A 72,089-nucleotide genomic window follows, 5' to 3' on the forward strand; every position below is an offset into this window, starting at 1 on the left:
CTCACGCAAGCCTTTTTTCTCCTCTCCTAATCCATTTTTCTTTTCTTTTCTTTTGTTATTCTGCCAAAAATAAATTTTTTCTAATGAAAAAAACACTTGACTAGCAGAGAAATAGTGAAGTGAAAAGCGAGAGTGGGAGATAAGATATTATTCTGGGGACGTCGATGTGTACAAAATGAAGAACGCCCAATGCGGCTCCTGCGGGATCTGCTTCTCGACATTCCTTGCCACCATTTTCAACTTCAACGGAGGGTAAAAGTCACCTGGATGTTTTGCAAGACGATAGGCTCTTTCTGGAAGCTTCTAGAAGTTGGTGGAGGCGCTCCATGCCCACCATCCTCTCCTTCATGTCCTTCACACGTGACAGTTCCAGTGCTTCCTCCATTTCTTTCTTCGATTAGATTTGGAGAAGAGTGAACCACCTTCTTCAGATTGTTGGTCCGTTGGTCGGATCGAGATCGACGTTGCCGAGGTCGAGGTCTTCATCATCGTCGATGCATGTCTGTTAACAGATTGGCAACTGTACCAATTTTATCATAAGTAGTAAAGATTAAAACAGAAGACCGAGTGTCGAGTCTGCAGAGACATTGTTTGTACTTGCATTGAGAAATACCCAATTTGTAAGCAAGAGAAGAGGGAGTAGAATAGAAATAAGAAGAAAGAAAGAAATTAAATTTAAAAAGGCAAAAATGATAAAATAAACAAGAGAACAAAAGATGATTTCAGGATGCAATTATGTTGGAGCCCAGCATGCCTAACTACCCTTGATGCAATATTAATGTTTTTCTCTATTAACTGTTTTCCCAATTTCCACCCACATCTACTAATATGCTTAACCCTGACCCCTCATGATGAAAATCCTAATTTATGTATTCTCTCTCCCAAATCCCTTTGCAAAGATTGAATCATAAACCACATTAAGCAAGAAGATGTATGGAGAGGCACAACAAAGTCACTTTATCCCTAGTAGTGCTAAGCCTGTAGCTCGCTAAGCCTGGAGTGCGGGCTAAGCTTGCAGTGCGCGCTAAGCCTACAGTGCGCACTAAGCGAGCTATCCAATTCTTCCAACTTTTCTTCAAGGCCTTTTCTTCCAATTTTTGCATCAATTTTTCCTCTAAAACACTTGAAATCTTCTTCCTTTAAATTCTGCTAATAAAAAATTGCAAAGATGTTAATTTCTTCATTATTTCCTAAAAGCCAATAATAAAGTAAAGAAATTACACTCATTTATCAACCAAAATTGATTATCAAATTAGCTCATATTTCGCAGTTATCAAACTACCCCAAATTAAAACATTTGTCTGTCCTCAAGCAAAAGACAAGTATGAAAGTATCAACATATGAGATAACTGTGAAACCTTTTCAAACCTTTCACTGACTGATCCTAAGCTTGCATTTTTCTTGATCTTGTGATGGAACCATGAAGGAATACACATGGAGATAAAAAAAAGGTTAGCAAGTAAAAACTTCATCAAGGCGGACTTACCATACTTCATTCCTCACAAGGCTAGTGTTTCTCTTAGTGCACAAGTGTCTCGGATAAGAGTGTTTTTAATCCAAAAATTGAAAATAATATTCCCAACTTTGCACTTCATCTTAGTTAATGTAATCATACACACATATTGTGGATCACTCAGGACTTTTTAGGCTTGAATGGGGTTGGGCTAACAAGAAACTTGTGGTTTTTCTTTGAAAACAAAATTAGGTTCTAAGAGAGCACCTAACTGATAACCCATGACTTGTATTCCAAAGACCCAACTTCTATTCCCAACCGCACACAAAATTTATTTTGGAACTTAAATTGCTATCAGCTTTTTTTTTTAACACAAGGTCTTTTTTTAGATAATAGTTTGTACTGTAGCAACTCGTCATATTTGATATTTGAGTGTGTGCTGTTAGTGATGTTCTTGAAGCAAGATTTTTCACCCAACCAAAATTCCATCTACCCCAAATTAAGGGTAAATTTTCCTTGACCTATGCTCTCCTACAACCTAAGATAAGGTGGTCATTAATTTCATTAGGCTCAAGTTTAAAAAAAAAAAAACAATTTACTGCATTAGGCTCAACAGGGTGCAAGGGATTCATTCAAATAACAGGTTGGCTATTTGGATAAGTGGCTAGGAAATCAAAAAAGGCCTTGATCATTTCCACCCTATGTATGTACTCAAACAGTTTAAGAATCATGCAAAATCAGGAAATTAAGAACAATCGTTCTCTCAAAATTATAAGGTCACACATTTCATCAGACATTTATGAAGTGCTTTGCTTACCATACCATGATTTTGTGAATCATGCAGGTTTTGATGATGCCAAAAGTATTTACTTGATGAGCACAGATTGATTCAAGTTAACAAACAAGATCAAGAAAATCTAAGATAAGGACTTAGTCAATTTGTTAAAAGAATCTCATTTTTATTGTTATAGTTTGGCATCAAAGTCTTTTATCAAAATTCCTTTATCAAAGTTCAATCAATTCAAAATAATATCTTTTAGAATTGTTAATTGATTACAGGAAACTGTAATCGATTACTAGAGAGATTGTGAACATAGTTTGTTTAAATTTTGAACTAGTAGAATAATGGTACAAATTGATTTGAATTTTGATCTGTGTAATCAATTACCAGAATCCTATAATTGATTACCAGCAAAGAGATTTCAGAAAAACTTTTGAAAAGTCACGACTCTTCAAAATATAACTGTGTAATCGATTACCAAAATCCTATAATCGATTGCCAGGGAAAAAGTTTTACAAAAAGTTTTGAAAAGACACATCTCTTCAAAATGTTTTTCAACAGGCACAATGGGCCTATTATATATATGTGTGTCTTACTTCGAAAAGGAGGAAAGATTTTCTAAGAGAACTTAATTGTCAAATGCTCTCTAAACAACTATTGGCCAAACTCTTGCAAAATTATTGAGAATTCTTTGAGGAAATTCAATTTGTATCATCTACTCTAAAGGAGAGAAATCTTTTTGTACATCTCATATACTCAGTTCTAATCAAGAGACTATTTATCTCTTGGCTTGTGAGAATCTTGAACACAAGGGTGAGGGATCCCAAGGTGTGTTCAGAGATTGTAAAGGATTTACAAAGATAGTGGAAAATCTCAAGTGGGTTACATGAGGACTGCACGTAGGCACGGGAAGTGGCCGAACCAGTATAAATCGAGTTTGCAATTCTCTCTTCCCTTATCTCATTTATTTTATTGCAATTGATTTTGTCTTGCACATTTAATAGAGCATCGATTAAATTGATTGCTGCTTCTTCTTCTGCATTTTAAATCTATCATATATCATTTAAAGAGGGGATTAAAACTTGTTAGTCAAAAAATTTTAAGACTTAATTCACCCCCTCTTAAGTTATTGAGGCCACTTGTCCAACAGATTTCTGTTTGGACTTGCTAACCTCTTCATTGTTGTGTTTCAATTCATACTTCATCACTTTCCAATAACTCCTGCTCACAAGAATCAGAACTTTCACAATTATTTCATCAATACACAGTATCTCATGCATCAATTTATCCAGAACAAGTCACGACCCATTACTAATTTCCTTTGTCCCTATCATGCAATTTTTTTATTCAATGACTAAAATTAAGCTACTGAATTAAACTGCTAAAATTAAAATAAAGAAAGAAAAACTAAACACAAGAAAAAAATCCTGGTTAAAAATTGGGCCCCAATCCTGTGTGGGCCCTAGATCCCAAGCTCTATGAGCATCACTATTGTCTACAACATAATCATCATCAACTTCAACATCTATGGCATCATCATCAGTAGCAACACCAGAGGTGTCACCTGATGTAGCTCCATGTGGATCTTGTAGGCCTTGGATCTTCTTCATCAATGGATTCCTTTGCTTCTCGAGGTCTAATTCCAGCGGAATGGAGAAGGAGAAAGATGAATAGAGATGGCACTTTAAGTAGAAGATGAGTCTAGAAGAAGCTCACCACCATAAGAAGTCATGGATAAGAGCTTGTAGGTAGAAGAAGATGAGTGAAGGGAGGGGAAGAGAAGAGCACGAAATTTAGTGCCTCTAAAGAAGTCTGAACTTTGAAGTTTAATTCTCAAATGATCAAAGTTGAAAAAATGCACACGCATGACCTCTATTTATAGCCTAAGTGTCACACAAAATTGGAGGGAAATTTGAATTTCTATTCACATTTCACTTGAATTTGAAATTGAATTTGTGGAGCCAAAATTTCACTAATTATGATTAATGAATTTTAGATATGGTTCAGCCCACTAATCCAAGATCAAGTCCAAGATTCTCCACTAAGTGTGCTTAGGTGTCATGAGGCATGTAAAGCATGAAGGACATGCACAAAGTGTGACTATATGATGTGGCAATGGGATCTAGCAAGCAAATGCTCACCTCCCCCTCTAAAATTTAATTGGATTGGGCTTCTCCCAATTCAATTAAATTTATTTATCAACACACACATCAAGTATTCACTTAATGCATGTGAAATTACAAAATTACCCCTAATACAAAAACTAGTCTAGGTGCCCTAAAATACAAGGGTTGAAAATCCTACATTTCTAGGGTACCCTACCTACATTATGGAGCCCTAAATACAAGGCCTAAAAATAATGAAATCTTAATCTAATATGTACAAAGATAAGTGGGCTCATACTTAGCTCATGGGCCCAAAATCTACCCTAAGGCTCATGAGAACCTTAGGGCCTTCTCTTGCATTTCTGGCTCAATCTTCTTAAAGTCTCCTATCCAATGCCCTTGGGGGGTATAATTGCATCATTCCCTCCCCCTTGAAAAGGATTTGACCTCAAATCCATAGGTTCTTGAAACTCAGGGATTCTTTCCTCAAAACTTGTAAAAAGAATAAAAACATATGTATTAGTGATGTCGGGTATGTTAGAGTAGGATAAGGACTGAAAACTCTTTTCCTGAACATCTTCCCATGAGAGAACATAGTTCCTCCCCAACTCAATGAATGGTACTACAAGTATAGAAAAATATGGGACAAACCTTTTGTAAAATTTTATTAAGTCATTGAAGCCCCAAATTTCCCTTATACATGGTGGAGTAGGCACTCAGGAATTACCTTTATTCTCTTAGGGTCCATGGGAAGCCCTTGATCACTATTTAAAAAGTTAAGGAAAGTAATAGAATAAAACATACCTTTTTCTTTATTTTCATGTTGATTATTCCTACAAAAAAATTATGACAAACCAAAGGTGTCCCATATGAGCACCTAAGTTTGTATTGAAAAAAAAAAAAAGAACAAACCTACCTAATGAGTCCCTATGTACATAAATCATGAAGATGTTGGGTGCATGAGTGATTTTACAAAAGAGGGTTGCACCACTCAACACATTCATCATACCACCTATCATAGGGATTTCGTGCCTCATAATACTTATTTTGGACACCAACAAAGTACAAGGATTTAAGCTCTTACGAACCAAACCCTCATCCAACAACTCCTTTACTTGAGCAATAACCTCAAGCTCAAGAGGTATGGCGGTGCTAAGGGATGTTTCCCTTTATAGGAGAAGGTAGAAAGATTGTTTAAGAATGAGTGCTCTTTTAATATCACTTTTGTTGCAAAATGATTTTCCTTCTTAACAATCTTCTTGGAGGAATCCTTTTCCTCTTTTTCCTTCCCCTTGGCCTTTGAAGACAAGGCCTTACTATCCTTCTTTTTATTTTGGTTTTCTAGTTTTTCTTCCTCATCCCTCTTATCTTTCATAGTTAGTTGATTCTTGGCCACCTGTGAAGGTGTTTGAGGATGCGACAAAAATTTAGTGCCAAAATGGGTGAGGGTAATGTCATTAGTTAGGCCATTGTAAATGATCTTCCTATCAAATTGCCATGGCCTTCCTAAAAGAATATGCCCTGCCTCCATGGGAACTATATCACAATTAACTTCATCCTTATATGTCCCAATGGAGAAAGGTACCTTCACTTGTTGGTTAACTATCATTTCCCCTTGTTCATTGAGCCATTGAAGTTTATAAGGTTTTGGGTGAGAAATGATAGTGAGGTTCAACTTGGAAACTAATCTTGTGCTACAACAATTGCAACAACATCCACTATCCACAATGAGAGAACAAGTTTTATCTAAAATTTTGCATCTTGTTTGAAAGATATTCTCTCTTTGGGATTGAGATAGATCACAAGATTGACCTCCAAGGAGCCTTCTAACCATTAGGAGGTCACCTTCTTCATGGGAGTAGACTTCCTCACTAGACACTTCACCCCTTACTTCATCTTCACTTCCACTAGAGGAAGGGGAAAAAGTAGTCTCCTCTTGACTACTATAAATGTCTTGATCCCTCATAATCATGGTTTTCTTTGTGGGGCATTGAGAGGCAATGTGACCTCTCCCAAGACATTTGAAACATTTAATGTTGCTAGTCCTTTCTTGGGAACTAGTCTTAGGGGTGGATTTCTCTATGGTCTTACCCTTATCTTCCTTGGGTTTTGAAGGTGCAGCCCCCAAAATTCCTTAGGCTTGGTCCTTCCTTGGATAAGAGTGAAAGCCATAAGATTTTGAAGAAGGTTTTCTTTTAAGTTGTTGCTCCACTCTTATACAAAGTTGGACTAGCTCATCTAAGTCCCTATATGGAAGGAGTTCAACCTTATCCCTCACTTCCATATTAAGCCCACTAAGGAACCTAGCTATGCTTGTTCTTTCCTCATCCCTAAGTCCAGCTCTTAAAAGGAGTAGTTCCATTTGTTGTCTATATTCTTCAACACTCATACTCCCTTGTCTAAGCCTTTGGAGCTTGTCCATATGCTCCCTTTCATAGTAGGAGGAAATGTGCCTCTTCCTAAGGGCACTCTAAAGATCATTCCAATACTCTACTGGAGGATCCTCATGAATCCTTCGTTCCCTAACAAGGGAAGTCCACCAATAGAGGGCATACCCTTGAAAGCTAAGGGTAGCCAATGGAACTTTTCTCTCTTCGCTAATATGATGGCAAGCAAAGAGTTATTCAACCTTCATTTCCCAATCTAAGTAGGCCTCAAAATTATCTTTTCCATGGAAATATGGGAGGCTAATGTTAACCTCTTGAGGCCTTCTATCCTTTTCTCTTCTTTGGGAATGATATTTAGTATGTGAACTATGGCACCCTTTATAATAGTCGCTAAGTTCTTCACCTAAACTCTTGCAAGAGTCATGACTACTATAGGAGACATATTTTTCTCTTTTCATTTCTTTCATTATTTTTCTTCTTTCTTCCTCTCTTATTTTCTCTCTTTCATCTTGACTTATTTCTTCCACTTTTTTTTTTCCTTTTTCTTTTCTCTCTTGTTTTTCTTTCCACAACTTAAGGGATCTCAACTCATCTAATATCTTATACAAGGGGTCCTTAGGAGTAGAACCCTCACAATTAACACTAGATGAAGAATGAAGACTTATGTTGGTTCCTAAGTTGTGGTTCTTTCTTGTTGGGGGTTTGAAAAACAAAAGGTAAAAGAAACTATGGTTGAAACTAGCCAAAATAAACACTAAAAGAGGTGTGAAAGATTAGGTAAAAACTAATTGGTAAAAGGCAAGTTATCTAGGTGGTTTGACAATGGAAGGTAAAGGAAATAAGCTATGAAAGTAAGCAAGAAATGTAAACTAGGTGAATCCTAAGAGTATTTGGATGACCACATTTAAGGTTCCCAACAAAACACTCACAATCCTAAGGGAAAATTGCCTAAAATTATTACACACAAATGGAAGTAGGGTGACCTATTGGAGGCTCCCAACTTACTTCCAATGAAAGGCCTTTTTGTTACAAAATTTGAAAGCAATAAAAGTAAGTAAAGTGTCAATTACAAAATTACAACAGGGTCCTCAATTTCGGTGGTTGTTCTCTCTTTGGTGATTCACTCAATTTGGAGTGCTTCTTAGTCCAATAGCTCTTAAGGTGGTTTTCCCCTTGCTTCTTGACTCAAATTCTTCAAGGGATGACAGCAATCCTCCTTCCCAATTCCCTATAAGGCAACTCACAAACAAGGAAACAAAGAGACAAGCAATAACCAAAGACCCAAAAAGTGAAATGAAAGATAAACCAATAGAGTTTTAACAAGACAAATTTTCAGGGATTTTTCAACAATTAAAGCAATGAAAAGCACATAAAAGCAAGCTAGGACTCAAAGAGAAACTTATAATGGCTCTAGAGTAGAATAAAAAAACTAAAATAAAAAGACTCAAGAAACCTCTATTTTTGGAACTTTTTTTTTCGCACTAATTTACAATTGAAATTTCAGAACTAGTATTGGTATAAAATAGGCACCAATTATAGAACAAATTTTTGAGCCAAAACAACAAGCACACTTCCCTTTCACTTTTTTTTCCTAGACACTGATTTTTCTACCAACTTGTGTGATTTTTCTTATTTTTTCCTTTAATCCAAATTGCTTGGTTCTTTTTTCATAAATTTTGTACAGATGTATAGAAATTTTAGTAAAAGTTTCAGCTTAAAACACGTACTGACCAATTCCCAGTAATTTATACAAGTTCGTATGTTCAAGCTGTCAGCACCAGTGATTTCAACCTAGAAATCAAGAGTAGTGTTTATGTTGCTTAAGGCTTGGATAGTTACAATTTGTGTTTTCTTATGCTTAATTATCTTGAATAACACAATTCAAGATAGCTTAAGACTTATTTTGATTCACAAATCCATCCACAACTCAACTTCATCATAGGCATCATGTAGGAAACTTAGAAAATAAAAAAAAAAAAAAAAGTTCAACAACAAGACTACTTCTAGGAATTGATTTAGAACATGTTATGAACTAAATAACATGCATGAATTAGACTCAAAATTCAAATCATAGGATAAAAATTGCAATAATACATGAACAAATGTATCTAGAATTCAATCAACAAAATAAAAATTCAACACAAACTTAGAACATAATGTGACAATTACAATGACTAAACATGACTCTAAGACAACATGGATTAAGTGATTTACACTTAGATTTTTGTTTTTTTTCTAATCAATATTTTGGAAGAAAATTTAGATCTAAGGTTCAGCACAATAATATTATGAATTAAAAATGATAGAACCTAAAATCAACACAAAAACATGATTCAAGAGTTGATCTACAAAATTTGAACCATAGAAATGCATGAACAAGTGTAAATCTAAGATTTAATCGGTTTATTTTTTTTTAATCTACTCTAAACAACACCAAACCACAAGACAATGGAGGATATACATGGAGAATAAGATGAAGAACAAGGAATTAAAGAGAATTCACCGAACAAAAAGATAGAGGAAGCAAAAGAGCATCACCTAGATGAAGATGCTTTGATACCACATGATGTAGCTCCATGTGGAGCTTGTAGGCCTTGGATCTTCTTCATCAATGGATTCCTTTGCTTCATGAGGTCTGATTGCAGTGGAATGGAGAAGGAGAAAGATGAATGGAGATGCCACTTCAACTAGAAGATGAGTCTAGAAGAAGCTCACCACCATAAGAAGTCATGGATAAGAGATTGAAGGTAGAAGAAGATGAATGAAGGGAGAGGAAGAGAAGAGCACGAAATTTAGTGCCTCCAAAGAAGTATGAACTTTGAAGTTTAATTCTCAAATGATAAAAGTTGAAAAAAATGCACACACATGACCTCTATTCAAATTTCACTTGAATTTGAAATTGAATTTATGGAGCCAAATTTTGGAGCCAAAATTTCACTAATTATGATTAGTAAATTTTAGCTATGTTTCAGCCGACTAATCCAAGATCAAGTCCAAGATTCTCCACTAAGTGTGCTTAGGTGTCATGAGGCATGTAAAGCATGAAGGACATGCACAAAGTGTGACTATGATGTGGCAATGGGGTTTAGCAAGCAAATGCTCACCTCCCCCTCTAAAATTTAATTAGATTGGGATTCACCCAATTCAATTAAATTCATTTCTCAACACACACATCAAATATTCACTTAATGCATGTGAAATTACAAAACTACCCCTAATACAAAAACTAGCCTAGGTGCCCTAAAATACAAGGGCTGAAAAATCCTACATTTCTAGGGTACCCTACCTACATTATGAAGCCCTAAATACAAGGCCCAAAAATAATGAAATCCTAATCTAATATGTACAAAGATAAGTGGGCTTATACGTAGCCCATGGGCCCAAAATCTATCCTAAGGCTCATGAAAACCTTAGGGCCTTCTCTTGCATCTCTGGCCTAATCTTCTTGGAGTCTTCTATCCAATTCCCTTAGGGGGTAGGATTGCATCATCACCCCCCCTAATAGAAGGATTTTGACTCCTGGCCAAGCAACCTAGGCTAGGAATGCCTCTGATGTCATCACCGGCTGCTAGAGGGGGAGATGGTGGAGGCTCTGCATCAGTAGGTATTGGTCGTGGTGGAGGCTATGCAGCATAGGGAGGAGTTGCTCCGACTGAGAAAAAAGGCATAGAGGTCTGGCCGGCAGGTGGAGGAGAGACATCTGGAGAAGGGACCGCTGGTGGAGGAGCTGATGGAATGTCTAGAATGGGTCGAGCTCTGACTTGTTTTGGCCCTAGGAAGACACTAGAAGAGTTTGTAGGATTCACAACTGGCTTGGCTTCATCTTCTTCTAGAAACACAGAATTCAGGTGCCCCCCAACAAGGTTAACTTTTTGCTCAATTTCCTCCACCTTAAAACAAGTCTTGTTATTACTAAGATGCTCAATCGCCTCAAACAAGTTGAACGTGGCTTTCTGATCCTCCACACTCATCTCCAAGATGCCTTTCCCCAAGTCCACAACATATTTTGCAGTCAACATGAATGGCCGCCCTAGAATCAAGGGGATCTCAACATCTTTTTCAATGTCCATGATTACAAAGTCCACCGGAAAAGTGAGTTGATGGACTTTGACCCAGATGTCTTCAACTACCCTGAATGGTTTTGTGATGGAATGGTCAGCTAGCTGAAGTGTCATCCTTGTAGGGTCAATCTTCAGGTTCCCTATTCTCCTACACATAGAAAGTGGCATCAAATTGATACTTGCTCCTAAGTCAATAAGAGCCTTACCTACAGATACACTCCCAATAGAGCATGGGATGGTGGCGTTTCCTGTATCTTTGAACTTGGGAGGTAGCTTTTGGATTACTGCACTGCAATTTCGTCCCACCATAATAGTTTCACTGTTGATGTACTTTCCCTTTTTTGTGAGGAGATACTTTAAGAACCTTTTGTACAACGGTATCTATTGTAGGGCCTCTCCAAAAGGGATAGTAATCTCTAGCTTCTGGAATACATCAAGGAATCGCTTGAAGTAGCATTCCTTGTCCTTCTTTGATGGCACCAGAGGGTACGGTGCCTCCTTTGATGAGGTTCATGGTATCTCTCTTCTGGCCTCCCTAGCTAACTGGCTCTTGGTCTTAGTGGTTGAGACCTCATCATCATTCTCCTTACTCTTATCTTTTTCTCCCTCTTCTTTCTTTTCTCCTTCCTCATCATGCACATCCTCTTCAATTCTCTTTTCCTTCTCAACAATTTCCCTTCTAGTGAAAATTACCTTGCACTTCTCTTTGGAATTCATCTCAGTATTGGCCGCAAAGGTTCCAATGGGCCTTTTAGCCATTTACTTAGCTAGTTGCCCATATGTACCTCGAGATTCCTGATTATTGCATCAGTACTCTTCTGGTGTGATGCAGTACTCTGCATGAATTGTACCAGCAATTCCTCTAGCTTAGTGGGTTTCTCTTATAGGCTGGGCTCTCTGCTAGGAGGTTGATGAGATGAACCTCCTTGGTTGAAGTTATTCCCTGAATGGGATCTCCAACCTTAGCCTTGCGAAAAATTACCTCTCTGATAGAATCCTAGTGGTCCTCCTTGATGGAATCCTTGATGATTCTGACTGCCCATGTAGTTAACTTTGTTTGTTGCATCGTCTTGGACCATGCATGAGCTTGATTCGTGAGTGCCACCACAGATGTTGCATCTCCTAATGTGCATGACTGAATATGGAGAAGGTTGCACTACATGCAAATGTTGAGGGAGATTACTCAGAGTTGCTGTAAGGGTCTCTAAGGTCTTGGCCAGGAGCTTGTTTTGAGCCAACATAGCATCTTGAAAAGTGAGCTCAAGAAGGATTTTCTTTGTGGATGTGTAGGCTTGATCACGGAGAATGGCATGATCACTGGTCGTCATATTCTCTATCAGCTCCATGGCTTCTTCTGGAGTCTTCAGCTTGATCTTCCCACCGACTGAGGCATTGAGGAGCTGATTGGACTGGGGTCGCAAGCCATCAATGAAGATGTTGAACTGAACTGACTCGCTAAACCAATGTGTAGGAGTCTTCTAAAGTAACCCACGGAATCGGTCAAGTGCTTCACTTAGCGATTCGTCAGGATGTTGGTGAAAGGATGAGATTTCCACCTTACCCTCAGCAATCTTGAACTCCAGAAAGTACTTCTTCAGGAACTTCTCTACCACCTCATCCCATGTCCGCAGGCTATTCCCCTTGAATGAGTGAAGACATCTTTTTGCTTCACCGACCAAAGAGAAAGAAAATAGATTGAGGCGGATGGCGTCTTCTAGCACTCCTACTATCTTCACCGTGTTGCAAATCTCGATGTATATGGCTAGATGTGCATACGAATCTTCACTTGGCAAGCCATAGAACAGATTCCCCTGAATCAACTGGATGAGGATAATTCGGATGATGAAAGTCCTCTCTCTCCTTGATTAATCTGCACCTATTGTTGCTCTCTCCTTCTTGCAGCGTTGTCCCTTCTACAGGTTTCTTCAATTTCTAGATCCAAAGGAACAAGATTGTTTCCTCGCATACACAAAGAAACAACTATCGTACAGGTTATCACAGAACAAAAACTAAAACTATATTGTTTTTTGTTTTAAATTGTTTTTAAAAAAATAGAATAAATAAAAATTGAAAATAGTTTTTTTTTTTTGAAAAGTAAAGAAAATTAAAAGATAAAAAGTTAAAGAATGATTGCTCTCAAACTAGGATTTGTAAACAACCACGTAAGAAAACCAAAGTCCCCAGCAACAGCGCCAAAAACTTATTAACAAATTGACAAGTGTACCAATTTTAACACAAGTAGTAAACATTAAAACGGAAGATCAAGTGTTGAGTCTGCAAGGACCTTGTTTGTACTTGCGTTGAGAAATACCCAATTTGTAAGAAAAAGAAGAGGGAGTAGAATAGAAATAAGAATAAAGAAAGAAATTAAATTTAAAAAGTCAAGAATAATAAAATAAACAAGAAGAGAACAAAAGATGATTTCATAATACAATTATGTTAAGGCCCAGCATGCCAAACTACCCTTGATGCAATATTAATGTCTTTATTAATTGCTTTCCCAATTTCCACCCACATCTACTAATATGCTCAACCCTGATCCCTCATGATGAAGAGCCTAATTTATGTATTCTCTCTCCCAAATCCCTTTGCAAAGATTGAATCATAAACCGCATTAAGTATGAAGATGCATACAGAGGCACAACAAAGTCACTATATCCCTAGTAATGCAATGTTGATATGCCCTTTCTCAGTTCTTTAGACATTACTATTTCCCAATGTATAATTCCTAAAAACATATGCACGGATGGCCAAACCACACAATAGAGATGAAGAGCAGAAAAGAGACAATAGAAATTGAAATTGCATTAATAGATAAGAAAAACAATTACATTACAAGGGTATTAGCTGCTAGGCTCCCAACAGAGGGGGTTTAGCCTCTTATAACCATGAGAGACTTTACACTTCAGAGGCTAACAGAAGAAGGGGTTGGATGACTAATAGTAAGAAAAGGGAGAATGGCTAAGGAAAGAGGGTTTCCCCCAAGGGAGATACTTAGACTTTGGATTTCTTCACCCGAGAGCTCTGAGACTCGGTGTGTCTTTGCCTTTTGCTTCCTCCTCCTTATATAGGCTCCAGGTAGCTTAATTTTCACAATGAATTCACGGTAAGTGCACATTTGGGACTAAGCCTGTAGCGCACTAAGCCTGGAGTGTGTGCTAAGCCTACAGTGCGTACTAAGCGAGCTGTTCAATTCTTCCAACTTTTCTTCAAGGTCTTTTCTTCCAGCTTTTGCATCAATTTTTCCCCTAAAGTACTTGAAATCTTCTTCTTTTGAATTCTGCTAATCAAAAATTGCAAAGATGTTAATTTCTTCATTATTTCATAAAAAAAATAATAAAGTAAATCAATTACACCCATTTATTAGCCAAAATTGACTATCAAATTAGCTCATATTTCGTAGTTATCAATGTCCATCGTAGCGATGGAATTTTAGGATTCTCTCTGTTGTGAGTGTGAGTGAGTGTGAGTGACTGAGATGCCCTTTTGATTTTTAATTGTTGGAAGAAAAGTTAAACCAAGACGACCATCTTCGTTGAAGTCTTTCATATTGCAAAATTACCACTACAATTGAATTTAAGACAGTTCTTCGGGAACCGTCATCGTTTCCCGCCATAGAATATAGTTTTCTTAGTAGTGTGGCTAACAAGTGTGAATAAAAGAAGTTCAACCCCAAAAAAAGTGAAAAAATAAAAAATTTTAATAATGATTATTTTTTAGCTTCTAATTAACTTTTTTGAATTTTTGCTTTTAATTCCTAAATAAATATTTTAGAATTTTTAGTCTTTATAATTTTTCTGTTAACAGTTATGGTCTTTACTAACAAGTAACAAATATTAATTAACTAATGATGACTTGTCACCTTATCAAGAAGTCTAATGGAATATATAGTTGTGTGTATTTCTTTAGTAAATTGTATTTTAAATCTTTCATCCACTTCTTGTAAAAAGAAAATCTTTTGTTCACCTGTGTGACATTATTAATTGGTCTATGCACTCAATTGTTGTGAGAATGATGAGATTTTAGTTAATTATAAAATTTAAAAATTAAGAAAATTAAATAAATTTAATATGGTAATTTTGATAGTTACATAGAAGTGTTCCCAACACTTGCAACAGAAAATTATAATATATTTTGCATTCAAAGATACACAACAATAATAAATAGAGAAAAACAGTTTTTGTACCCGGACGTGCGTTCTTGAAGCAATAAGATTTTTCTTCAATAGTATGAAGACTCTACGTGGATCCACATCGAGACCAATATCTGCTATCAACAAGTGTTTGATGAACAAAACTTTAAAGAGCAAATCCTTTTTCTACTTTTCAAGTCTAAAATAAGATTTGAATTTTCCTAGTTTGGTTTGTGTCTGCTGCATTATGCCTCATTTATGATAATTAATCATATTTCTGATATGTAGCAATATAATATTATTCTTATTTTATGGACAACTTACACATTTATAAAATAATACTACCTTTTTTATATTAATTATATTTTTGGTGCTAGCAAAAAATATAATAATATTTCACTAAAATATTTATTTGATTAAATTATTTTCTTTTGAAAAGATTGGAACACTTGTCTGTGTGTAACCCCATGATCGAGGCCGTACCCGAATCAAATAAACATGAAAATGCAGTAACTAGGAAGTGATCCTAGGTCGTTTCCCAACGAGCAGTGACAAACCAAATGTTCATAATATACTTGCAGTAACAGTAACGATTGGGGGGGTTGTTTGTTTTGTGATTAAAGAGCAGAACAAGTAAACTGGAATACGAAACTACTAATATTAAAAATGGGTTGTTTCCTCTGATTCAGAAGCCATTCTCTTATCCTGGGTTATGGAGAATTCGTCCCTAACAGTCAACCACTTAATCCAACCCTATTTCAATTTACTAAGCGAAAATCAACTTAGGGTTTTCCATACGCAATTAGGCACCACATACACCAGTTAGCCCTTCGTCCATTAAGCATGAACGCAAGTTAGGCTTAGAGGCAATTAATCGAACACGAAGAGTGCACTGATTAATATTCACGAATTTGGGATAACTGGTGAAGGGAAAACTACCAGGAAACCACATTACAAGCGAAACCTCAAAGAGAGTTGGGCTTCGTCCTCAAAAGGAAACAACACCAGAAAATCTAGCCTTCCATGGATTCAAACAGAAAACGCAGATGAAACATGAAGCAGAAACGTAAATGAACAGAAACGTAAATGAACAGAAATGTAAATGAAACAGAAACGTAAATGAGAGTAGAAGAAGAAGCAAGAACGAAATTGTAATTAGAAGCAGAAAACGTAAAATTGCATTACGTGAACAGTAGCATCAAAGCAGAAAACGTAAAACCCTAAAACAAAAGCTCTGAATAATGAATAGCATAACAGAATAGCCTTGCACGAATCCCAAGGCTGCTATTTAAAAAGAGTCACTCAAAGTCACTGGGCCCTATTACAATACTCTGGCCCAAAACGAAATAAACACTGAACAACATAAAATAAAATTGCGAAATTTCCTAATTAGAAATTAACTAAGGTAAGCGCTGCTTTATTTGCCCTCTTCAAGTCCATAACCAAAATCCGGATTAAGCCCAATGTTTCATTAATTTTTGAAATTAGATTAAAAACATCAAATTAGCTAAATGAGCCCAAATAATAAAACTACCTGATTAATTGACAATTAAGACCAATCAGTAATTAAAATGGTGCAAAAAGGGTTTAGAAAATAGAAGAAAATGATGGCACATCAAAACCCCCCATACTTAGCCTTTTGCACTCCTGGGCAAAATGAAACAAAGAACAAAATCCAAGGGTATCAAAGAGAGACAAACAAAAACATTCACATATTTCTCAATGAACATCAAGGAATGAAAGGAATGGGTAACATCTAACATAAGGAGATCCAAAAAGTCAAGACATTCATGAAAATCATCCAAGCAACCCAATCATGGCAAAATAGTTAATCAGCTCAAGAATGAAAAGTGATAAAGCCTCACAAGATATACACTCTATCTCTCAAGTGTCTAGGCTACTATTTACCCTCAAAGCACCCATGAAAGCAAACACCACATAAACTTGGCAAGATTCTAAAATTGAAAATCAACCCACAAACACAAGCACATGAGGATCAAAAGGTCTTTTAAGGTTGTAATAGGGCCAAGGACAAGGTATGGAGAAATATGGAATAAGTGGCTAAATCCCAAAGGAATAGAGGAGCAATGGGGAATAAGTGCATATTAAGAAAAAAAATAAGAAAATAAAAAGAAGTAAAGATAAAATTTAAACATAAAGAGTAGAACCAAGAGTTTCATCATTCTTGTGCCATTTAAGATCTTATTCACTCAACTTTATTGCATGTCCAACATTTAACCAATATACAATGTACATCAAGTATGGCCCAAAATACATCATGAAGCATAGCCAACAAAACAAGTTATCCAATGAAACAAAAACCCCCCACACTTATTCCCAAAACAATTCCAAAGCTCCAAAATTCCTTAAGGATATGGTGATATCATGGTTCTTCATTTAAGGCTTGTAGTGAGCTTCAAAACAAGGAAAGGGAAACAAGGCTCAAAAGGGCTATCAAAGGAATTAATTCAAGGTAATTCCATTTGGCTAGAAGCTTATAAGAACAAAATTGCCTCAATCATTTCCAAATATGCATGTGAATTAGGAAGCATCAACAAGAATCAAGCCAAGGCTATTGTGCAAGCAATCAATGGGGCAAAACACACCAAATGATTATGATGATGGATGGCTCAAATTCTCACAAAGGTAAACTCATCACTTTCAAATTGAGCTTTCAAAACTATCATGACATGTAGAGGAGAATCAATGATTTCAAGTCACAAAATGTCAAGAACTTTTATTTTCAAAACAATTACCCATTTCTTGAACATATCCTATAATTCAAAGAAAAACATGCAAAGTCGTACATGCACACAAAATTGACCCAAAATATTAAACTAAAAATCCGACGAAAGTAACAACATTAACAAATTAACACAACTAACAAATTAACAAAACCAACAAAACTAGCAAAACCAAAGAACACTCCCCCCCCCCCCCATACTTAAACAACACATTGTCCTCAATGTAGCACAATTAAAAGATTAAAAACAATTAAATCATCAAAGAGAATCGGACAAGTCTAATAAAAGCAAAGAAGGAGATAGGAAAAGAAAAACTCCCTAAGTCATGGTGGAGGAAGAGTAGGGTGGAGTAAGGAAGTCTCTTCCACCACTACGTCCACTAAAGAAGGGTTCATGAGGAATGGCTTAAGTCGATGTCCGTTGACCTTGAAGCTCTTTTTTGTGGAGTCGCTTTTGATCTCAATTGTACCATAAGGAAAAACATTAGTAACAACAAAAGGACCAATCCACTTAGACCTCAACTTACCACTCATGAGTCCAAGCCTAGAATTATACAATAACACTTTTTGCCCAACCATGAATTCCTTTTTAACTATCATGCTATCATGGAACTTCTTGGTCTTTTCTTTGTAGAACTTGGCATTCTCGTAGGCTTCTAGGCGGATTTCATCTAACTCACTCAGTTGCAACTTTCTTTCCTCACCAGCTTGATCCATAGAGAAGTTGCAAGTCTTCACTGCCCAGTAAGCTTTGTGCTCAATTTCCACTGGAAGATGACATGCCTTTCCAAAGACAACCCGATAAGGAGACATTCCTATGGGTGCTTTGTAGGAAGTCCGATGTGCCCAGAGAGCATCATCAAGCCTGGTACTCCAATCTTTCCTGCTTGGTTGCACAATCTTATCTAAAATTCGCTTGATTTCCCGATTAGAAATTTATGCATGTCCATTGGTCTGGGGGTGGTATGGTGTGGATACCCTGTGTACCACCCCGTACTTTTTAAGCAGGGCATGCATTGTCCTGTTGCAAAAATAGGTTCCTTGATCACTAACAATTGCTTTAGGTACTCCAAACCTGCAAAACAGATTAGACCTGACAAAGTCTGCAACAACTTTAGCATCATTAGTTCTAGTGGGCTTGGCTTCCACCCATTTTGAAACATAGTCAACTGCAAGGAGAATGTAAACATAACCAAAAGAGACAGGAAAAGGACCCATGAAATCTATACCCCAGACATCAAACACCTCACAGAATAGCATAGGTTGCTGATGCATTTGTTGTCGCCATGTAAGTGTATTTCCTGCTCTCTGACACTGCTCACAAGTGCTGCAAATCTTCCACGCATCTTTAAAGATGGTGGGCCAATAAAAACCATAATCAAGCACTTTGCGAGCTGTCCTTTCAACACCCAGATGACCTCCCAGTGCAGAAGAATGACAGAACTGCAGGACTGAGTCAGTCTCATGATCTGGAATGCATCGTCTAATGACCTGATCACTGCACAATTTCCACAAGTAGGGGTCATCCCAAATAAAATGCTTAGCATCACTTTTAATTTTATCTTTTTGGGCCTTAGATGCTAAGGGAGGAAAAACAGAAGCAACTAAATAATTGACAATATTAGCAAACCAGGGAGTAGAAAGAGAGTCAGAAATACTATACAGTATATATAAATGATCATCTGGGAAATCATCCCGAATAGGTGAATCTGCATCAGATACACGTTCGATCCGACTCAAATGATCAGCAACTAGATTTTGTGCTCCGCTCTTATCACGGATCTCCAAGTCAAACTCTTGGAGCCAGAGCATCCATCGGATCAACCTAGGCTTAGAATCAGCCTTCTTCAACAAGTACTTTAGAGTTGCATGGTCAGTATACACAATAATGCGGGTACCAAGCAAATAAGATCGAAATTTTTCAAGAGCAAAAACTATGGCTATAAGCTCTTTCTCAGTAGTAGTATAATTCGCTTGGGTAGCATCTAAAGTCCTAGAAGCATAATATATCACCCTGGGCAATTTATCAATTTTCTGAGCAAGGACAGCCCCCAATGCATAATTTGATGCATCACACATAAGCTCAAAAGGGGCTGTCCAATCGGGTGCCTGGATGATGGGGGTGGTAGTCAGCGCTCTTTTGAGGCAATCAAAAGCCTCTTTGCATCTGTCATCAAAGTCAAACTCCACCTCCTTTTTCAACAAGTTGGACAGTGGAAGGGCTACTTTGCTAAAATCCCTTATAAAGCGCATGTAGAATCCTGCATGACCAAGAAAAGATCGCACCTCTCGCACACAAGAGGGGTAAGGCAATTGTGAAATAACAGAAATTTTTGCAGGATCTACTTCAATACCCTTATTGGAAATAATGTGGCCTAAAACTATACCTTGCTCAACCATAAAATGACATTTTTCAAAATTTAGAACAAGGTTAGTTTCAATGCATCTATTCAAAACTTTTTCCAAACTATTCAAACAACCATCAAAAGAGGATCCATATACAGTGAAATCATCCATAAACACCTCTATGCAACTTTCTAAAAAATCACTGAAAATACTAATCATGCACCGTTGGAAGGTACCAGGGGCATTGCACAGGCCGAAAGGCATCCTCCTATAAGCAAAAGTGCCGAAGGGGCAAGTGAATGTAGTCTTTTCCTGATCCTCAGGAGCAATAGTAATTTGCATATAACCAGAAAAACCATCAAGGAAAATGTAGTGGGATTTACCTGCCAGGCGTTCAAGCATCTGGTCAATGAATGGCAGGGGAAAATGGTCCTTTTAGGTAACCTGGTTCAGCCTCCTATAGTCAATGCAGACTCTCCAACTGTTCTGCACCCGAGTAGGAATCAGCTCCTCCTTCTCATTTTTTATCACTGTGAGGCCGGTCTTCTTCGGGACTACCTGGACGGGACTCACCCATTGGCTGTCAGAGATAGGATAAATGATTCCAGCTTGCAAAAGCTTGGTTATCTCCTTCTTCACTACATCAAGAATCACCGGGTTGAGTCTTCTCTATGGCTGTCTTACTGGTTTAGCTCCATCCTCTAAATTTATTCGATGCATACATGTGGATGGGCTAATACCAGGAATGTCCGCCAGGGTCCAGCATATAGCCTTCTTATGCTTCTTGAGAACTGACAACAACTTCTCCTCTTGCTCATCAGCAAGGGAGGCAGATATAATCACTGGAAAACTCTTGCTATCATCCAAGTAAGCGTATTTTAAATTTGATGGCAGAGGCTTCAATTCTGGTGTGGTCGGCTGGAAAGTGATAGAAGGAGATGGTTTCTCAGCCTTTACCTCATAAAGAAAGTCAGAGGTATGTGTACTTCCTGAAACATGGTTAGTCCTATCTGACTAGAAAATCAATCTCGAGAGGTAAAACACCACCACCAGACATGCAATCAATATCACTCTCAGATTCACTCTCAGCATCAAATTCAGATATATGATCAAGTACAATTTTAGACTCAATGCATGAAGAGTGAGAGGCATGCAGATTAGAATAAAGATCAGTCATGTATTCATCAACAACATGGTCAATTATTTCAGCATGAAATACAGAAAGATCTTCAGATAGGTATTTCATAGCATCCAGAATATTAAAATGAACAGTTATATCACCAAACTCCATGGACAGTGTGCCTGTATAAACATCTATCTTAGTTCTAGCAGTTTTCATAAAGGGTCTTCCTAGAATGATGGGAACTGATCCTTGAGAAAATCCATCTTCCATATTCAAAATATAAAAATCAACAGGGAAAATCAGTTCACCAACTCTAACTAAGACATCTTCTATGAAACCAACAGGATAGGCAACACTTCTATTAGCTAAATGAATTACCACATCAGTTGACTGCAAGGGGCCTAGAGATAGAGAATTAAAAATAGACAGAGGCATAACACTAACAGAGGCTCCTAAATCTAGCATGGCATTGTCAAACTTACTATTCCCTATAATACAAGGTATGCTGAATGTACCTGGATCTTTTCATTTTTCAGGAATTTGAGGAACAGATTTACCAATCAATGCGGAGACATTTCTGCCCATGCTAATTCGTTCACTTCCTTTAAGCTTCCGCTTATTAGTGCACAACTCCTTCAAGAATTTAGCATATCTTGGAATTTGCTTTATTGCATCCAACAAAGGTATGTTTACCTCTACTTTTCTTAACGTTTCCAAGATCTCTTTCTCTGCCTCTTCCATTTTTTTGTTTGAAACTGCTCTTGGAGGGAATGGAAGAGGGGGAATGTGCTGCTTCTGCAAATCAGAATTACCTGTGGAAGAAGATTCACCTGCACAGAAATTGTTAGGTAAATTTTTGTCATCACCTTTTTCTGGAGTAGAGTGAAGTTTGACAGGTTCATTTGCAGATGAGGAAGGTGTTACGGGTTGAGGTCCTTGACACTGCTTTCCCGACCTCAATGAAATGGCACTGACATTTTTGGGATTTTGGACAGCTTGAGAAGGTAGCTTGTCAGAATTCTGGGACTGTTGTTGATTCAATTGTGTAGCTAATTGTCCCATCTGATTAGTCAAGCTCTGAATGGAAGCTCTGGTCTCTTGTTGAAACTGCATGTTTTGCATAGTCATTTGCCTCACAAGTTCTTCGAGGGAAGGTTGTGGAGGGGCCTCAACTGTTGGTTGTTTCTGGGGTTGTTGTTGTTGTTGGATTGGTGGAGGAATGTATGGTCTGCTTGGGCCAGCAGCATTTTGGAAGGAAGGAGCAGGCTGCTGTTGTTGTTGCTAAGGGCTGGACCATCTAAGATTAGGGTGATTCCTCCATCCAGGGTTGTATCTGTTGCTGGAGAGGTCATAATTGTTCTGCTGTGGTTAATTTTGCTGCTGAGGTTGAGGAGGTCTATTGTAAATATTTACAGCATAAGCTTCAGGCTGTTCAATTGCTCCAGGTTGCTGCATGGAAGGGCAAAGGTCTGTATGGTGGTCAGCAGAGGAGCACAAACCACAAACCCTTGCGACAGGTACAGATTTCTGATTCAAGGCCAGCTGGGTTACCAAGTTAACCAATGCATCAAGTTTGCCTTCAAGCTTCTTAGTCTCAGATGATGCAGTTGAGTTTGTAGCTACCTCATGCACTCCTCTAATGACTATAGCATCATTTTTGGCGCTAAACTGCTGGGAGTTAGAAGCCATCTTCTCAATTAAATTCCTAGCTTCAGCAGGAGTCATGTCTCCAAGGGCTCCACCACTGGCAGCATCTATCATACTTCTCTCCATATTACTGAGTCCTTCATAAAAATATTGGAGAAGAAGCTGCTCCGAAATCTGATGGTGAGGGCAACTGGCACATAGTTTTTTAAATCGCTCTCAGTACTCATACAGGCTCTCTCCACTGAGTTGTCTAATACCTGAGATATCTTTCCTGATGGTTGTGGTCCTGGAAGCAGGGAAAATTTTTTCTAAGAATGCTCTCTTAAGGTCATCCCAGCTCGTGATGGACCTTGGAGCAAGGTAATACAGCCAGTCCTTTGCCACTCCCTCTAATGAATGAGGAAAAGCCTTCAGAAATATGTGATCCTCTTGGACATCTGGGGGTTTCATGGTGGAGCAGACAATATGAAATTCCTTCAAATGTTTGAGCGGGTCTTCACCTGCAAGACCATGAAACTTTGGAAGCAAATGAATCAGTCCAGTTTTAAGAACATATGGGACATCCTCATCAGGGTATTGGATGCACAAGCTTTCGTAGGTGAAATCAGGTGCAGCCATTTCCCTTAGAGTCCTCTCACGGGGTGGAGGTTGTGCCATGTTCTCAGAATGTGCAAAATCAGAATGCTCAGAATCAGAATGCTCAAAATTATAATGCTCCAAATCAGGATGTTCAAAATCACCAATCACAGAATGCACAAATTCACCAGTAATGGAATGCTCAGGATGATCAAAAGGTATAAAATGATGCCTAACTAATCTATGAAATGTCCTATCTATCTCAGGGTCAAAGGGTTGTAAGTCAGATGGATTGCCTCTAGTCATACACTACATTCAGCATGCACAACTAGTTGCCTTGTCATGTAAATAAAGGTGCAGGTTTGAACTACAACTACCCTCAAATGATATCCAAATGACTTGAAATTTTGTGAGCAACCTTATAAAATGATGAGAAGATAGCACAAAATATTTCAGATAAAAATTCAAAGTCTAACTATGAAAACTAAAATTGGTAGGTTAAGAAAAATAAGTGAATAAAACTTGAAAAATAAAAAACTTTTGACAGAATCGCGCTTTTTGGATGATGGAGACCTCAGCCATCCTATGGCAGGTTGCCACGGCGTAGGAAATTTTTTTCTACCCCAAATACATATATAATAATTGCGATTCTGATAACCGGAGCAAAAGTTATGGCCGTTTGAAGTTTCGACAAACACAAAATTTGCTACTTTTTTGGAACTTTCAAATATGGCTAAACTAAAGGCTCTAGCTATTTTTCCCACAAAATATAGGTTAAAAGAAGTTACCACAAAAAAATTCAGCCAAAAATAACAACCCTAGCTACTAAAACAAAAAATCTCAAATAATTCAGCATGGGTGGTCGCTAAAATCCGTCTCTAATTGATTTCTACTACTACTCTGTTTTGCCGCAAGCAAAAGTGGTCGCTAAAACAAAATATCAAGATACTAAACGACACTAACACACGTACTAACACAATACTAACAATTAAACATAAAACACGAAAGAATTAAACACACAACGCTAGCTATTATGAACCTTTGGACACTGCTCCCCGACAACGGCGCCAAATTTGATCGAGGCCGTACCCGAATCAAATAAACATGAAAATGCAGTAACTAGGAAGTGATCCTAGGTCGTTTCCCAACGAGCAGTGACAAACCAAATGTTCATAATATACTTGCAGTAACAGTAACGATTGGGAGGGTTTGTTTGTTTTGTGATTAAAGAGCAGAACAAGTAAACTGGAATACGAAACTACTAATATTAAAAATGGGTTGTTTCCTCTGATTCAGAAGCCATTCTCTTATCCTGGGTTATGGAGAATTCGTCCCTAACAGTCAACCACTTAATCCAACCTTATTTCAATTTACTAAGCGAAAATCAACTTAGGGTTTTCAATACGCGATTAGGCACCACATACACCAGTTAGCCCTTCGTCCATTAAGCATGAACGCAAGTTAGGCTTAGAGGCAATTAATTGAACACGAAGCGTGCACTAATTAATATTCACGAATTTGGGATAACTGGTGAAGGGAAAACTGCCAGGAAACCACATTACAAGCGAAACCTCAAAGAGAGTTGGGCTTCGTCCTCAAAAGGAAACAACACCAGAAAATCTAGCCTTCCATGGATTCAAACAGAAAACGCAGATGAAACATGAAGCAGAAACGTAAATGAACAGAAACGTAAATGAACAGAAATGTAAATGAAACAGAAACGTAAATGAGAGTAGAAGAAGAAGCAAGAACGAAATTGTAATTAGAAGCAGAAAACATAAAATTGCATTATGTGAACAGTAGCATCAAAGCAGAAAACGTAAAACCCTAAAACAAAAGCTCTGAATAATGAATAGCATAACAGAATAGCCTTGCACGAATCCCAAGGCTTCTATTTAAAAAGAGTCACTCAAAGTCACTAGGCCCTATTACAATACTCTGGCCCAAAACGAAATAAACACTGAACAACATAAAATAAAATTATGAAATTTCCTAATTAGAAATTAACTAAGGTAAGCGCTGTTTTATTTGCCCTCTTCAAGTCCATAACCAAAATCCGGATTAAGCCCAATGTTTCATTAATTCCTGAAATTAGATTAAAAACATCAAATTAGCTAAATGAGCCCAAATAATAAAATTGCCTGATTAATTGACAATTAAGACCAATCAGTAATTAAAATGGTGCAAAAAGGGTTTAGAAAATAGAAGAAAATGATGGCACATCACCCCATAGGTTCATTACTAAACCGGTAGTAAATTAATCATAATTAATTTACTAATCAATATATGCGTCTAACAACACTCCTTAACGTCTAGATCTAGATAACATGAAGTAACATCTTTTACCTTACCTTAAGAACCAATAGAAAAGAATAATGTGATATTTTCTTCCATCATTTATAGCTGAAGATTAACTCTAGAGTATAGTGTTATTGTCAAACTCTAATAAGCTAACACATTTAATCAATGAATGACTTTAAGAAATTATTTTCTTCTTTCATTCAATTGTCTTGGTCAAAGTCTTAATTTTATCATGGAGGTCAAACTCGTTACCTAGAGTTGATGAATTTCTTCTTAATTAATCATTAATTCTATAAATATTTAATCATATTCAATATTCATTCAAATAGTGTCCTAAGACATTAGGTGTCCGAAATTAAAATATAACAAATAACTTGTTAATTACTATGATAATCTTAGGTCAAAGGAAACTATTATATTTCTTCTTGAGAAATTCCTATTGACATATCAAGGTAATATTAACTATTAGAAATTTTCAATTGAATCAATTCAATTATGACATCCACATATACATCATCTAGATATGTAATTTAATAAATGAGATATGTTAATCTTTATCCTATAAAGATATATATATATATATATATATATATATATATATATATATATATATATATATATATATATATATATATATATATATATATATATATATATTGATTTATCCAGAATATTAATATTATGTTCACACTAATCCTACGATCAATAATAATTTATATTAAAAGTATTGATGACTTGTTTCTCATTATCATAATCTCTATCATGATAACAAGTCCCTAATTTTAATCAAGGACTTATAAAATCAATAATTTAATAAAATAATGAATATGATAATAAAATAAAGAATATTTTTTTACTGGAATTGATAACATGATAGATTGGATCTTGGATATACATATTTATCGCCAACACATTTGATTTAAATAACTTAAACAAAATCAAACTATGAGTAGTAGTTTATGTTTCTATTATGTATTAGAGAAAAAAAATATTAATTTTTTAATGTTTGCATTTTAACAATGGGCTTTATCGTCAGTTTTTCTCTTTTAAAGTTTTTTTTTACATTGGAACTGAATTAATTCTTTTAATTTATGTATTCTTTTTTCTTTTTTCCAATGTTCTCCGCTCCATGAGCCAGATTTTTTAAATAAATTAAATTTCCCTTCAAATATTTCAAGTTTTTCTTTGTTCCAACAAAGTCATATAAGGTGGCCATGTTAATTTTATAGAAATTTCCAATTATTTGTTTTCCAAGCCAATAAATTTATTCAAGATGAAGATATTTAGAATTTTTTTAGAAAAACAACACAAAATTCTTGGCACATATGATGATTAAAATATCATCAACAATGCATTATAATAAATAAAAAATATTTAAGATTTTCAGACTTATATGGACCATACATATACTATTATATATACCTACGTAAACAGTTTCATGTTTTGCTTGGTATTATTAAGAAATTTTGCGTGGATGATGTTTTTTTAGAGATGTTTAGCTTCATAAAAAAGAAGGAGTTTATGTAGAGAGGGGAGGAGTTTGTATGGATAACAAGTATGATTATCAAACTCTTGAGTTAATTCGTTAACTCTTAGGTTATGAGTCTACTTATCCTTTATGAGTTATTTGTGTGTAAACTCTATTTTTAGTAAATTCTGGATAAACTCTATAAAATTGAAATAAACTCGGTAAACTTTCGAGTTTACTACCAAGTCAAAGAGTCAGTAAGTTAAAAAAAATTAGACCAAAATGTAAATTATTTTTGGGTTGTTTTTTTATCTTTTTAGTGTTAACACACCTTCATTTAGTGTGTTGTTCCCAAATAAAAAAAAATTCATATTTAATAACATCAAACCATTGTTTTCTAATAACATCAAACCTTTGATGAGAATAATCTACCACTATGATAACATCTACAAGTTATTATCTAGTAATGATGCATTACAAAACTTGGTTATTTAAGTATTGTGAAATTTATTATTTACTATTTTGCTTTATTATATTGTTGAAATGTTTAATTTATATGTTATTTATAGATATTTTATTATTATTTTTATATAAAGTAAAATTTTACAAGTCTATCAGTTGAGTTTACTAGTGAAATTTTAGAACTTTCACGGATCTACGTAAACTATCGAATTTGATAACTTTGGTAACAAGTGTGCATAAAAGAAGCTATGCCAAAAAACCAAAGCTAACAAAAAAGTTCATTACCTTTTAGTTTCTAATTAACTTTTTTGAATTTTTGCTTATACTCTCTAAACTAATGTTTTAGTGTTTTTGGTCCTTATAATTTTCCTCTATTAACAACTTTGGTCTTTACTAATAAATAACAATGTTAAATTGACTTGTCATATTATTAAGAAGTCTAACCAAATAATTAAGTGTATTTTTTTAAAATTGAGTTTTAAATCTCTTTCCCACTCATTTGACATTATTAATTGGTTTATTCACTCATATGCAAGAATGATGAGATTTTAGTTAATTATAATAAAATTTAAAAATTGATAAGATTAAATGCATTTAATATTGTCATTTGGCTTAAATAACTTAAACAAAATCAAACTTTGAATAATTTATGTTTCTATTCTGGATTAGAGAAAAAATATTGATTTTTTAGTGTGTATATTTTAACAATAGGCTTTATAGTTTGTTTTTCTCTTCTTCTTTTTTTTTTTTTTTGCATTGGAACTGAATTAATTCTTTTAATTTATGTATTCTTTTTTCCAATGTTTCTGCTCCATGAGCCAGATTTTTTTAACATAAATAAATTAATTAAATGAACCTTCCAATATAATTTATTTCGGCATTGACAGATACTTTTCCCATCCTTGGCTTCCAAAGTGTCTAGTGTAGTCTTCCATTTCGGGGTACATAGTCTTCTTGATCAAACCCTGATTTCCGGATCCAATTTTTAGCATCAGCAACCTGGAAAATCAATTTGGAACTCTATGAAATGGAGAAAAATAAAAGAAAAAAGTGGAATTAGAGAAGGAGACGGAAAGAACAACCCCACAATCTAGGGAGATTGATAAGTTGATGATGATCTGCCACACAAAGAATAGAATTCTTTGATAAGAACCTAAGCTTTCACACAAGAACCAAGAGAGACCCATCTCTTAATTGTGACTCATCTGAAAATTTAAGGAGTCTATTTATAACTCCTACTAATAATCTTAAATTAGACTCAGGGTCAATAACTAATCTAATAATTAAAAGACTTAGAAATAACAACAAAAAAGATAGCAGCCCATTACAAGTCCAAAAATAGGTCAAAAATATAATTAAAAAAACAAAAAATGAATCTTATTCTAAAAGTTGGTTAAAATAAATGAACTTCACTTTTTCTTCTCTTCCTTCCATGAGAGAATTTAGTATCTTGCTAAGCTCTTCTTGAAATCTTACTCCTTGCTCAAGTGGGTCCATCTAGGTTGAGTTTACCTAAGTCAAACTCTTCCTTCTTGGATAATCCTCTATCACTTTCTTTGATATATCAAACATGTAGGCTTGGTAAATACTACCTTATAATTTATTCTCACTAGCTAGCTTACTTGTCTAATACTCAAACTTAGTTTAGTCTCTTATTAGTCATTTTCAGAGGTTAACTAGCTTATAAAATTAGGTTAACTGATAAGTTATTAGTTTTCTTCCTCAATTTAATCCTTTGTAAGAGACTATAAATTCTTCCCCTAAACCTAGCTTCTATTGGCATGTTTATTTAATTTATATTTGATTCACATATTACAAATTAAAATTAAAAAACTATGTTTGATATAGAAGAGTTAATAATATTTTTTACAACAAAATAAGAAAATAAATATATTAAATGGCCTTTTCTAGTTTAAATATAAGTTTATGAATATGAAAAAATAATTATATGATTATTATTTGTTAAATTTAAAAGAGTAAAATATGTTCTTATGTAAATAATTAATTATTAAAAATAAAAAGTAAGGATAATAAATATGATTAAAAATTTATTAAGACTAAAATATATTTTTAATCCCTAATAAATATTCAAATTTTGTATTTTTCTCTCTAATAGATTTTTTTTCTTATTAGTTGGTTCAGTTCAATTTTGCAGTTTTTATTAAAATATTATTTCATTAAAATTTATATACTTTCTTTTCATCTTTTAAATTAAATTACATTAAAAATTATAAATAACAATCTATCAAAATTATTAATATGTTAAATCTTTTACAATAAAAATATGTCAATTTTTCATTCATTTCAAATCAAACAAATCTTAAAAAAGTCAAGTGATATACATACAACATACATAATACTAAAATAATATTAACCCAACGACCTCAATAAGTTAAGAGGAATAGGCTTAGAATGTAGAAGAAACAGCAATTAATTTAATAATGTTATTTAAACATGCCAGACAAAATTGATTGCAACAAAATAAATGAGATAAAGGAAAAGAGAATGTAAACACAGTTTTTATACTAGTTCAGCAAAGTCCGTGCCTACGTCCAGTATTCAAGCAACTCACTTGAGATTTTTCACTCCCTTTGTAAAAATCCGTTTACAAAGTCTAAACCACACAGTGACAACTCATCCCTTGTGTTTAGGAATCCTTACAACTTAAGAGACTCTCAGTCCCTTAATCAATCTCTTTGAATGAGAAGAAAGAAAGAAGAATTCTCTCTTGAAGAGAAGGATATTACAATTGAAGTCCATGAAGAAACTCTTAATGGATTTACATGTGTTTGCCCAAGAGTTTCTTTTGAGAGAGCATTTGACAATGAAGTTTTCTTGGAATCTCTCTCATTTCCTTTTTGAGAGGATAAGATATTTTGAAAAAGCAAAACTCTCTCTTCAAAATTCGTGTCCAAGTCACCTATTTACAGGCATTTGATGGTCATTCACAAATCCAATCAAAAGATGTGACTATTGACAGATTTTATGAAAACTCTTCACTGGTAATCGATTACAATGTTTGTGTAATCGATTATACAGTTATAATTTAAAGGGTCGTGACTTTTGAATTTGAATTTTAGGAGTTTCGTTACTGGCAATCGATTACAGACATATGGTAATCGATTACATGTTCAAAATTCAAATTCAAACCCTTTTTCAATAGCTTTTTTTCATTCTTCCCTTCTAGTAATCGATTACACTTCCTGGTAATCGATACCAGAGCCTTGCATGACTTTGAAACCCTTTGTTTTGAGACAAGGCTTGATCTTTAGTGAACATGACAGATAACAATTTGAATCAAGAGTTTCCAGTGTTAATCCACCACTTGTCTGGGTGTGCTAGAAACTCCTACAGGAGCTGAAGTTGGGAAGAAATAAAATCAATAGTATGTTGCCTGATCTTTCAATATTTTCAACCTTGAAAACATTGAATCTTTCAGAAAATAAATTAAATGGCAAGATACCAGAAGGTAACAAATTGCGATCTAAGTTGGTGTCTTTGTCAATCTGATCAAACACTTTAGAAGCTGGACATGTCTCATTTGGCAATGCATGTGCTCTGGGCTCATTAACAATAGCTAGAGCGAACAGTTTCCAATGATAATCCATCACTTGTCATGTGCTAGATATTCATTGGAAGAATTATATCTATGCATGAATCAAATCAATTGCACACTACCTGATCTCTCAATATTCTCATCTTTAAGAGCATTATATGTTGATGGAAACAAGCTAAATGGAAAGATTCCTAAAGATATTCAATTTTCACCTCAACTGAAGATACTATATTTGAATTCAAACTCCTTAAAAGGTGTACTCATAGACTACCATTTTGCCAATATGTCCAACTTGGACTCACTGGACTTATCTGACAACTCATTGGCCTTGACATTTATCCAAAATTGGGTTCCATCTTTTCAGTTGAGCAAAATAGGATTGCGATCTTGCATGTTAGGTGTGGTAGGAAACAAATTATCAGGACCTATCCCTGCTTGGATTGGGAGCAATATGCAAGAGTTGGAAATTTTGAGTTTGGGAAGCAATCATTTCAATGGAAGTTTACCATTGCAGATTTGTTATCTAAGAAGCATTCAACTCTTGGATCTCTCAATGAATAACTTTTTCTGGGCAAGTTCCTAAATGCATAAAAAATCTTACTTCAATGGCTCAAAAGACGTCTTCAAGTGATATTTAAGCCCATCGATATTATGTTGAAATTGGTGGTGATGAGCCATTCTCTGGATCATATGATCTGAATACATTCTTGATGTGGAAAGGTTTAGAACAAATGTTCAAGAATAATGAGTTACTACTTTTAAAAAGTATTGATCTTGTAGGGATTTTGTGACTCCAACAGCATGTGGTTGAAGGAGTCAAATCAGTTAAATAAAGACATGTTCCTATGTTATTTCTTAGGAGGATTTTATGCATGGTTTAGTTAATTAGCTTTGCAGATATCAAAAGATCTTTCTACTATCACCTTGGCAGAGCTTTTGACCGCACTTCAGGCTCCGAAACAAAGAACTCATGAGACAAGAAGGTACTACTGAAGGGGCTTTGGTAGCTAAATCACTGGACAAAAAAAAGAAGGGCAAGTCAGGAAGTTTCAACCACAAAAATGGTAGCAAATCCTCTCATGATTTTCCATCATGTCCTTTTTGTAAAAAAAAAACAATCATCCACAGACAAAGTGTTGGTGAAGGCCAGATATGAAATGCCATAAATGTGGACAATTAGGGCATGTGGAGAAAATCTTCAAGTCATCAAAAAAACAAGAGAATGTACAAGCTGCTGTTGAAGAGGTCGATGAAGAAGAAATTTTTGTTGTTTCTTGCTTTGTTACCACAAGATCAACAGAAAGTTGGCTAATTGACAGTGGTTGCACGAACCACATGACTTACGATCAAGAATTATTCAAAGATCTTGATGCAACCTACAACACAAATGTCAGAATTGGAAACGGAGCAAAAATAGCAGTGAAGGACAAAGGAACCATCATGATCGAAGGTTGCACAGGTCTGAAATTGGTTCCTGATGTTCTATATGTTCCTAAAATTAACCAAAACTTGTTGAGTGTTGGCCAACTTCTAGAGAAAGGCTATAAAGTTCTATTTGAAGATAAAAGTTGCATGATTAAAGATTCAGATAATAAAGAATTATTCAGAGTTCAAATGAAAGGCAAAAGCTTTGCCTTGAATTTGATTGATGAAGAGCAGCTTGTTGTGCACAAGGTTGAAGACAACACGCTGGTTTGGCATTAAAGGATGGGTCATTTTCATCATGGCGCTTTGCTCTATTTGAGGAAGAATGATGTTGTACAAGGTCTGCCTGAATTGGAAGAGAAATCACTCGTATGTGTTGCTTGTCAATATGAAAAACAAATGAGGTTGCCTTTTCCAAAAGGCAAATCTTGGAGAGCAACAAGCAAGCTATAGTTAGTACATACGGATGTCGGAGCACCTCAAAAAACCCCATCTCTGAATGGCAAAGCAGGGATAGAACATCAATTGACAGCACCGCATACCCCCACAGCAAAATGGGGTTGTGGAGCGCAAAAATAGAACGGTCTTGGAAATGGCGAGATGTTTACTTCATGACAAAGATCTTCCAAAAAAAATTTGGGCAGAGGCTGCAAGCACTTCTATTTTTTTTTGCTGAACAGATCGTCAACAAAAGCTCTTTCAAACCAAAATTGATGAAGTTGAAAGTCTTTGGCTGCTTGTGTTTCTCTTATATTCCACAGGTTAAGAGAGACAAACTTGATAAAAAGGCGGAAGCGGGAATCTTTGTAGGCTATAGCTCAACATCAAAAGCCTATAGAATATTCTTGCCACAAAGTAATAAAGTTATTGTTATCAGAGATGTGCTATTCTTTGAAGAAGAAAAATGGAGCAAGGAAAGTGAGAAGCTTCAAATTCAGGAAGAGAGCGAAGAAGATGTGGATGACCAGCCAGTTAGAGGAACTAGATCTCTCTCTGATATTTATCAAAGATGTAATGTTGTTATAATGGAGCCTGTAGACTACAATGAAGCTGCAACTGATTCGAAGTGGGTAAGTGCAATGAAGGAGAAGCTTGATATGATTGAAAAACATCAAACATGGGAGCTCACGGAGAAACCTAAAGATAAAAATGTCATTGGAGTGAAATGGATTTATAGAACCAAGCTTAATGCTGATGGTTCTGTAAACAAACATAAGGCGAGGCTTGTCGTGAAGGGATATGCGCAGATGTTCGGGGTAGACTTCTCAGAAACTTTTTCTCTGGTTGCTAGGTTGGATACCATAAGGTTGTTGTTAGCTCTTGCTACTCAAAAAGATTGGATTATACATCACATGGATGTTAAATCAGCCTTTTTGAATGGGCACTTGGAAGAAGAAATTTTTGTAGAGCAACCTTAAGGATTTGTAGTTCATGGACAGGAGGAGAAAGTCTATCGGCTGAAAAAGGCCTTGTATGGCTTAAAGCAAGCCCCAAGGTCTTGGTACGTCAGAATTGATGCACATTTGATAAGCTTAGGCTTCGAAAAAAAGTCTAAGTGAGTTTACCTTGTATGTCAAGAAGACGGATGTTGGAATAGTCATTGTCTCCTTGTATGTTGATGACTTACTTATTACAAGAAGTTCAAAGGAGATGAGTAAAGAGTTTAAAGGAGGAATGAAAGAAGCCTTTGAAATTACTGATCTTGGAAAAATGTCTTATTTCCTTGGTATGCAGGTGCAACAAGATAGAGGTGAAGTCTTTGTAAGTCAAGAAAAATATGCAAAGGAAATTCTTAGAAAGTTCAAGATGGAGGAATGCAAGCCAATTGCAACGCTAATGAATCAAAAGGAGAAATTCAGCAATAAAGATGGAGCTGAAAAGGTTGATGAAAAACTGTACAGAAGCTTAATAGGATGTCTGGTGTATTTGACTGCAACCAGGCCAGACATTACCTATGTAGTAAACTTGTTGTCACAATATATGCACTGTGCTAGTGAGATTCATTTTAAGGCAACTAAAAGAATCCTGAGATATATCAAGGGTACTATTGGTTATGGAGTGAAGTTTTAGCCAGTAAAAGATTTCAGTCTTTATGGATATTCAGATAGTGATTGGGTGGGAGTAATGATGACATGAAAAGCACTTCAAGCTACTATTTCACATTTGGTTTTGGAGTTTTTTTCATGGCGTTCAAAGAAGCAAGATGTCATAGCACAATCTACCGCTGAAGCTGAATACATAGTAGATGTTGTAGCTGCAAATCAAGCAATTTGGCTAAGAAAACTTATGGTTGATCTATGCATGGAGCAAAAGGAGAGTACACAGGTTATTGTTGATAATCAAGCTGCAATTTCAATTTCTAAGAACCCTGTGTTTCATGGGAAAACAAAACATTTTAAGATAAAGTTGTATTTCCTAAGGGAGGTGCAAAAGCAAGGTGACGTGCAGCTGCTGTATTGCAAAACTGAAAATCAACTTACTGATTTTTTAACAAAATCACTTCCTCAAGCAAGATTTGAGTATCTTCAACAAAAACTTGGTGTATGCTGCCGTTGAGTCAAGGAGGAGATTGTTGAGATTTTGTGACTCCAACAACATGTGGTTGAAGGAGTCAAATCAGTTAAATAAAGACATGTTCCTATGTTATTTCTTAGGAGGATTTTATGCATGGTTTAGTTAATTAGCTTAGCATATGTCTCTCAAGTTTGTTTACATTTCTGTTTTTAATTTGTAGTATAAATATTTGTTGTTTATGCTCAATAAAATCACTAGTTCCTCTTTCATCCTCTTGTCTCTTGTACTTTAAATCCTACCTATCTCTCAAGCAATAATTTCTCAAAAGAAATCCCACTTGAAATAGAGTTTATTGGAGATGGTTTCATTGAATTTATCAAGAAACAATTTCATAGGAAAAGTTCCTTCAAATATTGGAAAGCTAACATCACTTGAATTTCTTGATTTGTCAAGAAACCAGCTTGTTGGTTCAATTCCTTCGAGTCTTACTCAAATTGATCGACTCACTATGTTAGATTTGTCACATAATCATCTAGCTAGAGAAATTCCAACTAACACACAATTACAGAGTTTCAATATCTCGAGTTATGAAGATAATTTTTATCTCTGTGGGCCACCACTTGAGAAATTGTGTATTCATGGGGGACAGCACCAGAACCAAATGTTGAAATTCATGAGGATAAATATTCGCTTTTCAATCGTGAATTTTACATGAGTAAAACATTTGGATTTGTTATAAGTTTTTGGGTGGTGTTTGGCTCAATCTAACTCAAGCGTTCTTGGAGACATGCCTATTTCAAGTTCTTCAACAATTTATTTCTTGGAGACATGCCCTTTCATATATAGTTTATGTCCTTATAAGAAACCTTACCGTTTTTTAAAAAAAAAAATGCGTATGACTTCAAATAAAAGAAGCTTTTTACTTCAGTTAAACTTAAACATTTTTGTTGTAATTATGCGATGATCACTTGTAAATTGTTTATAAAATGCTAATTGGTAACAACATATTTAATAAATGATAAAGTAATATTATAGTTTTGAATTGTGACGGTAAGATTTCATAACTTTTAACTGTTGTTAATATAATTTTGAAAAGGCATGGGATAATTTCAAGTCAATAGCTCCTAGAATGTTAGATTAGATTCTTAAGTTGTATTATGGTTGGTTAATCTAATTAATTTTATTTGAGATGATTTGAATATATTTATGTAAGTTAGAAGAGATACTATTTTTGCAGTACAATGGTTAACTTGTTTTCGTAACTTCCATGTAAATGAAATATGATATTTATTACGCAAGAACAATTAAATGTGCGAATGCAGCATGCTAAATAATCAGGAGGATCATGATTTCTTGCTTGTTGGAATGGTTGGGTGCATCTAGTGTTTGTATACAAAATATTTTTTGAGAAAAAAAAATGTCCTGGACAACCTTTTGAAAATTTGGTTATACATCTATAATATAAAATTAATTTATATTCTCATCTAATTACATATCATTTGATAAATTTATTAAATTTTATAATAATTATCTTAAAAATTATTAAGAATAATTTTGTATTGGTTGACAGTATAGAACTACATAAAATTATAATTATTGATGTTTTATACTTAATAATCTTATATATATATATATCCATTATTAACATGAATGTTCTATAATTATTGTGATTTTAATCTTTCATTTGAAGTATATTAATGTTATTATTTATTTTTTCTAAAATACACTCTCTAACACACTTTTATGTAAAAAAAAAAAAAAAAAAAACACTCTTTATTATTAGACAAAAATTATTAAAAATACAAGTTTTTGTGAGTCTTATTTCTTATTCAATAACTATCTATCCTGCTTTTATAGCTTTTAATAAATCTCAACTAATAATAGAATATGTTAGAAAGAGTATGCTCCTAGCACTCTTCCAACTAAAAATTTTATTTATTTTCAGTTACACATTTCAGAGAACTAACATTCTGGTTTATTTTTTCCAGCCCCTTGTAGACCTCATCCTCTTGCACTACTCCAATATTTAAGCTTGATAATGTTTAGACAAGGCAATAAGTTAAAAATTATGATTGCTTCACATTTCAATGTCAATTGGGATACTTGCATTCATGTTTTGATTATTTGAAGAATACTCTAGTTTTTTTTTTTTTTTTTTTGCGTTGTACTTATAACGAAATATAAATTACCATGTGTTATATCAATAATTTACTTACATCTTTCTCATAATCAAAAATTCAGTTTGACAAAGACATTATTGAGTAAAAATATTTGCCACAAGAAAGTGACTCATTTTCAATTGTTTAAGAGTCAATGAAATTAATTAGAATTTTACATGCACAATTTTTTAATGAAGGAATTTCCCATCGCCATTTTGTCCTAATTAAAACAAAATAATTTGACCCCAGGTGTTTAAATTATATGGAAATCTCTTCAATTTCCAAACTATGCATGACTTTACTTTTATTTTAGGAAAAAATTATAATAATAAGTGGTGAAAAATATCAATCAATTTTTTTTCAAAAAAGGAAAATATTCAAACTTTTGAGTGAAATCATCAAAAAAATTGCATATGAATCAAGATTCTCCTATCTTACAAATAAATGGATCATGTTATATTAAGAGACTTCCCGGAGAATGTTTGAACCATATTATGGTTTCCAGAGACAACCGTCTCCTCGAAATACATGATAAAAGTAGATGCCATAATGCGCAGTGTAAACACACCCACCAATGGTGGAGATGGACCAAGATATTGTAATGTATCTATTTGGATAAACTTACACACGGTGGAGATGGACAAAGATATTATATATATATATATATATATATATATATATATATATATATATATATATATCCAATTTGATAAACTCAGTTCTTCATGGCTCATCAATTTACACTGACCCAATCATAGATAATGTAATGGCAGGTGCGTCATTCAGAAACTAGGAACCTGAATTAATGTGTTAAATTATATAGGATGGGGAAATTTTAATAGATCAAACAGAAATTCTGAATATTATTAATTATGGATCTGAGAACAAAGTCATTTCATGCATAATTCTAGTTATTCCATACCATTCTTGTTATTTAGGAGTCTGAAACTACTTCACGCAAACAAGTTCAATACAAAGAAAAGAAGCATATACTCATTGAGAAACCAAAGCTCTAATGTGGATGCAATTCATGCCTTTGAGGGTGATTCACTAGAGCTGGCAGCCGGAGTATCTTTCCCTGTAAGTGCCTCTAGCGTCTTGTGAAATTCTGTTGGGAGAGGAGGAGGTCGGTGGAGAGGAACATGCTTGGGAACTGGTGCATCATTCTCAATCACCTCACATTCATAATCATCTGGAACACCCCAAGGATCCCACTCTGCACTCCAAAATATACATTGAATATATGTTAAAACAAATTTTCTAATCAATTGATGCAAATACATTCCAAGGTATGCATTTATCAATTGCCTTTTATAAATATTTGTATCAATGCAGAATGCAAAACAAATAAAAGACTGTTTGTTCTGAGCAAATGAGCATTTTTTTGGTTCACTTTTACTACAAAAATGTTACTTTGTGCCCTATTCTCAAAAATTTGAATAAGAGTGAAAACAATGCTGTCAAAAAATATTCCAAAAAAGTTATAATTTTTTATTGAAAATAGATAAGATGTTACTTCCTTGTTCGGTAGGGTTTAAAATAAAATTTATGAAACTCAAAACTACAACTTAATTTCTGTTATGTAACAACGAGAGTGATTATCAAAAAACAAAAAATTGGAAACACTGACAAAATTTAAATTAGCATTAAAGCATAGAAGAATCAAAGTTAAAACTGATTATCAAGAAATAAGAACTACCAAATTCATAATGTGAACAAAACTCAACCTGGATTGGATTAGAAAAATTCAAAATACCCTAACCAAGGCAAAATCCTCATTCAAGTATACAGTATACCCATGTAGACAAACAGCACCAAAGTTACAAGTTACAACGACCAAGTTGTCACTCCAAGACAAAACACTATCACTTGCAAAGACAAAAACAATCCAGCCTAACTACCACCAAGTTTGGTTGGCTACAAATCATAAGTTTGGACATTTTAGGACTTAGAAATTTATTTAAATAAGTAAAAGGCAAACAGAGGATCTAGTGTCCCTAGAATATATCACAATGGGACAAGTAAATGAGGAGATTAAATGTACATATAACTTTGTTCCACACAATAATTTGATCCATCCACTCTGTAAACAACATAATCAATTAAAAATGGAATCAATGTCTAACAAAACTTCAAAATATGCATATGAAACTATAATTTGCAGAACATTCTTTCTCCTCAATGCAAATTTACTCAACCTTTGCAATTGATCACTAATTATTCATTTATTAAACTGTAGTTAAACTTAATGCAATTTCTAGGGAACAAAAATAATCAGCTGAATGAAAAGGTAAGAGAATTTTCCTTCCACTTGTCACTACTCACTATTCACTACCTCTTGAATTTGGCGATGATATAAGATTCTATTTCTGTCAACGTTCTTTCATTCAGCTAGCATTGCATGACAATTAAAAAAAATGCTCTACATCTAATAATTAAATCCTATATAATACAATAGACCCCAAATGTATCGATATTATGCATTTAAGTATTACCCATCAATTTGGTATTGGACAGAGATTTACACATTGTGCACAATAGCAAGGGAATGTGGATAAAAATGAAATACATGTTTCCCACAAGATGTAAGTGTAACTACTCATTCATAGTTTAAACAAAATACAAAATTCTCATGGGCACAGGAAAATAAGAGAAACTCAGCATAGTTAGAACTTAGAAGTGATTCTATAACATCATGTAGCTCGAAAATGTATTAAACTGATATTGGGAATTCTTTGAATTCTCACCCCTTTTCCCTTGGTATTCTAGGTTTGACATATGTAAACTGGATGGCCTACATGTTTCCCCCTCAAGGATATCTTCAAAGGAGTTGTGTTCCCCTTCAGCCCTTCATTTAGTTCTGCTCCTATAGTCCTAGCAGAGGGCATGGTGTAGGTAGACAGCTTAGATAACTAGAACCATTTTTTTCTTTTAAGTTGGTGATGATATGAATGGTCAATTGTGCAGAGCTAACTGACTTTCATTTTGTATTTAGTATCTTTAACGAGCAGCATTGCACAATTACTATAAAAGGTCATGGATGGTAATGTTAATATAGCTACAGAAAGGTTTTAACGCAGGATCCTAAGGAGAAAACGTGAGAATTACACAAGTCTAGAAGGATTTAAGCACGGTCATGTCACACCAAACAACAGCAACCCTAGATGAGCAGGTCATTTCACGCAGCTGTGTGAAATTCCATGACCAATTCATTGAATCAATCTTTTAAAAACGTCCTGTGATTGCAATTGTGGCAGCAGCCACAATGTCAAGGTTTTCTGGGTCTCCGGGACCACAATTTCAGCCATGTCAGCCGCAACATGAAGGATCACAACAAAACTGAAACCGCAATCACAGTTTATAAAACAATGGATAGAACACAGCCATGTAATGACCCACAAAAGCCGAATCCCAACTACAGTCAAAAAATCCCTTTACAATCTCGCATTCTGGTTCAAAAAGTTTCACAATTCCCAGTTTTTCAAAAAGTAAACGAATCTACAAGTAACCACAACACAGTCTAAAACGATAGTAAAAACAAGACAAATTAAAACAAATAAGAACTAAAAATCAAGCTTCAAACAAAATAGGACACTAGGACATTACATTACACAAACCAGATCAACTAATTCAAAAAAAAAAAAAAAAGAAGAAGAAGGAAGGGGCGATGGAGAATACCGATCATGTAGGAAATGAGCTTGAGCTCGTCCTGAGCCTCTTCGATGAGCTCCTCGACCTGGCCGCAGCCGAGGCGTTTCTCGATGTTCTCCCAGTCCTCCTCCTCCTTGCACACGCCGAGCCTGTGCTTGGTGAAGCTCTCCACGGCCTTGCGGTACCCTTCATCTTCGGGAACCTTCTGGATCTCTTTCAGCGTCTTGCTGTACAGCCCAATCAGCACCTCCCTCGCGTTCGGCACCACGTCCAGCCCCACGATCCCCGTCGAAGCCTTCACCTTCGCCATCAACGGCCGCGCCACCGCACGCAGAAACATCTTTTTACTCTCACTCACTCTCCCCCAAAAGTCTCCCTCTACAACGTTGCTGTTCCGAGTCTGGGAGGAATGTGTGTAGGTGTGTTGTTGCGTGGGTTCGATATGGAGAGAGGCGAGGATTGGGCCTGTAGGTGTGTGGTTGCGTGGGTCCAAAAGGAAGTGGAGATTGGGCCTGTTGTGGGTTTTCCGAAGGCTATTGCTATTTCCATTTCCCTTATTTACTAATGCACTCTCCTTTCATTTTTCTTAATCCAAAATTACCCTGAGAATATACTCCCCTTTCCCTTTGTCAATTAGGCGAGTCTCTCTGCAACTGCAGATTGCACAGCAGCACTGAGACAGAGTTGCAAAAGCCTCCATCGTCCAAATACAAAGAACTAGATGGCTTGTTGGGTGCTCAAATATACAAGAAACACCAATGTGTGTGGCTTGGAACCCTTAACACAAAAAAGAGATTGAGATGGCTTAGGACATTGCCGTGAAGCACTTCTAGGTCAAGGAATATCAATTTCCTTTTGATAAATATGGTTTCCAACAATTTTGAAAGTGCGGTCGTAATGAGATGAAAAATCACAAACCCTTTTTTATGACTAGAAAAATACAGTCTTGTTCCTCACTATCAATAAGCAATTTCTAAATTGGCATTTTATTGTCCCACTTAATTCCCCTCTCCCTATCCTTCTCCTCTCTCTATTTGGTCACTCTCTTTTTGGTTGTCATTGTGGTCAATTGCCATATTTGGCATTGAACAAGAGTATTGCCAAAATACCCCGACTGAGGAGCTTCAAAACATGGTTCTTATGAAACAAAATACTACATGTCGAAGAATATACCCACTAATTCCAGTAAATAGAAGTGCAAAGCTTATAAAGAGTACAGAAAGGGGAATGTAATTTTCTGGATAATTTTGGAAAATAAAATTGAAAAGGGAGGACATTATATAGGAAGAGTGGAAATAATAATTGCCTTTCCGAAAAGCAGATGAAAATCTTGAAATTGAGCCATTATCAACATATGGTTTGTTCTTTGTCATCATATTATTGGTACCGAATATTTGTTAATTTTGTTGATGATTCATCTTTGTCTTTGAGAACTTAACTAACCACCTTTATTAGAATTTTCTCTTTCCAACCATATTTTTTTTCATAAATAAGACTTGAATTTAAAACCTTACAAAAGGATCGAATTAAATATCACTCGAACCATCGACTTGTTAGTGTATTAGCTCAATGATTTGATTGTATGCTAAACAGAAATAAAATGAATTAAAATAAAATAAATAAAGGCAAGATGAAATTGAGAGTTTAGAACTATATGCTAAGTTCCATAGATAATTGTTGAGAATAAATTTATATGTCCACGATCCAAGTCATCATGTAATCAATTCTAGTTTTAATAATAAAATATTATTTTGTTTTCATTGTCATATTTCACTATTTGATTGAATAATTTTGATGATATCTTTTATTAAAATTAAAAACTCGTTATCATAATGGAGATTATGAGAAATATTTTTTTTATAATTTTAATCTAAATTATTTTTGACCATAGAATTATTATAAATAAGACACCAATAATCTGGATAGATTAAAATATACGTGATAGTATTTAATTATTAAATAAATATTAATAGATCTCATTTATTAATTTACATATATATATGAATTACATGTGAATGTGATCATTGAACTTACATATATATATGAATTACATGTGAATGTGATCATTGAACTGACTCAATTGAAATTTTCTAATGATTAAATTTACCATAAAATGTCAATAAAAAATTCTCAATAAGAGGTTTAATAGTTTTCTTTAACCTAAAATTATCATACTAACTAATAGGTTATTTGTTATGTTTTAGTTTCAAACACTTAATACTTAAGAGCATTTGTTGAATAAATATTAAATATAATTAAATACATGTTAAATTAATGATTGATCAAGAAATCAAAACTATTATAAGTGGATTAAGATTTGTGCTTTATATTCAATTCACTTATTAAATTTGAACTAAGTATTAAGGAACTGTATTAATGAGTAGTTCCTTGGAAGCTCTATCAAGTATTTAATCGAGTTTCTCAAAATCTCCGTCAAAACTAGTATAAAAGGTTTTGTAGTTACTTTGCAAAACATTGTGACATACACTTTAAAATGTAGATGGAGTTAGTGTGGTAAGATCTTGAAAAGTAAGAACAAGATAAAAGTTATGTGAATCTATGATTAAAGTCCTACCTACATTAAGAACGTTATGCGTTTCATCTTTTTATTGGAATTTATTATTTTTCTTGAATTTACTTTTTTCTATTAAAAGAATAATATAAGTTAAAGGGTCTTCTTCTATTTATACTATGTTTTATCTTTTAGTAAAAGTTTGGTGACAAAATTTAACAAATGAGTAAGTTACCATGAAACTTGTTATAAGCAATAATTTATTCATTATTTAATTTAATAATCATTCATGATAGTAATATTTTGTTTATGCTCTAACATCATTTTGATTTTATTTCAACTGACTTGCTTTCTTTTTTTGATATGTAGGAATGAAATATATATATAGTAAGAGATTTATAACAACTCACCCACTATATTTAATGAATTAAGTCATACTCTCTTAGTAATTGATCTTGATTTCAATGTTTTGTTGATACTTAAGGTTATGTCATTAACAAATAGCTACAATTATTCTCTATTATTCTCTATGCTTAAAACTAATTCTTTTTTTTTTTCATTAGAATATTTTATTTTAAATTAAATTAAACTTATTTCCACCTTTTTTTTTAATGAAAACTTAGTTATTTTTGAACGGGTATAATTGATGTAGTGCATCCTTGTGAGAGAATGTAGTGACATTTGCCTTTCATAAGAAAGGTCTTGTTGCGAAAAATGTGTGGACATTTAAACCCAAGTACTTCACAAGTTCACAGCATTAACAAGCCATTTGAAAACTTATTTAAGCGTGTTTTGTAATTGTAAAATTGTTTTTTTTTTATCTTAATTGTTTTCTAAAACTTGCACACAAGAACATTGTTCGGTATCCCGCCAAGTTCATATCGCATTGAATTACACATTAAATGGAGAGGATCTCACTTTACATGACTTTATAAGACCACTTCAAACTCCAACGCTAGGTCTCCCCATAATTAAATTCCCCCTTTATACATTACAAAATTTATTAATTATAATTTTTTATAAACATTGAAATGTTATTAAAAGATTATAATCTATTTTTTTAAAAAAAATATAATTTAACAATAAATTTGTTTGTCCAGGTAACGTATGTTTGATGGGAGAATCAGAAGTTCCATGTGGAACATTCATCACATGGACTTTGTTTTAGTGTACGACAAACCAAGAGAGAAAATGAAGCCCTCTTACAATAACCACATGAGGGTTTGGTAGGTTCACCAGCCATATTACTTATGCACCCAACGTTAAAACAAAATTTCAAAAATGCCCTTAAAGATTTTTTGTTTTACGGATTACATAATTCGTATACCTCATATGGATTACGCAATTCATGAGTCATACGGATTACGTAATTTGTATGAGTCATATGGATTACGTAATCCGTACGAGTTAACTCATATGGATTACGTGATTTATAAGTGTTTTTTTTTTCAAAAATATATATTTTTAATTTATTTATAAGTTAATTTTTTTAATAGTAAATATTTTTTATTTATAAAAAATATACAGATTAAACAATTCTTACGTGATTCGTTAGTGTTTTTTTTTAATTTTTTCCAAAAGTATATATTTTTAATTTATTAATAAATTAATTTTTTTAATAGTAAATATTTTTTATTTATAAAAAACATACAGATTAAATAATTCGTATGAGTTATATCAAAATTAATTGTTATAAAATTTATTGTTTAAATTTATATGCACTTAAATATATATTAAAAATTTTAATATTATATATAACAACATTATTTATTTTATAATATAATTAGTCTATTAACTCAGTTGGTTAGAACGTTATACTAATAATCTGAAAGAGTCGCATGCAACAACAAAACTCACATTAGATAAAGAGGGGCGGGGGGTTGGTAATTTTTGCAACAGAAGAGTTGATCTGGTTGAAGAGCCAACATAAGGTTTGAAAATAGATTTATTTTAAACTGGTTAACCCCAAGAGAACAACATCTGACATTGCACCCATGTTGGGTATCAAAACGTTGTCGTCTTTTTTAGATAGTGCATCTAGGTCTACGTTGAAGTGTGGGCCATTGTTGCCTTGTTTTCCAACATGACAATGTAGGTTAAAATGAACATGTTCGGGTTGGTGTTGCTTCGCTCTACTTGCTTTCTCATGGCATTACTTTTGCAACTCTTACATTTTTAATAGTTTTTATAAAATAATGGTGCTTAGACTCTTAGTCACAAACCAATTCAGTATGGATATGAATTTCTTGTAATGAGAGACTGTTTCAAATTGTAATGTTGTGGATATCTTACTCTAAAGGTGATAGAGATTTTGCATATGTATGTGTTTAGGTATTTATTTACCTTGGATATGGATTGCCTTTGATAGGTTTTTCTCCATAATTTTGCCATGCCCACAAGTTCGTGACTAAGGTTGTTTCCGGTTACATGGCACATCTTTTTCTTCTCTTGGCTTTTTTTATAGATAATTTTTTTTTATTAAAATGTATTTGTTTTATGTACGTGAAGAAGTTGAAGTTTTTATGCTTTGGTATATATATAAAAAAAAGAGTTCGTGTTTTTAATGATGCTTACACCTGATTATCATTTTGCAATGTCACATTTTAGTTTAAGACTTAACTACTATTTTATTCCCTAAATGGGATATATTTTTTTAGTCCCTAAATTTTGGGGTATGTTTTTTTAGCCCATAAATTTTAAAAAATTGTTTTTTTAATCCCTAACATAATAAATTGATACTTTATGATGTATTTTAAATAGTGTGACAGATCCTTTTAGCACTTTGTGATAGTTTTCAAATACAAATTCAAGTGATTAAAAAATAATTTAATTTAATACAACTAAAAATCATCATAAAGTATTAATTTATTATATTAGGACAAAAAAATATACTTTTCAAAATTTAAGGACTAAAAAAAGTATTTTTAAATTTTAGGAACTAAAAAAATACATATCCCAAATTTAGAGACTAAAACAGTAATTAAGCAAGGATCACATCATCACTTGAAAAACTTAGACCAATGACATATAAAAAAATAAAAATAATTGAAAAATGTCATATAGTCAAATAAAATAAATTTAGATAATAAACTGAAAATAAAATATATTAAAGGTACGAAAAAATATTTAAGTTTTAAATTAATCTTATTTTCAATCCCTTTTTATCCGAACTTAGTAATTATAAAGTTAGTGAATATTTTTTAGCAATGGTGATAAAAAAGTTTAATTAGTTGTTTTGAAAAGATATTAATTAACGTGAAATAGTCGAGTGTTTCTAGTTTATAATTGATGTAGTGCATCCTCGTGGAAGGATATAGTGACGTTTGCATTTCTTAAGTGCAAGTACTAGTAGATCACAACATGAACCATTTGAAAACTTCCCAACCTTGTTTTGTAACTGTACTATAAAATTTCTTTTTCTTTATATTGATCTAGGATTTAGAGGTGATTAGCTAGAGCATAAGAGTGTGATCTATTCCTGTTTATAGCTAGGTCTTGTGTGTTTTATATAGATTTTCGAGGTCTGATATATATATATATATATAACATTATTTTAATATGTTTCCTTTAAAGTATATAAGAAACATAGGCAAATAACCAAACAACTCAGTTGTTGAATTCAATTGCCAAAAACATAATTTTTTAGGCAAAAATACCAATTGGGTCCATTTTACAAATTATTTATCTAAATGGGTCGGTTTTAAAATTATTTATTTTGTGGGTCTGTTTTTTTATTACAAAGTATTTTTTCGTTTGTTGCGTTTATTGTAATAGCGACGTGACTAGGTGGTAGGGATGGTGGGACAGCGCGTCAAAGTGCTGTTGACGCTGGCATTATTGGATTGGACTGCAAATGCGTTGGGTCGTGCTCTGCGTGCAGACACGTTGGCCCGCGCTCTTGGTGCAGGCGCCTTGGCTCGCGCCGTGGTTTGTAATTTTTTTTATTACTTTAAATTTATTTAATTTGTATAAATTGTTATATTTTATCATTTATAGGTTTTCTTTTTCTGCATGTAGGCATTTTGTTTACAACAAAATGTTATTCACTCTCAACAAGTTCATTTTCTTTATCCTTATATATTTTTCCTGTTAGTTTTATTTGTTTATCATTTTAATTATTTTTTATTAATTATCTAACAAATTGTTTTTTTTTGTTTACAATTGTTCATTTATCTACTAAAAAATTCTACTTTTATTTTTTTAGTGGATTTGTTTGTAGAGGTAATTATTGTTACTTTTATAGTGTGTTAGATTTGTTTTTTATTTTATAATAATATAAAATTGTTAATTGTTGTTGAAGATAATTATAGATAATAATATTGTTATTTATCAGTTGTCATTTAAATATTATATTATTTTTTTTAATATTTAATGATATTAATTATGATTTATGTTATTTATGATTTGTCATTTAAATAGTTAGTATTGTGATTAATGTTAAAATAATTTCTTTAATATTTCTTATTTGTGTCTGTATTTTTTAAATATTTTTAATGATATTATTATTATTATTATTATTATTATTATTATTTATTTTTATAGTTTTTGTTTTATTATATTAGTATTTTTAAAAATATATTGGATATATTTTTATTGTCACATTTAATGAAATTACTCAAAATAAATTAACATCAACAAATTACTCAAAATAAATTAAGTTAAAATCAAATTACTACTTCGCACACTCATGATGCAAAACAATCGACATTTATTTTTAACGTCTATGTAAATTTTGGCTATTAAAAAAATATACCAACAACATAAATAATTATGAGCTTAACTAATAATAATAATAATAATATTAATATTAAAATACAACACAAAATAATTAAATATGTGGTGGACATAAAAAACTACTACAATAAATAATTATTGTCATCAACAAACAAATATAACATATATAAACACAACATAATTATAACCAAAAAATAAATTATTAAGTTACAAAAAATTACTATTTATCACACAAAAAATATAAACAAAATTACTATTTTATTTTATCGTCCGTGTCAATTTGTCTATGCACCTACAAAATATAATCATTATTATCATCAATAGAATAAATATTAAATAATACTATAATATATTGAAGATAAAAACATTTACTAGTTTTGAGCAAAAATTTTAACCGGTATAAAGCACTTCAACAATGATACATACAACATCAAGGAGTGAGACTGGGCTAAGCGTAAACCATTTCAACGATTTATGTGTGCGAATGGAAGGAAGGAGGAGGAGGGGTTTTATAGGGAAGCGTGGAAGGAAGCGCTTAACAGATGGCGGCTTTGGTCGCGCTTGGCAGACCAGGGCGTCTTGTCGTGCCTACAGCAACGCCACTTCCTAAAGCGCCAGCGTCAGCAGTACTTCCAGTCCCTACCCCACCGCTCCTGCCACCTAATCATGTCACGTATCGTCATTACATTGAACACGGCTAACAATGAAACACTTTATTGTAAAAAAATAGACCCACAAAATAAATAAATTCAAAACACTCATTTAAATAAATAATTTGTAAAATGAACCTCAATTAATATTTTTGCCTGACTTTTTAAGATTACTTCAAACTCCAACGCCAAATCACCCATCAATCAGATTCCCCTTTTAAACTAGTTTGACAATTTGATCACATTACAAAAGTTTTAGATTTAAACAACTTGCATCATCCATTTTACATCATACAATGACCATTAAACAACCACACCTTCATGTATCACTCAGCCCCAATTAAATACTTGCCGAAAACAATACTAAATCCATGAATATAGATGTTTTCTTTTCCCACCTTAAATGGCTGACATTAATTTATTTGCTCAATAATTGAAATAATGAAAACACACAATAAAATATAGTTGACCAGGTCATCTTCCTAAGAATAAAAAAGGTTTGACCTTAGTGCCAACTACTAGTAGGGTACGAGACAAATTAAATACATAAAACAAATATAAGTAAAAATAAAATCAGGGTTTCTATCTCGTCATAAATGCATCACAGCCGGAGCCGGGAAGATTCTGAAACTTTCTTTACATACAGTCCACACATGAAACACCCCAGTTGTGTATTCGAAAATTTGTGTTTTCACATTCATATTTTAAGTTTTTCTTATAAAATAATTCTTACATTTTCTTTTATGCATAACTTTTTTTCTCTATTAAAAATATAAATATAGTATTAAATTAAATATTTTATTCATCAGTATCAATTATAAGAAAATACTATAAATAAAACTTACAACCTCTCAAACTTTATATTACATGCTTAATAAATTTGGTACGTTTTGGGGTTGTACTTGCTGCCATGTTGATAATGATGTATAGATTTCAAACATTGGCATACTCAACAAGACAACAATTACATAAGTGAACAAAATTTCTCTTTTTCAATAATAAATTTTTTAATAAACACTATTTTAGTAAAGAAAGATATACCGTATTAGAAATGAATTATAGATGACAATTTATATTTAGAAAAGAGAGCATTATCTCATTATTATAAGGTCGTACGAGAAAATAAAATAATTAAAAACTAAAACTATATTTATTTACATTTTTATAAAAGAAAATAAAACTATTACAAATTAGTAATTACAATCATCCAGAAGGTCGGCGAGTTTTGCGGGGTGAAGAGCCGAAGAATCTACACCGGGTCGACCCGGGATTGCTACTCAGATCAATTTAAAGCGTGGAAACGCCGTCGCGGTCAAAATTGGTCAACCCCAAGAAAATCGAGTCTGACATGGCACCTGTGTTGGGTATCAAAACGTCTTCGTCTTCTTCAGAGGGCACCTCAGGGTCAATATCCGTGTCCGGGCAATCGGGTTCGCCGGGTACGAGCGTTGCCTCGTTTTCCAGCGTGTCGGACCTTACCGACATGGGAGAAAGCTCAGAGTTTGAAGAGCATGCGTTTTCTATTATTACACAAGACACGGTTTCATGGGTTTCGGGTAAACGGGTGGTGGATAGTTTTGTTCTGGTGTTGCCGGCGAGGGAGTTCCGGTGAACGGGTTTCGCGTGTTTGTGGTCGCCGGTGTAGGTCACGATGAACGTGTTGGGTTCGCTGGTGCTTCGCTCTACTTGCTTTCTCGCAGCGCATCCTTTGCAGCTACTGCATCTGTAATAGTTCCTATAAAAAAATAACGGTTCTTAGACTCTTGGTCACAAACCGGTTCAGATATGGATCTGAATTTCTTGTGATGAGAGTGAGATTGAAAGTGTAATGTTGTGGATAACTGGATATGTTACTGAGAAGGTGATGAGAGAATGTTTTAATTTGCATGTGTAAGTGTTTGGTTATATGTATTTATTTACCTTGGATATGGAGAGCCTTTGATGGGTTTTTGTCCATATTTTCGCCATGCCCACAAGTCTGATGAGAGGTTTTGTGCGGTTACATGGCATACCATTTTCTTCTGCTGGCTCTTTCTGTAGAGAAAAATGGAAATTGATGTTAAATGTAGTGTTTTTATGTTATGGGGTTTTATGCATGGGAAAAAGTTTGACTTTTGGTTTTGTTAATGTAATGAGATTGAGTAAAGTGTGTTTGTAAATGGGAATTGAAGTGATTATTTACCTTTTTCTTGATCTGGGTGTTTGTGGTTGTGTGGTTGGTGAAAGGATGTGACTTGTTTGTGGTGCTTGAAGGGGTGGTTGGTTTTGCTGTGGTTGCTGTTGTTCTGGGGTTTGGAGTTGCTGTTGTTGGAACCTGTCAAAACCAGTAGTGGAGGGTGTTCCAATGAAGGTGTGATTTGTGGGAGCAGGAACGAGATGGTGGTGGAGACTTTGCTGTATCTGCTGTTGTCCAATGAATCCCGCAACTTCAGAAAACGTGGAATTGGGATTGATGCCAAGGCCACTAGTGCTAGTGCTAGTGCTAGTAATGGTGTTGGTGGGGTTGAAGTTTATTAACAATTGTTGGTGTTGAAGCTCTTGGAACCCATTGGTTGTTGGTTGCACCAGATTGGGAAAAGAGAATGAGCCATTTTCTTGGCTCAAACCCGAGCAAGAGGTAGTGTTGGAGGTGGTGGTGGTGGTAGTGGTGGGTGGGGTTTCTGTGTTTGTGGTGGCAGTAAATGTAGCAGCTTTGCAACTTCTAACGATGGCAAAGAGATCCCAATCCTCATGAGTCATTTTTGAGAGAGAAGAATTGGTTTGTGGGTATATAACTATATATCTAGAAATTCCTGCAGAAAAATAAATCTCAGTTGTGTTTGGTGTTTCTGTTTCTGTTATGCCCAATGGAGACAACTGGGAGAGAGCAAATTAAGACTGAAACAGAGGGTGAAATTAGAGGCACAAAGAATGGCGCTGACTTTTTTGATGAACCAAAAAAACTTGTTAGAGTGAAAAGAGAGACAGAGAAGGATGTTGTGGTGGAGCATTGCCTCGGTTGGGTAATTCTTAATTATTTATACTGGGAAAAATGGGCTTCGATAGGGAAAGAAAAAAAAAATGTATTTTCATATATATTTAATTCCCCTCTTGGATTTAGGAGTTGTTTATGTGAGAGATTTTAATATTTTCACACTAAAAATGCACAAAAGAACTTTGGTTGCCCTTTTCATTGACTTTGGTATAATGTCAAAGGGGACCCAACCTAAGGTTGCAGCAACGTGATAAGGACGATGATTCCGATGATTTAGATGCCTATGTTGTGTTTACTGTTTAGCCCCCAAACGCATGTTACCTGAACCATACTCGTGTTCTGATTGGATAGTGCACGTAATCGAGGAAACGTTACTAGCAGTAGCGCTCTTTGAAAATTGCTCAGCAAAAGAAAATCTGAGTCCACTGCCACTGACTCACTGGCCACTGCCATATTTCTGCATTGTTACCCTAAAAACTGGGGCAGTGGGGCGCGCTCTACTCCCTATGCTGCCTTCGTGTTTTATGAAATAATAAAAAGTTACTAACCCTTGTTATTTTCTTTCATTCAATTAAGTAATGTAAACATGAAATTCATTGGAAAAAGTTATAACTTTAGTACCTTAATTTTAAAATAGTAACATTGAGTCTTCTTATATTTTAAATTTCATAATTTTAAATCCATATTTTGAAGTACAAATATTTGATCTTACAAGTATTATAAAATTCATAATTTTGATACTTTCATCAAATATAAAAAATGTTATTTGATAAAAAAAATGGATTTGATATAATCTAATTTTATAATATAATATGAAATAATTTATTTAATTTATATCATAATCAATATTGATCTATTATCAGTGAATTCAACACTTTTACTTTGAGAGAAAGATTAATTTTACAAAAGAAAGAACTAAGTATTTCTATTGATTTTAAAAAATAAAACGATTAAATATTTTTATTTTAAAATGGGAAAATCAAAATTGTGAATTTTGAAAAATAAAAAAATACGTTTAAGTCATTTCATTATATTTCTTTTACATCATAAATGAGATTATGTCTAAATATGGAAGAATCTTTAATTTCCCTTAAAGTGGTTATATGAATTTTAATTAGATTTGAATTAATGTAATAAAAAAATGTGTATTTAAGTTAGACTCAGGAAGAAAATTTATATTAAAATTTGCATTAGGGTTGAAAATTTTGATTTTGTATCATTGCCAAACAAATATGTTTACGAGTTCAATGACTTGTGAGGTAAACTAGTTTGAATTCATATACTTTGTAATTACTCAAAAAAATATACTTTGTAATTTTCTTTTATTAATTTTTAATTTTTAAGTCAGTCTCGGTAACAAATTTTATATTAAAATTTGCGTTAAGGTGGAAGATTTTAATTTTGTATCATTGCCAAACAATTACAAAAATGTTTGTAATTTACTTTGCAATTTTCTTCTATTAATCTTATCTTATAGTTGACTACGAGCCTTAAATAATTTGAGTAAGAGCGAGTAATTTGAACTCTCTTAATAATTTTTTGTTCCTATAAAATATGTCACTTAAGTAATTTTTTATTCCTATAAAATAAAATATTTTTATTTGTCCTTTAAAGTAACAAAATTAACTAATGGCATAACAATAATATTATTAATAATTCATTGACTTGTCATATCATTAAAGAGTTTGAAAAACAGTCACATATATTTTTTGTAAATTATATTTTTAAATCTCTCATTAAATTATATGAGAATTTAAAAATAATTTGCCTAAAAAAATAACATATATCAGACTCAATGAGTTGTGATGGATCCATAAAATTTATTTAGTGGAGAGCAAAATAGTGGTCTTTTACTCCTTAGTAGAACCCTAAAAAATACCCTCATTTCAGCTACTTTTTAATTTCTTTTACTAGCTAAAAAAACTTATTTAACTATTTTGTAAAATAAAAATTTAGTAACTTTTCAAATCGGTAAGACATTTTAATTAGCTTATAATTTTTTTTACTAACGAAAAACTTATTTAATTATTCGGTAAAATTTTTTTAGTAATTTCTTATAGCTTTTTGACGATTTGAACAGTTTTTCATCCTACAATCATCATAATAGTTATAGAAATTTTGCTTGATTGTTAACAATTTTTTCAAAAAGGTGTTGTCAACCGTATTTTTTAGGTGTCATATAAGAAGCTTCATATACATCTGGTTACACAAAATTGAATTCAGGTGTGATTTTTCCTTATTTTATTTAAGCTATATCTTTTATATTTAAAACATGTTTGCCAAATGAGGATAAAATGTACATTCTCAAAGAAGCGAGTTAAGTGTTTTTTAAGCCTTGAACTTTTTCTTAATTCCGGTGAGTTCCTGAGACTTAGTACACCTAATTTTTCTGTAACAAAAAAGAAATATTTTGTGTTTCCTTGCGATATATAATTAACACAGTAAAATTAAACAAAAACGTTGATAATTGCCAAGACGTGCGGACTGACCCAATTATTTGATGATATTTTTTGAACAACCAAAAGAGATTTTTATTTAACCATTACCTGGTACCGGTGTTACCTAAGTCATATTACAACAACATATTACCAATAAACAATTTTAACCCCAAATTCTCTCCCAACCAACAAACTACAATATAACTCATTCTTAATAAATAAAACACGTGTACCCAATAGCTATCCCAACGAACCCAATCCTCCCTCCAGCTACTTAGTGCTAACCCGAAATTATATACAAGCTATACAACATATATGATGTTTATCCTACAAGTTGTAGCAATTACCAAGCCAACATCAAGAAGCCAGAGTTTGGATACAATAACTAAGATTCACGTACCAATCATAAAATGAGTAGGAAAAGTTCTTTAATTTCGCAAAAAGCCATAAACATGCTCTAAACTGTATTAATTCCATTGTTGCATCAAAATCCATTTGTTCCCCTTCAAAGACAATTTTATTTCTGTGACACCAAATGGACCAAGCCACTGCACACCAAACAGCTCTCCACACAATAGTTTTATTCCTTCCCAGCCATGCAAAAACAATTATACATAAAGAAATGTTCTTTGGGATCTCTGTGTTGAGCAATCTGAACCCCAATCCATTTGTAACAATTTTGCCAAATTTGATATTAGAACGGACAGTGAATATATTAAATGGCTGTTATCCTCCTATTTTCTAAGCAGAACGGACAAAGGTGGTGTTGCTCTTCCAACAAGATGTTCCTATATTGCAGATTTTTCGTAGTGGGTAATCTATCCTTTGCCAGTTTCCACACGAAGATAACCCCATTATGGGGGATGACAAGCTTTCAAAATAACCTATATAGAAAAGGACATCACGAGAATTTGTATTTCCAAATAGAAATAAATACGGATCTCTATTTGATGATATGCATCCTGACCTTTTCAAATCTGAAATATATGTGTCATGATTAATGTGAATCCTTTTGTACTCAGCTTCTTCACTATATATGGAGAAAACAGCTTTTTAAAATCTGTTTATTCTTAACACATAAGTATTATTTGACCTAACATAAATTTTGATGTTTTTATTTTGTCTTTTATGATCGTTAAATTAAAATGTTATATATCTTCCACTTTTTTTTTAAGGAATATATCTTCTACTTAGACCCAACAGTTTCTATAGTTTTAATTAATTAACCTATGCAGACTAAAAATTAAAACAGTTTTATAACGAGTAAAAACGTTATATATATATATATATATATATATATATATATATATAGATTACGAATATTGTTATGCTTTTTTTTCGGTAACATTTGAAACACAATTCTATTTTAGAATCTTAATTAGTGGATAAAAAGGAAAATAGCTTTGAATTTGTGAAGACTAAAGAGTATTTATCTATTGGAGACCAATTCATGGCTGTCAATGACTACAACGTGCGTACTAAGATATAAACGACGACCTTTCCAAGTGTTCTGGTTGGAAAGAAAATAATACTGTTTTTAAAAGGAAAATCAAGCTAAATCTGGATAAGAATCATACTACTTAAGTGGCTTGTAATATACTTTTAACAAAAGAATAGAATCATTCTCATAAAATATTTTAATATTCATCGTGCATAGAATAAAGAAGTGAAACGGGAACGGGAAAGGTGGCGAGGGGGGGGGGGGGGGGGGAAAGGGGAGGAATAGAAAGATCAATATACCTCCAGAAGCAAAAGGAGATACGCGTGCATAGTGTTACAAAATTTTAAAAAGAAGAGTATAGAAAAAGAAAACTTGCATAAGCAAAATATATATATATATATATATATATATATATATATATATATATATATTGATGTTTCATCCCAAAAAATGTTTGAAAAATAAATTTCTAATAACATCATAACAATTTTAATGATTTGTGTTTGTTAATTTAAAATGATTTCATCTTAAAATTTGATTTAGATTAATAGATATGTGTTTCTAAATTAAAAGGGCATTGAGTCCAAATCAATTCCAAAGTTAACTGAAGGAAGAAAGATTGTATAGTTAACTGTGTTTGGTTCAAGTTCGAGTATGTCCAATATATATATATATATATATATATATATATATATATGATTTACGGGACATGCAGAAAGTTCTTCATTGATAAAGGTAATGATTAAAAAAAGATAACAAGGACATGAAGCAGAGTTGGTACCTCAAGGAAGCTAAATGTGTAAAAAGTGTTGTGTAAATATATGCGACCACCACTATCTATCTGATGCAGACCTGTTAATTCATGCCCTTAATCGTGGGAGGGGTCCAATTTTCTTTTTCTTTTATCTTTTTTTGTAGGAATGAGATATATTTCAACGATAGTTCTTCATTCCATTTGAATTTGGTTGGCTTGCCAATGGAATAGCCTACAAAACCTGGAGCTCTCTCACTTTATTTCAATCATTCTCTCTTGTGACGATTGACGAAACCCACTTGAGTAGCAAAGGAATTGAAAAGTGATTATATGATTCAGTAGCTTTTTGTTCAATCCTTCTTAGCTTATTGACTCCAATAAAGTAAGGAAAAGTTTGAGTAGTAGTGGAGGATAAAATCGTTTACACATTTAGCTGATATCTCTTGATTTAATAATGACACTTGATGTGTTTTTTTTTTTTTAAAAAAATATATATTATAGAAATTAAACATGTCAAGATATTTACAATACTTACATACCTCTTTGTCAATTAATCAACACTATTAAAAAAATAAGATTTTAACATTGGTTATTAAGGACTTTCAACATCGAATACCAATGTTGAAAGTATCGACATTGAAAGTAATATGATTAACAAAACTGATGTTAGTAATCAACTAATAACAACACTCTTTTTTAATTGAATATTAATAATTATAAAAAAAGTTATATATCTTCATATATCAACATCAGTTTTGTTTTTTTAACAAAACTGATGTTAGTAGTCAACCAATAACATTGGTTTCGATGTTAGTAGTCAACCAACAACATCAACTTTTGGTAAAAATCAATGTTGTTTTATAATAACGGACATCGGTTATTGGTGAAAACCGATGTTGTATGTTCAACAACAACATCAATTTTATAGAAATCGATGTTGTGAATGAAGTTTAACATCGGTTTTCTAAAAAATTGATGTATATATATATATATATATATATATATATATATATATATATATATATATATATATATATATATATATATATATATAACATCATTTTTATTAAAAACAGATGTTGTTTTTTGGATTTTTTTATGTATTATCTGTTTTTTTAATAAACCCAATTTAACTTGCAAAGGTAAAAGCAAAACCACAGCAGATAATTTTCAGTTTGTTTTCAGACAATTTTTGGCAAAAATTCCATAAAAGAATTAAATATTTATCATGAATTAAAAGAATATTTAATGTGCATATGACATGAATTGTAAAAAATGTAAATTAACTAAACTATAATTCCAAAATTACTTAAACACTAATTGTTTCATTTTTAACTTTCAATTAATAGGTTGCCCACTGGATATTAACTATAATCTTAGGAAGTTTCAAGAATAATTGGGAAACAATAATTGTTTTATTCAAACATATTTCATTTTGTTATAATTGGTATTATACATTATTAACTTATGTTTTATTATATCATGCAGTATTTAAATGATGCTAGACCATTGGAACCAGAGAGATTGAAGGCGCTTCGCATCTAGTGAGGTAAATACATTATGAAATTTAGATATTCAATGTTAAGTAAAAATTAGTGTACACAATATTAAAATATAACTAGAAGCATTGTTTAAATGGCTTACTTTAACAACCATCCACCTAGCAGCAACCTTGGATTTACTTTGTGGAGTATCGTCAACTCCTTTCAAAGCATTGTTGAATACAAACATGGATGTGTATTATACAATTAAAATATTAATGTTCCCGACTAATGCTAATGCAAATGTATTGAAAAATAGGACTGATTTGTTAATAATTTCTTTGAGGTAGTTGTTTGGCCTATTATGCAACGAACAAAACCAGATAACAATATTTTCCTTAGGCTAAATGATGAACATTTGTCAATGTGCATTGCAGTGAAAAACAATATAAGTTATTATGCCATTATACATTAATTAAATTCATTTGTTCAGTTTAACTTACCCATTCAAGTAGACTCCTAGGTACACATCCCTCTTTGAATTCTGCATCCAGTTCTTAGTATAACTTTCTGATTCAAATTGTGATTGCCCAGATCTTTGTATGGACTGTGGCTCGAGGAATCCATACACATCGGCATTCCCCGCTCGCATACTTGTCTCAGTCATATGCCTATTATTGTTAAAATAGAGTAAATTATGTATGAATTTAAAACAATAAGTTAGGTAGTAAACTATAATGTAAAATGACTAACAGAATTCACAACTGTATAACATAGATGCTGAGACATTGACCACCGTGTGCTATTTCTGATAGATCTTCATGCTTTATGTACAAGGGGAAGTTGTCATTAAGCACCCCAAACATGGTAGCATCCCACATAACCTACAACGACATAAGAAAAAGTTGTGGGATGATCAATATCATCAGATATAGGGGATCATCAACATCATGATCCGACCTATCTGCAGGTTTTGCCAGTCCCACTGCTCCCTGTTTATCCAACACAATTAATTAACATAATTTAAATACAGTGAACAATTTAATTGAAAAAAAAAGCATTTAATGACAGTGAAATACTTGTTTTGATAAATGTTTAACAAGATGTATCGGCCAAGCAAGGAAGGTGTTAAGTGTCTACCCCACTAACTTAGCCTCTTCAGTGGGTACAAGAATGTGAGCATCTGCATCTGTAACTTCCTCAGCATCGACCTTGACTTGATCATGGTGCAAAGGAATGTTGTGAACGGTTGTGGACCCCTCATAAAGTCTTCCTGTGGCAACCAGGTGGGGAGGATTTTCTTCGACGTACAACCAACATTTGTCTGAGTCACCCATGTCTAGATCCTTCATTGAGGGATTCATTCCATCAGTGGCTAGTCCAAGCCTAAGATTTCTTGCCTCTTTGACGAAATATGAATACAAACAATCAATCTTCTTCCACTGGGAGGAATCAGCCGGATGACAGAGCATTCCATCGCAGTTTCTCCCATTTACATGCCATGTAAGGTCTTTTGCGTCATCTCCGTTAGCAAATAGACGCTTAAACCTTGGAATGATGGGAAGATACCACAACACCTTCGCTGGGGGCCCTTCTTTGATCTTTCCTCACTACTACACTCATCATCATCCTTCACTTTGTACCGTGATACCCCACACCTAGGGTGGACATTTCTTGAAATTCATGTCTGTAGAGTATGCAATCATTTAGGAAAGCATGTATCTTCTTGGCTTAATAGTAACTTTTAGGCAACATGTTTTCCTCTGGAAGCATATCGTGCACTGCTTGAAGCAGTGAACTAAAAATTTTGTCACTCTACCTATATCTGGCCTTCACATTAACTAGACTTAATACCACCAACAACAGCGTCAAGGAATTCTTGCACCCTAGATACAAAGACTTCTTTGAATCAGTTTGCAATGTATCATACATAAGGGCATGTGCTTGCTGAAAAAACTCTTGTCCAAGGTCACAAATCATATCCTCTAAGCGATCTCCCATTTATACATCAAACGGTTCAAATTGGGACCCACTCTACATGTCTGTCAATTCACCATGCCATATTCATATTGAATAACTCTTCTTAATCTCATCACACAACAGATGCTTTCGTATGTCATCCAATATTTGTCGTCTCCCGTTCAAACAATTTATACAAGGACAAAAAAAATTCCATCCCCATCCGGTCGACTTCTTTCAGAAGCAAATTGCAGGGCTCATGACACTTTTATTCATCCAACTTCAATCCATCTAAATAATAATTCCATGATACTCATAAACTTATTCGTTGCATGAAAATCTCACTTTTTCATTATACGTGTGGCCCTATCCCATCCAGGAAGACATTTTTTTACGGTAGCTTCATAAGTCAAGGTTAAGTTTATTTTGTTAAATTTGATGAAATTTCGGTAGCATTTTGCATTGATCTCCAAGTACACGACATGAAAGCAGTGAGATTAATTCCCTGACAATCAAGTATGAACTCAGAGAACAACTAGAAATGCATTGTATCAAAATTTCATCAAATTTAACAAAATAATCTTAACCTTAACTCATGAATCTACCATAAAAATATGAGTATCCCCAAACTGTCCAAACAGATAATTCAATATTCAATACAATGATTAATGCAAACTATCTGCAAGAATTATTGTATTTAATCTCAAATGGGAATCTAAGGTTCACTCATGATGAACATAATTTTTATAACATATATCAATTCTCATTAATAGCAACGAACAAGTAATAAAAACATTCGTAACAAACATCAAGATAAAAAATGTACTTGTGATGATGAGCATCACGGTCCAAAAATAGAGCAACAATCCGATAAAGAACTCAATGACCACCTACATCAATCATCATTCCCAAAAATATTAGATATAAAACTTTCCCACCTACATGAATCATCAACCACATTGCTAACATGTGACATACAAAATTTGATTGACAAACTTACCAACAATTCAATCAACAAACTAGTGTGAAGTTGGGTTGGAGTGGGAGCAAGGAAGTCAAGGCTCAACAGAAAACCAAGCAAGTCAAGACACCCCAAATATGCTAGAAACACTAAAATCAACAACTTCTGGATATTATTTGAATTATTGTTCAAAACCAATAACTGAGTTTATAATTTTTTTGTCAGAATCACAAACTCCTAGTCTTATGCAATTTGATAGGGACAAAAAGCCAGCGATGTTGATGCATAATCATATAGCTAACTATAAATATCAATCATAACAAAAATAAACTTATTTATTCTTCCTATATTTCTTGATAACCCTATATTCATAATGTTCACAGTCATGTATGTTGTGGCTCTTGTAAGTTCATTGGCTTCAGTGGTTATGTTCCTTTACTGCCTTACTGATTGCTAGAAGATAACAATAATTGAGTGGAAATCATACCTGAAGAGTAGCTTTATCCTCCTCAGACAACTTACTATTGACCACAACACTGTCTTCAATGGACTAATACTACAAGATATCCCATTTTTTGGGGTACAAAAGCATATCCCAATTTAAACTGTAATCAAGACTAAAAGGCAATTAACAATGATGTGCCTTCGCAGCCCATACAATGTAAAGGAAAAGTAACAATTGAATTGAGTGATGGTATCAGGACATGAGATATATTGTCTGGTTTAAATTTGCGAGCATACCTTCCTGATGGAACAAAACCCCCAAAAGCAAAAACCAGACCAAAGATGGCAACAACTACCCCTACTCCAATCTGCATCATGATGGTTACATGCATAAAGTTTTTTATATAAAACAAAACAGGCATTTATGTGGAAGAATTGTACCTTAGTACCAACGCCTAGATTTGTCGTCAAGTTGTGAACTTAAACAGGTTCCTCTACCCATTTCATATAAAATGAAATGAAATGAAATCAAATCAAATCAATTGGAAATATGAATATGGGTTTATTTGTCGATCCCTTGCTACAACAATACACACACACACGTAAACACTAAACATGGCACATAACATTTACTTTTTCTTTTAAAGTCATTAGGAACAGATGATAAGAGTTAAAATATGTTTAAAAATATGGTGTAAAATGACTTTTGAGGCAAAAATAATTTTGCCGAAGGATTATGATCATATGCCCTCACAATGGCAACAACCAGCTCTAGCTCCAGCCCCAGCTTCTAGTAGACGGACAAGGCCACAACCAAACACACCACTGCAGTGGCAGCCACTGGCTTCACCATGCCCTTTAGGAACTCCATCATCCATGATCAATCCGTGCCAACTAAAAGGACCACTAATTCATGTTGCAATGTGTGGTTCAGAGTTAGCATATTGGTTTTCAAGAAGAAATTAGATTCCATGATACCTAGCTAGATGGGGAGTGGAGGGGAGAGTAAATGTTGCTTTAATCACAACATGTATCTATGTATATGTGAAAGGGCAAAGTCAGAAACAACCTTCCCCAGAATGTGTGTCACTGTGTGGAGTCACTAACCTTTGCCTCTAGCGTGACACAACAACTGATTCATTCAGCACTATTTTGGCACTTTCTTAGTTTTCTTATCATTTTTTAACTATTAAATTTCATTTCTTCTTCAACAAAGAAAAATAGAAAACTCTTGGGTTGATCCATTTGAAAGGTCATGTATGACGTGTATTTTGTTAACGTTTCATGACTATCCAAAAGAAAGGTTAACTTTTCATGCAATTTACTTGCAGATGTAGCAAAGAATCAGCTCCCTTAACGAACACAACCCCTCAAAGGTTTTAACTTTAGGCAAAGAAAAATTCTTTGAGATTAATTGAAAGCTACACTTCAGCTTGGATTGTACAATAAGTGAATTAGCTCACAAGCAATCCAAGTTAGCCCACAATAACAATTATATATATTGCAACTAGAAGTCAGTCTTTGTATATAGAACATGATTCATTCAGTATATTAGCATATATCATTATTTGTGTGAGTGTGCATAACTTATATCATTGTTTGTGTGAGTGTGCATAACTTATACACATTTAGGAGAATAGAGGTGTTAGTCGTCTTATACGACTAACTTTTATATATACAATATTTTCCAAAACTTGTATAGTTCCCCAATTTATGGTTATTTTGTAGTGATTTTTGTAAATAAATTTTGTTTTATGGATAAAGCTGTCTCTAGAATATGTCCATTGGATTTAATGATGAAATATGTGCAATTTCAAGTGAAAATGAGGCTTAGTCATGAAGTGCTAAAAGTGACAGTTGAGCTTAGCTCATTAGTGGGCTAAGTGTAGCTTTAGCGCGCTTAGCACGATAGAAGAATTTGATAGGGCCTCAATATCAAAGCCACGTGCTAAGCGCGAGATCAGTGCGAGAAGCACAGTAGTTGTCTTTAGCCAAGCTTAGCGCACGACTGACGCTAAGCTCAAATCCACTTACTCGCACTGAGCGCGAGGGTGGCGCTAAGCGCAATGTCGCGAATTCAGAGCCTATTTAAAGCATGTCTTGTGCATAATTAGGGAAGAGAATTTTAAGAAGGCCAGGGCACAAAATTCCAAAGCACACCACAGTGCCTATTTCGGGAAAAGAGCTCTGGAGGCAGCAAGAGGAGCAGCTTTTGCAGAGATACCTAGGTTTTGTAAGCTTATTATTGTTAGGGTTTCCTCTGTAATGGCTGGCTAAACACTCTTGTTGGGGATTTCTAATGAACAACTGATGTAATTAATTTCATATCTAATTGATTTTGTTTCTTGTGTTCAATGCTTCTTTTAGTGCTTAAGTTTTGTATGCTCTTGGTCTAATCAACCATTTGTGTGCCTAGTTAGGTGATTTTAACGTTGGGATATGTATTGTTGCCTTAGAACTTGAATGAAGCAGAATTGAAACTTAGTCTTACAAGAGGGATCTGCAGATTAAGTTTTGGTTTTAAGTATGTTGTTACAATAATGTTGTTTGGTCTAAGTCTAGTCCAACAAGAGGGATCTGAGGATGAAGCTTAGTTTAAGTTAGTCTAAACCTAGGAGGATTGTCTAAATTGAGCCCAATCCAACAAGAGGGATCTGAGGATGAAGCTTGGATTGATTCAGTCCAACTAGGGATCGAGGTTTAGTAATCTAGGCTACAACATAGAATACAAAAGCATGATCAATTATAGAAACATCCTTATATGCATAAGCTAGTCTATTAGAAAGACCCAACACTTCTACCTACTGCTGTCAATTTTACTTACTTGCATTTTTACTATTTTTATCCTAGACCTAGTTTAATTTTGTTTTAAACCATCAATTATCAATGTTTCTTTCAACAATGCCTTATTTCTGAATTTAACCCGGTCTTAGACTAGTTTCCCTGAGTTCGATACTCAAATTCATCCGTTTTAATTTTTAAATACTTGACGATCCGGTGCGCTTTCCGGCAAACCGGATTTCCCTTGAATATATTTCTACGAAGAAAAAGTGGAACAAAAAGTAACCGCAGGGGAAATTCAACGAAGTATTTATGGCGCCGTTGCCGGGGAAACTATATTTAAGAAGAGTTTAGTTCAATTTTACGGCATTGCTTTTATATTTTTCTCTTTAATTCATTGATTCTTTTTGTTCATATTTTAGTTACCGTACATTCATTGTTCTTTTGGACTAGATAATTGTTGTTCTATTTTCTTGTATGAAAAGAAGATCTACTGCAGGTGATTTGATTCCCATTGATTTGGAGATTAACGCCACATGTAGAAAGCATAATTTAGAGAGAATCAAATTTTTTTTGCAGGATTTAGAAGCAGCAGCAACTCCAGAAGAAGAACCTTGATCTTCCGAGGCATCTTTTAGTTTTCCTATTGCAGGGCATTCTTATATAGAACCTGTTGAAGATACAATCATGGCTGAAGAGCCAAGAAGAGTAACCCTGGAGGATTATTCAAGTTCTAATGTGCCATAATTTTTCACTAGCATTGCTCAACCAGAAGTTCAAGCACAAACCATTACATATCCACCATCATTGATTCAACTAATTCAGAATAATTTGTTTCATGATTTACCCAATAAAGATCCATATGCACACCTAGCCAGTTACATTGAAATATGCAATACTATTAGGCTAGCTGGTGTGCCTGAAGATGCAATCTGGTTGAGCTTGTTTTCATCCTTACTATCTGGAGAAGCTAAGAGGTGGCTTCATTCATTCAAAGGAAACAGTCTTAAGACATGGGATGAAGTTGTGGAGAAATTTCTAAAGAAATATTTTCGTGAGTCTAAGACTACAGAAGGCAAAGCTGCCATCTCTTCTTTTCACCAATTTCCAAATGAATCTCTGAGTGAGGCCTTAGAAAGATTCCGCGGTTTATTGAGAAAGACCCCTACTCATGGATTCTCAAAAGCGATACAGCTCAACATTTTTATAGATGGGTTAAGACCACAGTCCAAGCAGCTGTTAGACGCCTCCGCAGGGGGGAAAATCAAGTTGAAGACCCCTGAAGAAGCCATGGATCTTATTGAAAATATGGTTGCAAGTGACATTGCTATTCTAAGAGATAGAGCCCGCATTCCTACTAAAAAGAGCTTATTGGAGCTAACCTCACAAGATGCATTGTTGGCACAAAACAAGTTGTTATCTAAGCAACTTGAGGCATTGACTGAAACACTAAGTAAGTTGCCAACTCAAATTCATTTTGTGCAAACTTCACATTCTTCTATTTTTCATGTTGCAGGATGTACAATTTGAGGTGGAGCTCATGAATCTGGATGTTGTATCCCTAATGGAGAACAAGTCACACATGAAGTCAATTATATGGGGAACCAACCCAGAAACAATTTTAATGTAGGTGGATTTTCTGGATTCCAGCATGGACAACAATACAACCAACAATAGGGACAATGGAGGAACCACCCTGGGAATCAATTCAATAGAGACCAAGGGGGATCATCCATAAGGCCACAACCACAAGGGCCTAGTCTCTATGATTGCACCACAAAGCTAGAAGAGACTCTAGCTCAATTTATGCAGGTTTCTATGTCTAACCAAAAGAGCACAGAGTCTGCTATAAAGAATCTGGAGGTCCAAGTGGGACAGCTCGCAAAACATTTGGCGGATAGGCCGTCAAGAAGCTTTAGTGCTAACACTGAGAAAAATCCAAAGGAAGAATGTAAAGCTGTCATGAAAAGGAGCAGAATGACAAACCATGTGGATGAAAGAAAAGCTGAGAAGAAGATGGAGGAACATAAACAACAGTTGGCTGTTAAACTGGCACTGGAACCGGTTGATGATTTAGTTGAACTTGAAGAAATTGTTGAGGAAGCATAAGGTGATGAAGAAGGAGAGGTATCAATAAAAGACTGTCAATAGAGAATAAAGAAGGAGGAAGAAACAAAAGAAAAGGAAGAAAAAGTAAAAAAATTGAAAAATGAAAAACAAAAAGAGAAGATTGTTGAGATTGAAAAGAAGAAAGAGGCTACTCCTATTGAATGCAAGGAGGTATCTTATCCATTGGTACCCTCCAGGAAAGATAAAGAGCGATATTTGGCCAGATTTCTTGATATCTTCAAGAAACTGGAAATTACCTTGCCATTTGGAGAAGCACTTCAGCAAATGCCACTCTATGCCAAATTTTTGAAGAATATGCTAACAAAGAAGAACTGGTACATCCATAGTGACAGAATTGTTATGGAAGGTAACTGTAGTGCTATGATTCAATGCATTCTTCCACCCAAGCACAAAGACCCTGGAGTTGTCACGATACCGTGTTCTATTGGTGAGGTTGTTGTAGGCAAAGCTCTCATAGACTTGGGAGCTAGTATCAATTTAATGTCTCTTTCCATGTGCCGACGACTTGGAGAGATAAAGATAATGCCTACACGCATGACTCTCCAGTTAGATGACAACTCCATTATAAAGCCATATGGAGTCATTGAAGATGTTAGGTTAAACACCTGATATTCCCAGCTGATTTTGTTGTCATAGATATAGAAGAGGATGCTGACATTCCTCTCATTCTTAGCTGCCCATTCATGTCTACTGCAAGCTGCATGGTGGACATGGGAAAAAAGATATTGTAGATGGGCATAGAAGATCAGCTTTGATTTGTTCCATGAGGACAAAGATCCACCTCGCCAAAATGTCTGTCTGAAAGTGCATGTGATGGAGGAAAAGAGACCTGAGAAGAAGGTCCTTGAAGTAGGAACTCTCTTGGATCCTGGATAACAAGACGATGCGTCAAGCTAATGACGTTAAAAGAGCACTTACTGGGAGGCAACCCGGCTTTTCTTTCCCTTTTCTATTTTCATTTTTTTTCTCTTACATGTAATTAGGATATCTTGCTTGTGATTGTGATTAATTTTAGTTTGTTTAGTAATGAACAAGGGGTTGTGAGCTTGTGTGAAGAGATAGAAAGAAAAAAGACTTAAAATTTTTTTTGCAATTGTTTATCCGCTAAGCGTAGACCTTGCGCTAAGCACTCAGTCTTCACGCGCTAAGCCGAGCTTGCTCACGCTAAGCGCACAGACCCCTACGCTAAGCACACATCACTACGCTAAGCCCCACATCTTTGCGGTAATTGAACTTTAACCTGTGGGCTTAGCGTGGATGATGCGCTAAACGCCACTTCTTCTCTGTAAATATTTCATTGTAGCAGTGCTAAGTGCACTATCCTGCGCTAAGCCCCAGATCCATTCTGTAACTTGAGCTTTTAAGCTGGGCTTATCTGGCCAGGTGGCGCTAAGCGCCAATCCCTTATGGTTTTTGAACTCTTGGAAGTGCGCTAAGCGCGCCTGTTGCACTAAGCCTGAACTACTCTTTGTAAGTTGAAGCTTGACGTTACGCTAAGCCTCACATCTCAGGCTAAGCACATGTTGCAGAAAATTTTGTGTTGCAGAAAGCGCTAAGTGCAGGCTGCTGCACTAAGCCTCAGATGCTCACTGGACCTTACAACTTCAAGTTAGGCTTAGCGCGAGGCTAGGCTAAGCGCTAGTGTTTTAAACTCAATCATCACGTCGGAATGCTAAGCGCAGCTGCTCGCTAAGCGTGCCATACACATTTCAGTTTTTAAAAATCAAAGGCAGAGGCACTTGGGTTGCTACCTTTGCACCCAAACCTCTGCATGCTCTCAATTTTGAGCAAATTCTTTTACTTTCTGCTACGTGTGTACTGCTTCTTTGCATCATCTTTGCTTCATTTCAAGATCAATCCAAGTAAGTTAGCACATTTCTATTTTTACTTTTCATTCTTCAAACCTTAGGTTAGATGACTTCTTGTTTTTCTTAGTTAGTTGCTGTTAGGTTAAGGTGATTAGTTTTAGGGTTAGTCAATGTAGGATTTTTGGTAACCTAGAAGCCCATTAGGGGAAATGTTGCTGAAAAGGGGAGAAGACCCCTGAAGTTCTATTTGGAAATCACGATGAACGCGCTCAGTGCGCCTGTGCGCTTAGCCTGTTCATCGCAGCTGTCAAAATTTGGATTTCCAGATGAACACGTAAGTGGACCATGTCGCGCTAAGCGCGTTCATCTCTGCTGATGAACTTAAGTGATAAGCCCGCTAAGCGAATCTGTGCGCTAAGCAGGACCAGTGTTCTAACATTTAGGTTTTGAGAATTTTTGTTCAGCGCTAAGCCAGACATGTACGGCTAAGCGCCACTTTGCTTCTATAAGTTTTCCCTTGTAATAAGGCTAAGCATGTCTGTGCACTAAGCCCTTGTTCTGAGTTGAGCTAAGCGCCTTGCTGCGTTAAGCTCAACTCGCTCACTGTTTTTTAAGTTTTTGTAATCAGGCTAAGCGCGCCTTGTGCGCTAAGCCTGAGTGTCTTTCTGTGGAGGCTGAGCTAAGCGCCAGCATGCTGTGCTAAGCTCCAATACTTTTCGGTTTTGAAAATTGTAGACTGAGGCTAAGCTCAGTTGTGCGCTAAGCCTATTCTGTAGAAAAAAATATTTCCTGTGTCTTCGAGCTAAGCACCAGCTTGCTGCGCTTAGCGCTTGAGTAAAAATTCATAAGGCACGCTAAGCTCAGCATGTTGCGCTAAGCGCCCAGTCAAAATTTCAGTTTTATTTTTCTGTTTTTGTGAAAATAACTTGTACTAATCTCTTGTGTTTGTCTTTAATTTTTGCAGATGGCATCTAAGAAGAGGAAAACACCCTCTACACCTACCCAAGCCAGATTTGATAGATCCAGATTCACATCCCCAGAGGCTTGGGAGAGATATACAGACATTGTGGTGCCTCGCAAGCTTTTACCAGAAAGGAATGTGGTAGTCTATTATACAAAGTTTGATGAGTTCAAGGAAGAACTCGAGAGACGCCATTGGGATGAGAAGCTGACTGATTTTTCTGACAGCAGTATAAACATCGCCATTATGAAGGAGTTTTATGCGAACCTCTATGACCCCGATGATAAATCACCTAAGCAGGTGAAGGTGAGAGGTCATTTAGTGAAGTTTGATGAGGATACCTTGAACACATCTTTGAAGACCCTTGTGGTGCTGGAAGAGGGGGGGAACTTGTGTACATATTCCAGATTTGCACTGCTGAGGCCTGATCCTCAGGAGTTGGCTGCTAAGCTTTGTATCCTAGGGAGGGGATTCGAGCTTAATTCTGATGGGCAACCTTTGAAGATTCTGAGGAAGAACATGACTACTCTAGCTCAGACATGGAGTGTTCTTTCCTTTTCTAACCTCATTCCCACCTCCCACACATATGATGTGACCTTGGACAGAGCCAAATTGATTTATGGAATTATCATGAAGAAGGACATGAACCCGGGGTACCTCATCTCCCACCAGATCTCTCTGATTGCATAGCATGACACATCCAGACTTGGATTCCCTACCTTGATCACAACTCTATGCAAGGCCAGAGGAGTCCAGTCAGACTCTAGATCCCTAGAGAATTTGAGCCCTGCCATTAACTTGGCATACATTAAGAAGAACTGTTGGAATCTTGATGATCCAACAATGACATTTAGAGGGCCAAGGAAGGCCAGGGGTAAGAGATCAGAGGCCCCTACTACTTCAGCACCAAAGACACTAGCTCCTTCTTCTTCCACAGCTCCATTACCTCCCTCAGCTCCAGTTATTCCTCCTACATCTACTCAGAGATCACTTCCAGCTCCTATATCTACAGGACCATTAGATTTTATTTTTACACCTCGGATGCTGCACTCCATGCTCCAGAGCATCCACAGGGGGCAGTCCATTATCATGTAGAGCCTTCAGGGCTTGGGCTTGTCATCCATCATGAGCATGGAGGAGTTTGATGCGTAGGTGGCCTGGCCAAGAGCCCAACCTTCTCCTTCTGGAGGGAGTGGGGTATCCGTAGCCCATGAACCTGCTTCTGAGGAGCTAGTAGCAGCAACAGCAGAGGGGGAGGATGAGCTCACCCCTCCTGAGCCCTTTTATTTTGACGCAAATGCACACATGGCTCAGAAGGAGGGTACCTCCACAGATCAGATACCTGAGCCATCCTCTACACCTGCTCCTGAGGAGACCCAGCCATCTACACCAGTCATGGAGCCAAAGCAGCCTATCCAAGATTCATCAGCAGCTCCAGCACTGGATCTTAATGAAGATCATCCACATGATGAGCAGGACATTTAAATTTGTGCATCTTGAACATTTTATTTTATTTTCAGTTATTTTATGATTTATGTTCAATTATTTTATGTTTCAGTTATTTTAAATTTCAGTTATTTAAAATTTTAGCACTTTAAGTTGTTTGCTTGTACCAAAAGTGTGTTTGAACAGTGAATTGTTTGAAAATGATATGCAGTGGATTGTTTGGTATGAAATGAGTGTTTGAGAATGATTTGAATGAGCAATTGTATGATTTGAATGGATTGGAATGGTTAGATAATTGTTTTGATCAAGCTTGTAGCCATTAGAAGAGAATGATCATGTGATTAGAAGTATGACTGAAAATCTTAGTCAATTGTCAGATTGATTGTGAAGGAATGCATTAACCATATCCCGGTGAGAGTGTGATCCTTAAATTTTGAGAGAAATGACTATCATTTAGTACTAATTTTTGCATGAATCTTTGAAGTATGGACTGGATGCATGAAATTGAGGATGATGAAGGCCATGTTTGATTGTGATAGCCACTTAGCCAAAAAGCTGACCATGTGCGTGAATGAATTATCCCTTGTACCCAGGTTGAGCTGAATGAATTATTGATTGATTGAACCCTGAGCCTATATAGTGTTATCTCCTACTACCTTGACTTAGGTTATAAGAGAGCATTATCCACAGGAAGTGCGGTTCAAAGCAAATTTGTCCCAAATTTGGGGGAGTAATTATCAAGGTAAATTTGTTTCAAATTTGGGGGAGGCATTGGGTAAGAATGGAAATGGTTAAAGTAAACAGCATACACACACTATTTCTATACAAACACATAACATCTCTGTATATATATTATGTTAAAAAAAATTGTAAGTACAAATGAAATCAATAAGTGTGTATGCTGCAAAATAATGAAATTAAGCTGAGTGTCTAACTAAAAGGCAAGTATGGGATGTGAATGAATGAAAAAGTGAAGGTTTATCTATGGATGAATGCTCTCCTAGAACCTAATCTTTTGAATTCTAGAAAAACCATGATTTATTGGAAGCCTAACCCCATTATAAGCCTAGGAAGTCCTTCGGATTCAAATTTGTGTGTTCAATACTGTATGACATGAGATGAAATGCAAAGGTTGGGACTTGCGTTAGTTGTTTATGATGGAATGAGCCTAAACACTTGAGCTTGAGTGAAACAATGATCGTGAGGTTTGGTTGATGATCCTTCCTTGATTTCTGCCACCCTTACTAGCTTATTTTAGTTGTGACTCTAATGTGCATGATTCTATCTTTGAAAAAGCTGCATGTTTGTGAAAATTGATTGATTGAAGCAATCCATGATATTCAGTTCATATGGTTGAATTTCTCTGTGAAGCAAACACCATTTTTGAATGATCACTATAGCTTGTCACTTGAGGACAAGTGAACTGTTCTTTCTTTGCTTGAGGACAAGCAAAACTGTAAATTTGGGGGAGTTTGTTAGTTGTCTTATACGACTAACTTTTGTATAGAAAATATTTTCCAAAACTTGTATAGTTCCCCAATTTATGGTTATTTTGTAGTGATTTTTGTAAATAAATTTTGTTTTATGGATAAAGTTGTCTCTAGAATATGTCCATTGGATTTAATGATAAAATATGTGCAATTTCAGGTGAAAATGAGACTAAGTCATGAAGTGCTAAAAGTGGCAGTTGAGCTTAGCTCATCAGTGGGCTAAGCGTGCATCCAC

General features: G+C 34.4%; 3 protein-coding genes and 1 non-coding gene across 4 annotated transcripts; 2 read left to right on the top strand and 2 right to left on the bottom strand.

Annotated features, from left to right (window-relative positions):
- Nucleotides 1–22,950: 22,950 nt before the first annotated feature.
- On the top strand, nt 22,951–23,057 carry LOC112997975 (small nucleolar RNA R71). The gene has a single exon (XR_003263022.1). It is a non-coding gene; the product is annotated as a small nucleolar RNA R71 (small nucleolar RNA).
- An 11,159-nt stretch (nt 23,058–34,216) lies between these two features.
- On the top strand, nt 34,217–34,636 carry LOC102668507 (uncharacterized mitochondrial protein AtMg00810-like). Its single transcript, XM_006588136.1, has one exon. It carries the CDS (start codon nt 34,217–34,219, stop codon nt 34,634–34,636), a length of 420 nt encoding a protein of 139 aa, XP_006588199.1.
- A 3,444-nt stretch (nt 34,637–38,080) lies between these two features.
- On the bottom strand, nt 38,081–41,307 carry LOC100526984 (uncharacterized). Its single transcript, NM_001249938.2, has 2 exons — nt 40,918–41,307; nt 38,081–38,455 (listed from the first exon to the last, which is right to left on the bottom strand). The coding sequence occupies exons 1-2, from the start codon at nt 41,228–41,230 to the stop codon at nt 38,268–38,270; spliced, it is 501 nt and encodes a 166-aa protein (NP_001236867.1). The 5' UTR covers nt 41,231–41,307; the 3' UTR covers nt 38,081–38,267.
- Nucleotides 41,308–49,884: 8,577 nt separating this feature from the next.
- Nucleotides 49,885–51,778, bottom strand: LOC100788213 (probable WRKY transcription factor 27). The gene is made up of 3 exons (XM_003533095.5): nt 50,969–51,778; nt 50,707–50,820; nt 49,885–50,521 (listed from the first exon to the last, which is right to left on the bottom strand). The coding sequence occupies exons 1-3, from the start codon at nt 51,523–51,525 to the stop codon at nt 50,074–50,076; spliced, it is 1,119 nt and encodes a 372-aa protein (XP_003533143.1). The 5' UTR covers nt 51,526–51,778; the 3' UTR covers nt 49,885–50,073.
- Nucleotides 51,779–72,089: the final 20,311 nt, after the last annotated feature.

The sequence above is a fragment of the Glycine max genome, chromosome 9 (assembly GCF_000004515.6).
Source record: "Glycine max cultivar Williams 82 chromosome 9, Glycine_max_v4.0, whole genome shotgun sequence".
Taxonomy (NCBI): Eukaryota; Viridiplantae; Streptophyta; class Magnoliopsida; order Fabales; family Fabaceae; genus Glycine; species Glycine max.

What these genes read in the sequence shown, in the direction of transcription:
- LOC100526984 (NM_001249938.2), bottom strand. Translation starts at nt 41,230, where the DNA reads ATGTTTCTGCGTGCGGTGGCGCGGCCGTTGATGGCGAAGGTGAAGGCT. An exon ending in GCTCATTTCCTACATGATCG is followed by an intron (nt 38,456 to 40,917) that starts GTATTCTCCATC and finishes TTTGGAGTGCAG; the next exon opens with AGTGGGATCCTTGGGGTGTT.
- LOC100788213 (XM_003533095.5), bottom strand. Translation starts at nt 51,525, where the DNA reads ATGACTCATGAGGATTGGGATCTCTTTGCCATCGTTAGAAGTTGCAAA. An exon ending in ACACCCAGATCAAGAAAAAG is followed by an intron (nt 50,821 to 50,968) that starts GTAAATAATCAC and finishes TTTTCTCTACAG; the next exon opens with AAAGAGCCAGCAGAAGAAAA. An exon ending in AAAGGCTCTCCATATCCAAG is followed by an intron (nt 50,522 to 50,706) that starts GTAAATAAATAC and finishes ATTTTTTTATAG; the next exon opens with GAACTATTACAGATGCAGTA.
- LOC102668507 (XM_006588136.1), top strand. Translation starts at nt 34,217, where the DNA reads ATGAGTAAAGAGTTTAAAGGAGGAATGAAAGAAGCCTTTGAAATTACT.